This window comes from Somniosus microcephalus, chromosome 33 (assembly GCF_052327205.1).
Source record: "Somniosus microcephalus isolate GS21.2 chromosome 33, FLI_Smic_1.0, whole genome shotgun sequence".
In the NCBI taxonomy this organism is placed as follows: Eukaryota; Metazoa; Chordata; class Chondrichthyes; order Squaliformes; family Somniosidae; genus Somniosus; species Somniosus microcephalus.
Window position 1 is genome coordinate 26,583,537 of NC_141019.1, and position 60,948 is coordinate 26,644,484.

Sequence of the window (60,948 nt, forward strand, 5' to 3'; positions counted from 1 at the left end):
GCGCACACGCGGCGGTGGCGGGTTTTCTGGCGGGGTTCCCTCTGCACACCTTCCCGAAGTGCCCCTTCTTACCGCACTTAAAGCAGGTGGTGCCTTTCGCCGGGCACAGGTTTCTGGTGTGCTTCGGCTGCCCGCAGAAGTAGCAGTTGGGTCCCCGACGCGTCGCAGCTGTCATAGGGCTTCTGGGGGGAGAGCGGGGCCCCGACGGTGTCGGGCTGCCGGGCGGGGAAGATGCCTTCCAAGATGGCGGCGCCCTTGGTGCACACGTGGCGGCGTGGACCGCACGGGCTGAAGAGTAGGCGTCCGAGTTTCTCTGGGCCACATCCAGGGATCGCGCTGTGTCCGCAGCCTGTTTCAGGTCCAATCCCGTTTTTTCCAGCAGTCTCTGCCGGATGTAAGTGGAGCTGAGGCCTGTGATAAAGGCATCGCGAACAAGCTCGTCAGTGTACACTGTGGCTTTTACATCTTGGCACTTGCAGTCTTTGCCAAGCGTTTTCAGGGTGCCTAGGAACTCCTCCACCGATTCCCCAGGTCGCTGTGCGCGAGTAGCGAGCAGATGCCTAGCATACACCTCATTCGTAGGCTGCTGGTAATGCGCCTTTAAGATGTCGCAGGCGGCCGGGTACGTGTCGGCGTCTTGGATGAGGGGGTAAACCCGGTGGCTTACCCAATTCCGCAGAATTCCGAGTTTCATACTCGCAGCGTCCGTAGCGTCTTTGATGGCTGCGGAATTGTCCAGGAAGAATTCCATACACATAAACCAGTGTCCGAAGCGTGCCGATGCGTCCGAAGCATGCTGGTCCAAATCCAAACGTTCGGGTTTCAAGAGTTGATCCATTGTGTTGAAAATTAAGTCAATAAAATTGATGTGCCTCAATAAATCCGAGACTCGATGTTAGCGAAACAAAACAAGGCTTTTATTGACTTAGAAGGTAACACACAGAGGAGAGGTATCTTCCATCCAGAGGTCTGCCGTACTGGATGTGATGCAGGCTGGGCCAGCTTACATAGGGGCCAGGTATGGGCGGAGCCCTACACACAGTACAATACAATGGTGAGGAAACGGAACTGAGGTAAGGGAAATGAAACTGAAACCAACCACAGTCACAGGCAGAGAATACCAATGAGTGATGAATGGAATATTTCATCACATTATGCAGTAACCTTTTATGTGGCACCTTATCGAATGCCTTCTGGAAATCCAAATGCACCACATCCACGGGCTCACCCTTATCCACTCTGCTCGTTACATCCTCAAAGAACTCCAGCAAATTTGTTAAACATGATTTCCCTTTCATAAAACCATGCTGACTCTGCTTGACTGCATTATGATTTTCCAAATGCCCTGCTACTGCTTCCTTAATGAAGGACTCCAGCATTTTCCCAAATACAGATGTTAGGCTAACTGGTCTATAGTTTCCTGCTTTCTGTCTCCCTCCTTTCTTAAATAGGTGTGTTACATTTGCGGTTTTCCAATCCGCTGGGACCTCTCCAGAGTCCAGGGAATCCCCTTGAAGCCTCTTTGCATCCTCCTCACAACTTACATTCCCACCTAGCTTTGTATCATCAGCACCGATCCCTGTGGCACCCCACTAATTACCGTTTGCCAATTGGAAAATGACCCATTTATCCCGACTCTGTGCTTTCTGTGAGAACAGGCGGGGCCTCAGTTTAACATCTCATCCGAAAGACGGCACCTTCAACAGCGCAGCGCTCTCTCAATCTGGATTTTGTGCTCATTCTCTGGAGTGGGGCTTGAACCCACAACCTGCTAATTCAGAAGTAAGAGTGCCTCCCACTGAGCCACCGCTGATTGTAGTGGCTCTGCTCTTTATGCACAAAGGACTGGGTGTGAGGAAGTACTGATGACATTGTAAAGGTTGTTCTGACAGGCACAGAATCAGAGGAGAGTGCAATTAAACTCTCTTCAGACTCTAATCTTTATGATTAAAATCTCTCTTTCATTTTTCATCCAACATGAACATAACAATTAGAATTCTTTGTGGTACACTGAACACAGGAATGTATGAAACAGGAATAAATGCATCATCTTGTCAGCCCTGTTTGTTTTATATTTTGATGTCAGACGAATGACCCGCATCCACATCAAGAGTTTAGAGTGAAATCGAACTCAATTTCTAAGAATTTACCAGCCGACTCTTTTGAACAAAGGCGCGTTTATATTTTAACCTGGGGCTTGGCTTAATGCAATGGTTCGTTTGATCTTTCTGTTTATCTTCTCATTATGGTTGGTACCAATGTAGCTTGAGTGGCAGTTGGTAAGGTCTCGCTGTTTTGTTTTCTGAAGTGACTAGGGTGATTGTAAGTAACAAAAGCAGCAACAACAACAACTTCCATTCTATAGCACCTTCAACGTAGTAAAACGTCCCAAGGCGCTTCACAGGCGCGTTATGAAACAAAATTTGACACCGAGCTTACGTAGGCCATATTAGGACAGGCTTGGTCAAAGAGGTAGGTTTTAAAGGAGGAGAGAGAGGTAGTGAGGCGGAGAGGTTTAGGGAGGGAATTCCAGAGCTTAGGGCCCAGGCAGCTGAAGGCACGGCCACCAATGGAGGAGCGATGGAAATCGGGGATGTGCAAGAGGCCAGAATGGGAGGAACGCAATTGTCTTGGAGGGTTGTGGGGCTGGAGGAGGGCACAGAGATAGGGAGTTGGCAATCTACTTAGAAATCCCATTAAATATCAATTGTCTGAATTCATGTTTAACTTTTTATGAAATTTCTAGACATGCATAATTGGTATTGTGATGATCCACTGTACAGATATCCAGGAGGATGTATGCCAGTATCTCTGCAGTATGTTGTCCCATAGGGAGGTTGGATGGCATTGGCTTAGTGCAATTAAAGTTGGTGCTGGAAATCTACAAGGCACAAGTCAGGAGTGTGATGGAATACTCTCCACTTGCCTGGATGAGTGCAGCTCCAACACTCAAGAAGCTCGACACCATCCAGGACAAAGCAGCCCATTTGATTGGCACCCCATCCACCACCTTAAACATTCACTCCCTCCACCGCCGGCGTACCGTGGCTGCAGCGTGTACCATCTACAAGATGCACTGCAGCAACTCGCCAAGGCTTCTTTGGCAGCACCTCCCAAACCCGTGACCTCTACCACCTAGAAGGCGCATGGGAACACCACCACCTCCAAGTTCCCCTCCAAGTCACACACCATCCTGACTTGGAAGTATATCGCCATTCCTTCATCGTCACTGGGTCAAAATCCTGGAACTCCCTCCCTAACAGCACTGTGGGAGTACCTTCACCACACGGACTGCAGCGGTTCAAGAAGGCGGCTCACCACCACCTTCTCAAGGGCAATTAGGGATGGGCAATAAATGCTGGCCTTGCCAGTGACGCCCACATCCCATAAGCGAATTTTAAAAAAATGCAAATCTGCTGCAGCAATCCTCAGTATTCTAGCAGATGAGGCTCTCACCCTGATCCCAAGATGCTTCACAGAGACTTAATTAGACAAAAATGGACATTGAGCCAAAGAAGGAGATGTTAGGAGGGGTGAACAAAGCTTGGTCAAAGAGCTGAGTTTTAAGGAAGGTCATAGGAGGAGAGGGAGATGAAGAGGCGGTGGAGCTCAGGGAGGCAATTCCAGAGTGTGAGGCATAGACGGCTGAAGGCACGGCCACTAATGATGGGGTGAAGGGAGATGCACAACATGCCAGAGTCAGAAGAACGGAAAGTTCTTGTGGGGTTGTTGTGGGGGTGGGGGTTGGGGGGCGTTGTAGGGCTGGAGGAGATTACAGAGATAGGGCGGACACGGCTCTGCAGGGATCTGAACACAAGGATGAGAATTTAAATTGGAGAACTGGGAGCCAACATAGGTCAGCAAGAACAGGGGTGATGGATGAGAGGGACTTGATATGGGCTAGAATACGGGCAGCAGAGCTTTGGATGAACTGATGTTTATAGACGGTGCAGGATGAGAGGCTGGCTGAGAGAGCGTTGCAATAGTCAAGTCTGGAGGTGACAAAGACATGGATGAGGGTTTCATGGATTTCATCAGGAAATGGGTTGAGATAGGACTGAAGGCAGGCGATGTTACGGAGGTGGAAGTTTTTGTGTTGGAGAGGATATGGGGTCGGAAGCTCAGCCCAGTAGGAGAGTTTGGAGTATGGAGGGAGAGGCTTAGGGAGGACAGAAGGGTGGTAAATTCAGAGGAGGAAGGGCAAGGGGAGCTAAATTTTGGAATGTCCAAAGATGAGGAGATGATCAGTGAAGAGGCTGAGAGAGAAAGGGAGGGAGGGTATCTCAGGGAGAAACTCAGGGTGGGGCTTGGGGGGCAGAAGATGAGGATTTTAAACAAGAGGTGAGAAGGGTGGAACATGATGAGGTGCTCAAAGGGTGAGAAGATACCAGAGGAGCAAGGGGAGAGACCAAGGTGTGATTGGGCGATAAGGGCCACACCGCCACTGCAGTGGTTTGGGTGAGGCAGGCGGGCATGCTTCAGGGCGTCACCACCGGTGAGCCAAGTTTCAGTCAAAGCCAGGAGGTCAATAAAATCATCCGCAAGACGGTCATGGTTGGCAAGGGGCTTGTTCGTGAGTGAATGGACATTCTGGAGGGATATGCGGAGATGGGCGGCAGTTGTTGATCCACTGGCAGAGTCCAAGGGTGCAGCGGTGGGTCTGGTGAGTGGTACGGGAAGGAGGTTGGTGAAGTTAGCCCCCCAGCGAGCGCACTCGACGAGAAGGTCGGCACGAGCGGAGGATGGGGCAGTTGGGGTCGCCGTGATTAGGTTGGCACATGCTGAGACTGGGAGATAAACGGCGTGGCTGGGTGGTACACCGCAGGTTTGTGGTGGTACACATGCCTCTGATTTAGATTACATTCAAAGGAGAAGGATCACTTTTCATTTGAAATCTAGTAACAAATGAAACCAGAGCCAGGTATTCTACTTGGGTGTTAACCACTCTGTTTATTCGGGCTGTACAATTCAGTGTCATACTGAATAGAGTTCCGTTCACAATAAAGAGCTCCCTTTGTCTCATTTCACCCATTAGGCTGTATCAAATCGCACTGCGACACATTTGATTTTATATTCTGCCAAGCACACATGAGCTTGATTGAAATTCATTTGCTTTTGAACTGCTTGTGCAGACTCTGTTCTGGGGGAGGGGCGGATTAGGGAATAATACATAGATACATAGAAGATAGGAGCAGGAGTAGGCCATTCGGCCCTTCGTGCCTGCTCCGCCATTCGATGAGATCATGGCTGATCCTTTAATTCAGTATCCCGTCCCCGCCTTCTCTCCGTAACCCTTAACCCCTTTTGCCCGTAGAAATATATCTAATTCCCTCTTAAATATATTTAATGAGCTGGCGTACACTGCCCTCTGTGGCAATGAGTTCCACAGGTTCACCACTCTCTGAGTGAAGAAATTCCCCCTCATCTCTGTCCTAAATGGTTTAGCCCTTATCCTTAAATTATGTCCTCTAGTTCTGTTCTCACCCGCCAAGGGAAACATTCCTTCTGCATCCAGTCTGTCTAGACCTGTCAGAATTTTATACACTTCTATGAGGTCCCCTCTCAATCTTCTAAACTCCAGTGTGTACATCCCTAAACTACATAGTCTCTCCTCATAGGTCATTCCCGCCATTCCTGGTATCAGCCTGGTGAATCGCCGCTGCACCCCCTCCATGGCAAGAACATCCTTCCTCAGATGAGGCGACCAAAACTGTACACAGTACTCGAGGTGTGGTCTCACCAGTGCCCTGTACAGCTGCAGCAAGGTATCCCTGTTCCTGTATTCTAACCCTTTTGCTATGAAGGCCAGCATACCGTTTGCCTTCTTGACCGCCTGTTGCACCTGCATGCTCGCCTTCAGTGACTGGTGTACAAGAACACCCAGGTCTCTCTGTACTTCCCCCTCTCCCAATCTATTGCCATTTAAATAATAATTTGCCCTCCCGTTCCTGCACCCAAGGTGGATAACTTCGCACTTGTCCACATTATAGTGCATCTGCCATTTATCCGCCCAATCGCCCAGTCTGTCCAAATCGCTCTGGAGCTTCCTGGTCTCTTCCTCTGAGCCCACCCCCCCTCCTAGTTTAGTGTCGTCTGCAAATTTGGAAATGCTGCATCCGACTCCCTGATCCAGGTCATTAATGTAAATTGTGAACAGCTGGGGGCCCAGGACAGATCCCTGTGGTACCCCACTTGTTACTGCCTGCCATTCAGAAAATGAGCCGTTTATTCCAACTCTCTGTTTTCTATCTGACAGCCAGTTCCCTATCCACGCCAAAACTTTCCCCTTTATCCCATGAGCCTCAATTTTCCATGCTAATCTTTTATGTGGGACCTTATCGAAGGCCTTTTGGAAGTCCAGGTACACCACATCTACTGGCTCTCCCCCATCTATTCTACCAGTTACTCCCTCAAAAAATTCCAATAGATTAGTCAAGCACGATTTACCCTTTGTAAATCCATGTTGACTCTGTCCTATCCTGTCCCCATTTGCTAAGTGCTCCGCTATTTCATCCTTAATGATGGACTCCAGCATTTTGCCCACAACTGATGTAAGGCTTACAGGTCTGTAATTACCTGCTTTTTCCCTACCCCCCTTTTTGAATAGTGGGGTAACGTTAGCTACCCTCCAATCCATCGGCACTGTTCCCGAGTCTAATGAATTCTGAAAAATCATCCTTAGTGCATCCGCTATCTCTAGGGCCACCTCCTTCAGTACCCTAGGATGCATGTTATCAGGCCCTGGGGATTTGTCCACCTTCAATCCCTTTAGCTTCCTTAACACCATATCCTTAGAGATATTGATTTGCGTCAGTTCCTCCTTTGCCAATGTCCCTATTTTTCCCGATATCCCAGGGAGGTTTTTTGTGTCTTCCTTCGTAAAGACTGACCCAAAGTATGCATTTAGTTGATCTGCCATTTCCTTATTTCCCATTATATATTCCCCCGTATCTGACTGCAATGGACCAACTTTGGTTTTCACCAGTCTTTTCCTTTTGATATACTTATAAAAGCTTTTGGAGTTAGTTTTTATATTTTCCGCCAGCTTGTTTTCGTAAGCTATTTTGCCCCTCTTGATTATGCCCTTTGCCCTCCTTTGCTCTATCTTAAACTGTTCCCAATCTTCCGCTCTGGCGCTTTTTTTGGCTATTTTATACGCCCTATCTTTGGATTTTATGCTGTCTCTAATTTCCCCTGTTATCCACGGTTGAGTCACCTTTTTAGATTTCCTTTTATGCCAGATTGGTATAAACAATTTTTGCAATTTTGTCATTCTATCTTTAAATGTTTGCCATTGTTTATCTACCTCCAGTCCTCCCAGGAACGTTGTCCAATCAGACCTACTCAGTTCCCGTCTCATGGCATCATAATTCCCCTTGTTTAAATTCAGGACCTTAGTCTCTGAGTCAATTTCTTCGCTCTCCATTTCGAGTGAGAAATCGATCATGTTATGATCGCTCTGACCCAAGGGTCCCCGTACAACAAGATTACTGATTAGTCCCTTCTCATTGCACAGTACCCAGTCCAATATAGCCTGTTCCCGAGTTGGTTCCTCGACATATTGATCCAGATAACCATCCCTCAAACACTCAAGGAATTCCTCCTCCTCATTATTTTTACTGATTAGGCTAGTCCAATCTATATGTAAGTTAAAGTCACCTATGATGACAGCTGTGCTCTTATTGCACGCTTCTCTAATTTCCCTCGTGATGCCCTCCCTAACCTCTATTTTACTATTTGGAGGCCTATATACCACTCCTATTAATGTTTTTCGCCCCTCGCTATTTCTTAGCTCCACCCATATAGATTCTGTATTAACTGAGTTAATATCCTTCCTTTCAATTGCATTTATCCCCTCTTTTACTAGCAATGCTACCCCTCCTCCCTTTCTTTTTTGTCGATCCTTCCTAAATACTGAATACCCCTGTATGTTAAGCTCCCAGCCCTGCTCACCCTGCAACCATGTTTCCGTAATCCCAATTAGGTCATAATTATTAACCTCTATTTCCACAGCTAATTCATCTACCTTGTTCCTGATGCTTCTCGCATTAAGGTATAAAACCCTCAGGCTTTTTTTATGCTCACATTTTTTATGAATTAGTTTGGCCCTTTGTTTTTTGTTCCTCACCCTTTTATCATTTATTTCTGTCTGCCTTTCACTTTCCTCTATTTCACTACATAGGTTTCTTTGTAGTGAAATGTACCTTTTTTTTTTACAGCGCGGTTCAATTTAGGATAGCATCAAATTCTATACATTCAGATTTATTTAGTTATACAGTACAGAGGGTCAGGGTTTTAAAATGTATTGAATCCACTAAAATGGAGTTTATTCTTGACTCTGTCCCCTCCCTGCCTCTCTGATGGTGCATTTTCAATCAGTAGACTGGTGGCAGCTGCTGCCTGAATCCGTTGGGAACTGAACCCCACCCATGGGACCTGCAGGAAAAGATCTTTAATAAACTGGCATTATGCTTAAACATTCCCGGGCTGAAACAGCCTTTATTTCACAGCCCCCTCTTTATTAACTGGATACTTCCCTGAACATGTCCGTCCTTGTTACTGCCCTGCTGGATTTGTGATGGGTATGAGAAAAGATAGAAAAAGCTGTAAATTTGCAAACAATTGTGATTTCCTGGCACCCCCACCAGCTGATCTGATCCTCATACTGTTACAAGACATGAATAATAAGAACTAAAATTTACAGTCAGGTCACCCACTTCCATCCTCCTCCCTTTCTCATTTTTACTCTCTGTCCATTTGCATTCTCTCGACAACGAGTGTCAGGGCAGACAATTTTCTCCTTTCCTGAAGTGCACGCACACTCTCACTTCCAGCAAGGCTCGCTTGTTGGTCATCAGAAGCGGGAAGCCTGGCTGTATTGTCCCCCTCCCTAATCCAAGGATGCTGAGGTCCAATTGCACCGACTGCCCCCACTGCCACCCTGTGCTGAGATCATTAACTCAGCGCAGGGATTGAGCCTGGGGGCGCTTTCTGAGCTGTCTGGCTCAGTACTGCACCAATGCACTTAACCACAGAGCTATTGGAGAAGCTTCCAATTAACTTTAGATTCAGAAACACAGGAAGAAAGAAATCCATCATTTCTCGAACCCTTTCGGCTCCTTAATGAGATTTTGCAAGCAAAAGAAAATAATTGTCGCATACACCAAGTTTTCTGTTCCAGTCCTTTTACCAGAACCCCTATTATATTTTGACATTTCCAAATTGTCTAGAATTCAGTATTTAAGCCTAAAAAATCCCAGGATCCCAGGGCTGCAGATCCCAGTGTCAGCTGTGGATCAATGGGTAGCACTCTCACCTCCAGAGCTAGAAGGTTGTGGGTTTAAGTCCCACTCCAGTGACTTGAGCACAAAAATCTAGGCTGACACACCTAGTGCAGTGCTGAGGGAGTGCTGCACTGTCGGAGGTGCCGTCTTTCGGATGAGACGTTAAAACCGAGGTCCCGTCTGCTCTCTCAGGTGGACGTAAAAGATCCCAGGGCACTATTTTGAAGAAGAGCAGGGGAGTTCTCCCCGGTGCCCTGACCAATATTTATTCCTCAGTCAACATAACAAAAACAGATTATCTGGTCATTATCACATTGCTGTTTGTGGGAGCTTGCTGTGCGCAAATTGGCTGCCGTGTTTCCCACATTTCAACAGTGACTGCACTTCAAAAGTACTTCATTGGCTGTAAAGTGCTTTGAGACGTCCGGTGGTCGTGAAAGGTGCTATATAAATGCAAGTCTTTCTTTTACCATTACTTGGATACTGTTATCAGGATCTCTGTCCCTCAGTATCTCTTCCTTTAATGTTTGCAAGTTTCTCATTTCACTGCCAAATAGAACTGCCACAGCTCCTTACAATATCGAGCAAGTGTTTACTTTTTCTGATGCTTCTGAATCCTATTGTGTGTATAGCACTGCCCTGGCTCCTACTCGCACTGACTGCTGATGATCAGGCTTTCAGATTCTGGCTCCACCTCTGTCCTCTCCCTTGTTCCTCATTAAAGACACCTTTAGATCACCCCCGTCACTTCCTCACGTGGACCTCTCTCCACTCTCTCTATACTGCAATACCTCTTCAGTTCTGCCTCCTCTCCTTCACCCAATGTGCTCTCTCACTGGAGGTTTTCTTTGGCTCTTTCTCCTTTTCTCCCTCACCCATGACTCTTTCCTTCTGTGTTCACTCCTGGCCCTGTCTCTTCACGCAGTCACTGGGGAATAGCCCAGGCAGCGCTCTTCCTAGTGACTTGGAGAACTTCGTTCTTACTGTTGCGTCACATCCACAATCCTGGAATTTTGTAGGCTGCAAATCCCAGGATTTGGGGATCCTGGAGTGCAAACTCTACTGCCCTGGCTGAGATAAGCTAACTCAGCACAGACCAGGGCCTTGAACCTGGCACCTTCGTGTTTGGGTAAAAACTATTTTCGCTGGTCAGTGAGCCAGTAAATTCAAGATCTTCACCAAAAGAACAAAGGGAAAGGTTAGGAGATTTTTTTAAATTATAAACGCAGAAGGTTCTTGGGCCATGGAATGCCCTACCAGAAACAATTTAAAAAAAAAAAAATTTTTATTCATTGATGGGATGTGGGCGTCGCTGGCTGGCTAGGCCTGCATTTAGTGCCCATCCCTAATTGCCCTTGAGAAGATGGTGGTGAGCTGCCTTCTTGAACCGCTGCAGTCCATATGGTGTAGGTACACCCACAATGCTGTTAGGAAGGGAGTTCCAGGATTTTGGCCCAGCGACAGTGAAGGAACGGCGATACAGGTCCAAGTCAGGTTGGTGTGTGGCTTGGAGGGGAACTTGTAGGTGGTGATGTTCCCATGCGTCTGCTGCCCTTGTCCTTCTAAGTGGTAGAGGTCGCGGGTTTGGAAGGTGCTGTTGAAGGAGCTTTGGCGAGTTGCTGCAGTGCATCTTGTAGATGGTACACACTGCAGCCACAGTGCGCCGGTGGTGGAGGGAGTGAATGTTGAAGGTGGTGGATGGAGTGCCAATCAAGCAGGCTGCTTTACCCTGAATGGTGTCGAGCTTCTTGAGTGTTGTTGGAGCTGCACTCATCTAGGCAAGTGGAGAGTATTCCATCACACTCCTGACTTGTGCCTTGTAGATGGTGGAAAGGCTTTGGGGAGTCAGGAGGTGAGACACTCGCCGCAGAATTCCCAGCCTCTGGCCTGCTCTTGTAGCCACAGTATTTATATGGCTGGTCCAGTTCAGTTTCTGATCAATGGTAACCCCCAGGATGTTGATAGTGGGGGATTCAGCGATGGTAATGCAATTGAATGTCAAGGGGAGATGGTTAGAGTCTCGCTTGTTGGAGATGGTCATTGCCTGGCACTTGTGTGGTGCGAATGTTACTTGCCACTTGTCAGCCCAAGTCTGAATGTTGTCCAGGTCTTGCTGCATGTGGACACGGACTGCGTCAGTATCTGACGAGTCTTGAATGGTGCTGAACAGTGTGCAATCATCAGCGAACATCCCCACTTCTGACCTTATGATGGAGGGAAGGTCATTGATGAAACAGCTGAAGATGGTTGGGCCTAGGACACTGCCCTGAGGAACTCCTGCAGTGATGTCATGTGATTGAGATGAATGACCTCCAACAACCACAGCCAACTTCCTTTGTGCTAGGTATGATTCCAACCAATGGAGAGTTTTCCCCTTGATTCCCATTGACTTCAGTTTTGCTAGGGCTCCTTGATGCCACACTCGATCAAATGCTGCCTTGATGTCAAGGGCAGTCACTCTCACCTCACCTCTTGAGTTCAGCTCTTTTGTCCATGTTTGGACCAAGGCTGTAATGAGGTCAGGAGCTGAGTGGCCCTGGCGGAACCCAAACTGGGTGCCAGTTAGCAGGTTATTGCTGAGTAAGTGCCGCTTGATAGCACTGTCGACGACACCTTCCATCACTTTGCTGATGATTGAGAGTAGACTGATGGGACGGTAATTGGCCGGGTCGGATTTGTCCTGCTTTTTGTAGACAGGACATACTTGGGCAATTTTCCACATTGCCGGGTAGATGCCAGTGTTGTAGCTGTACTAGAACAGCTTGGCTAGGGGCGCAGCTAGTTCTGGAGCACAAGTCTTCAGTACTATTGCCGGAATGTTGTCAGGGCCCATAGCCTTTGCAGTATTCAGTGTCTTCAGCCGTTTCTTGACATCACGTGGAGTGAATTGAATGGGCTGAAGACTGGCATCTGTGATGCTGGGGACCTCAGGAGGAGGCCGAGATGGATCATCCACTCGGCACTTCTGGCTGAAGATAGTTGCAAATGCTTCAGCCTTGTCTTTTGCACTCACATGCTGGGCTCCACCATCATTGAGGATGGGGATATTTTTGGAGCCTCCTCCTCCTGTTAACTGTTTAATTGTCCACCACCACTCACGACTGGATGTGGCAGGACTGCAGAGCTTTGATTTGATCCGATGGTTGTGAGATCGCTTAGCTCTGTCTATCGCATGTTGCTTCCGTTGTTTGGCATGCAAGTAGTCCTGTGTTGTAGCCTCACCAGGTTGACACCTCATTTTTCGGTATGCCTGGTGCTGTTCCCGGCATGCTCTTCTGCACTCTTTGTTAAACCAGGGTTGATCTCCCGGCTTGATGGTAATGGTAGAGTGAGGGATATGCCGGGCCATGAGGTTACAGATTGTGGTTGAATACAATTCTGCTGCTGCTGATGGCCCACAGCGCCTCATGGATGCCCAGTTTTGAGTTGCCAGATCTGTTCGAAATCTGTCCCATTTAGCACGGTGGTAGTGCCACACAACATGGTGGAGGGTATCCTCAACATGAAGACGGGACTTCGTCTCCACAATGACTGTGCGGTGGTCACTTCCACCAATGCTGTCATGGACAGATGCATCTGCAACAGGTAGATTGATGAGGACGAGATCAAGTAGGTTTTTCCCTCTTGTTGGTTCCCTCACCACCTGTCGCAGACCCAGTCTGGCAGCTATGTCCTTTAGGACTCGGCCAGTTGTGGTGCTACCGAGCCACTCTTGGTGATGTATATTGAAGTCCCCCACCCAGAGGACATTTTGTGCCCTTGCTACTCTCAGTGCTTCTTCCAATTGGTGTTCAACATGAAGGAGTACTGATTCATCAGCTGAGGGAGGGCGGTAGGTGGTAATTAGCAGGAGGTTTCCTTGCCCATGTTTGACTTGATGCCATGAGACCTCATAGGGTCCTGAGTCAATGTTGAGGACTCCCAGGGCTACTCCCTCCCGACTGTATACCACGCTGCCACCACCTTTGGTGGTTCTGTCCTGCCGATGGGACAGGACATACCCAGGGATGGTGATGTCTGGGACATTGGTTGTAAGGTATGATTCGGTAATTATGACTATGTCAGGCTGTTGCTTGACTAGTCTGTGGGACAGCTCTCCCAATTTTGGCACAAGCCCCCAGATGTTGGTAAGGAGGACTTTGCAGGGTCGACAGGACTGGGTTTGCCGTTGTCGTTTCCGGTGCCGATGCCGAGTGGTCCGTCCGGTTTTATTCTTGTTGTTTTTCGTAGCGGTTGTTTACAACTGAGTGGCTTGCTAGGCCATTTCAGAGGGCATTAAGAGTCAACCACATTGCTGTGGGTCTGGAGTCACATGTAGGCCAGACCAGGTAAGGACGGCAGATTTCCTTTCCTAAAGGACAGTAGTGAACCAGATGGGTTTTTACAACAATCGACAATGGTATCATGGTCACCATTACTAAGGCTAACATTTAATTCCAGAATTAATTGAATTTAAATTCCACCAGCTGCCATGGTGGGATTTGAACCCATATTCTCAGAGCATCTGACTGAGCCTCTGGCTAATTAGTCTAGTGACATAACCACTATGCCACCGCGGAATCTATAACAACATTTAAAAGAGAAATGGACAAGTATTTTAAATAGAAACATTTTAAAGAGTATGGGGAAAGAGCAGGGGGAGTGGGACGAATTGGATAGCTCTTTCAAAGAGCAGGCACAGGCACGATGGGCCGAATGGTCTCCTTCAGTGCTGGGTGATTCTATGGGGTAAATTTTGGTCTTTATCACCTGGGCAGAGCGCAGTAAGGAAAAGGATTGCAAATTAATGGAAGGAAATCCAATGGGGACTGTAAGGTGCTTCAATCCTCCCTAGAGGATTTTCCTTTCTGCGCTCCACCCAGGCGATATTTACCGGCCAGACGGTGAAGACAAAGATCTATCCCTGTGATTCTATATTTGCTCAGTACCACAAAAGCAAAATACTGCGGATGCTGGAAATCTGAAATAAAAACAGAAAATGCTGGAAACACTCAGCAGGTCAGGCAGCATCTGTGGAGAGAGAAACAGAGTTAACGTTTCAGGTCGATGACGAAGCTCAACACCATCCAGGACAAAGCAGCTCGCTTGATTGGCACCCCATCCACCACCTTAAACATTCACTCCCTCTACCACCGGCGGCAGCAGGCGCATGGGAACACCACCACCTCCAAGTTCCCCTCCAAGTCACACACCATCCTGACTTGGAAATATATCGCCGCTCCTTCATCGTCACTGAGTCAAAATGCTAGAACTCCCTCCCTAACAGCACTGTGGGAGCACCTTCACCACACGGACTGCAGCGGTTCAAGAAGGCGGCTCACCACCACCTTCTCAAGGGCAATTAGGGATGGGCAATAAATACTGGCCTTGCCAGCAACGCCCACATCCCATAAATGAATTTAAAAAGAAGTATTTCCAGCATTTTCTGTTTTTATTTGCTCATTACCACCCTGTTTGAAGACATGCTGGTGGGACTGACAGCACTGTGCTGTTTTCTTAATTCGACATGTTCATATTTAAAGAGTCTCAAATGTTTAAGACAAATTAGTTGGTGAAATTTGAGATGCTTTGATGTGATAAGATGGCATATAAATGCAAGTATTTGTTTCTTATGGATTTCTTTCTTTTCTCTCTCTTACTGCAGTGCAGTCTCTAATTCTCAGGTGACCACAGCCCAAATCTGCAGCTTGGATCTTGTCCAATTGCTGACGTCTTCTCTTTCCTCCGCCAGTTTATTGGACGTGTTGGCCTTTTCTTTAGCAGTATCTGGCTCCATCAGTCTCCTGTTTCCATGACAATGTGTGCGAGGCAGTGATGGTGGTGGGGGAGGAAAAAGTGATTGAGTGCAAGCCAGCTTATTTATTTCCTGCTTTCTGTGTTTGGAATGAAACGGCACTATCTTTTTTTTTGCTGGTAACTTTTATGAGGTCAGTTTCACATAATATAAATCAGATTGCCATGTTGGAGGGAGGAACATAATCTACTTTTATTCGGATGTAGATAAATACACAGCAAAGATGAATATCAATATACGGGGGGGGGGGGGGGCGGTCATCAGTTACGGCTGTAGAGGATACCCCGATCCTCTGGGATCCACCCAGGCGCTTGTCTTTCTGGTGCGAAATGTGGTGGAACCGCAGATTGCCTCAAAATCAAGCCCATTGTGCACTGTATCCCCTCCCCCCACCAGCCACTTAATCACCCGAGGGAAGATTCTGCATAAATATTCCCTGATCCCCAAATGTAACTGACCAGAATAATTATCCATCTTCACATCTCCACTATTCAATCCTGCCCTGGTGCGGTCTACTTACATCTCGCCCCAGCAGTACAAAAATCATGTCCTGCGGAGTACTTTAATAAGACTACTGGTGCCAATTGAAGTGGGACCGACATCTGCAGATACCTGATCAGATTTAATTAATTGCTAAATGCGGGAATCCGAGCGTGCACAAGACAATAAGGGAGTTTTGGACAGAGTTGATTTATCTTGGTTTTAGATTTTATGGTTCATGATAATTGAATAGTCAGCCTAATCTGCTGTGATTCACCACGGTACACATGCACATACTTAATAATTTTATATAATTTTATGGGACATTGGCATTCCACACATTTGCTTTGGAATTGACACAAAAAAAACAAAGAGGGTCTGTAACATCCAGTGCAACAACTGCAGGCACCGTCCACACAGACCAGTCCTGAAATAACGCATCAGCATATTGGGATCACAGACCTCTATTATTTCATGAACAGTTCAGGGATCTGAGCTGTGCCTATTATCAGTATGGGAGGGATGACTGTTTTAGTCGTACCAGAGACCGAGGTGGCTGGTGTTTGGGTGGCAGGTGAAACAATTCTGTGCAGTCAGCAACATTCTGAAGAGTGAACAACTTTTGTTTGTCAGCAGATCCGTGTTGACGTCAATGTCAGGGCTGTGACTGATGATTAAATCGCTGTAAGCCCCTAGCGTATTCAAGCATTGATTTTAGAATTTCAATTTTGTATGCATATTACAGCCTGTGCTGACAGCATTCATTTAAGCTTAAATTCTACCTGAAAAACCATTTATCTTTGTAGTTTGTTTGCTTTTTAATTAATGATGGTATTCAGTGTGGAAATGAACAATACCAGACTAGGAAGAACCCAGGTTTTTTATATTCATTCACAGGACGTGGGCGTCACTGGCAAAGCCAGCATTTATTGCCCAACCCTCAACCCTCAACCGATTGGTTTGCTCGGCCATTTCAGGGGGCTGGTAAGAGTCAACCACATTGCTGTGGGTCTGGAGTCACAGATCGGCCAGACCGGGTAAGGACGGCAGATTTCCTAAAGGACACCAGATGGGTTTTTATGGCAATTCAATAGTTTCATAGTCACCATTACTGATACTAGCTTTTTATTCCAGATTTATTTAATTAACTGAATTTAAATTCCCCAGCTGCCATGGTGGGATTTGAACTCACAGATCATTAGTTCAGGCTCTACTCGGATTATTAGTACCAGTAACATAACCACTAAGCTACTGTTCCCGTGATGCTCAGTTGGTGCTGAATTAGCTCTCTCAGCCAGAGGGGCTGACTTGGGTGCTACAAACAGTTACAGCACCCCAGTCCAGGGAGGGAAAGAAATGGTTCCGCTCCTGTTCACTATCAAGGAACCACTGGTGAAAAGTGTACATGTATGGCTGTTCGCTGAGGACAGAATCGGACTCTGCTGTAAAGCTCCTCGTGGTAAAACGGTCTGCTGATGCTCACTGCCTAGGCTCATCCTTGAATAATGAACCATGACCATGTTGATGAGGTACCAGAGGCAGCAGGCACAGCTGGATCTGTACCCCAACACCTTCAGGAGGAGAGGGGAGAAAACTGGAAGGGGAGACTTTTTAAAGCAACTGATTTCTGTTTACAAAGTAGGGAACAGGATCTAACAGCAAAACTGCAAAGTAACATTTGTGTATACTGGTCTTTTTAACCATGTTCCAGTCAATTACTCGTGTAGTTAGACCCTGATGCATTTATTGCTTTTTGAGTCATTCTTCCTTGATACTTTTCCTATGTACTTGTATTTGTGTTTGGTGAATATAAATGTTAAAAACCCTTTTTACTGTTCTATTAATCCCTAATACATTTAGCTGGCAGTTCCTATTTAGAACATAAGGAGCAGGAATAGGCCACTTGGCCCCTCGAGCCTGCTCCGCCATTCAATAAGATCATGGTGGATCTTGGGCTCAAAGCCACTTCCCTGCCCGCTCCCCATAACCCTTCACTCCCTTATCTTGCAAAAATCTGTCTATCTCCACCTTAAATGTATTTAATGACCCAGCCTCCACAGATTTACGACCCTCTGAGAGAAGAAATTCCTCCTCATATCAGTTCTAAAAGGGCGACCCTTTATTCTGAAACTATGCCCCCGAGTTCTAGATTTCCCCATGAGGGGAAACATCCTCTCTGCATTTACAAGGCTTATATTCACCCACTGCTCTATCAGTGAAACCTCAGTCTGCAGTTTTTAGGCATCACCACAGAGTCTGTTTCTGTCTTTTCACACGCAGTTTCCAGCAATTGGCTTGTTCTCTTTCCCCTCCCGGGGATCCATGATCGATTGCAGTAATACTACAACCACACCCGATTGATCCCAGGGCCTTCTAAGTCCATATGCCACACCAGGTGGCACATTTACCAACCAGGCCATCAGGGAGCTTTACCAGCCAGGCCATCAGGGAGCTTTACCAACCAGGCCATCAGGGAGCTTTACCAACCAGGCCATCAGGGAGCTTTACCAACCAGGCCATCAGGGTGCTTTACCAACCAGGCCATCAGGGTGCTTTACCAACCAGGCCATCAGGGTGCTTTACCAACCAGGCCATCAGGGTGCTTTACCAACCAGGCCATCAGGGAGCTTTAGCTATATATTTACACCCTGTGACAGAAATTAAGCTTTTTTTAATCTAAGATTTAGCTTGATCTTGGCTTCTTTAACTCTGTCATAGTACATAAGAAGTTAAGAAACTGCTTCACTCACAGAAATTACAGGAACAGAAGAAATAGGAGCAGGAGTCGGCCATTCGGCCCTTCGAGCCTACTCCGCCATTCAATAAGATCATAGCTGATCTCTACCTCAACTCCACTTTCCTGCACTATCCCCATATCCCTTGATTCCCTTCAAAAATCTATCGATCTCAGTCTTGAATATGCTCAATGACTGAGCCTCCACAGCCCTCTGGGGTAGAGAATTCCAAAGATTCACCGCCCTCGGAGTGAAGAAATTCCTTCTCATCTCAGTCCTAAATGGCCGACCCCTTATCCTGAGACTGTGACCCCTGGTTCTAGGCTCCCCAGCCAGGGGGAACATCCTCCCTGCATCTACCCTGTCAAGCCCTGTAAGAATTTTGTATGTTTCAATGAGATCACCACTCATTCTTCTAAACTCCAGAGAATATAGGCCTAGTCTACTCAGTCTCTCCTCATAGGACAATCCCCCCATCCCAGGAATCAGTCTGGTGAACCTTCGTTGCACTCCCTCTATGACAAGTATATCCTTCCTTAGGTAAGGAGACCAAAACTGTACACAATACTCCAGGTGTGGTCTCCCCAGGGCCCTATATAATTGCAGTAAGACGTCTTTACTCTTATACTCAAATCCTCTTGTAATAAAGGCCAACATACCATTTGCTTTCCTAATTGCTTGCTGTACCTGCATGTTAACTTTCAGTGATTCATGTACAAGGACACCCAGGTCCCTCTGAACACCAACATTTCCCAATCTCTCACCATTTAAAAAATACTCTGCTTTTCTATTTTTCCTACCAAAGTGGATAACTTCACATTTCTCCACATTATATTCCATTTGCCATGTTCTTGCCCACTCACTTAGCCTGTCTATAAAAGAACATAAGAACATAAGAAATAGGAGCAGGAATAGGCCACTTGGCCCCTCGAGCCTGCTCCGCCATTCAATAAGATCATGGCTGATCTTGGGCTCAAAGCCACTTCCCTGCCTGCGCGCCATAACCCTTCACTCCCTTATCTTGCAAAAATCTGTCTATCTCCACCTTAAATGTATTTAATGACCCAGCCTCCGCGGCTCTCTGGGGCAGAGAATTCCACAGATTTACGACCCTCTGAGAGAAGAAATTCCTCCTCATCTCAGTTCTAAAAGGGCGACCCTTTATTCTGAAACTATGCCCCCGAGTTCTAGATTTCCCCACAAGAGGAAACATCCTCTCTGTATCTATACAAAAGCAAAATACTGCGGACGCTGGAAATCTGAAATAAAAACAGAAAATGCTGGAAATTCTCAGCAGGTCAGGCAGCATCTGTGGAGAGAGAAACAGAGTTAATGTTTCAGGTCGATGACCCTTCATTCTGACGAAGGGTCATCGACCTGAAATGTTAACTCTGTGCCTCTCTGCATCTACCTTGTCGAGCCCCCTCAGTATCTTATATGTTTCAATAAGATCACCTCTCATTCTTCTAGATTCCAATGAGTATAGGCCCAACCTGCTCAATCTTTCTTCATAAGTCAACCCCCTCATCTCAGGAATCAACCGAGTGAATCGTCTCTGAACTGCCTCCAATGCAAGTATATCCTTCCTTAAATAAGGAGACCAAAACTGTACGCAGTACTCCAGGTGTGGTCTCACCAATACCCTGTACAGTTGTAGCAGGACTTCCCTGCTTTTATACTCCAACCCCCTTGAAATAAAGGCCAACATTCCATTTGCCTTTTTGATTACTTGCTGTACCTGCATGCTAACTTTTTGTGTTTCATGCACAAGGACCCCCAAGTCCCTCTGAACTGTAGCATTTTGTAATCTCTCTTCATTTAAATAATAATTTGCTTTTTTATTTTTCCTGCCAAGAGGAAACATCCTCTCTGTATCTATACAAAAGCAAAATACTGCGGACGCTGGAAATCTGAAATAAAAACAGAAAATGCTGCACAACTTGCTTTCCCACCCATCTTTGTATCATCCGCAAACTTGGCTACATTACACTCGGTCCCTTCATCCAAGTCATTAATGTAGATTGTAAATAGTTGAGGCCCCAGCACCGATCCCTGTGGCACCCCACTAGTTACCGTTTGCCAACCGGAAAATGATCCATTTATCCCGACTCTCTGCTTTCTGTTAGTTAGCCAATTCTCTATCCATGCTAATATATTACCCCCAACTCTGTGAGCTGTTACCTTATGCAGTAACCTTTTATGTGGCACCTTATCGAATGCCTTCTGGAAATCCAAATGCACCACATCCACAGGCTCACCCTTATCCTCTCTGCTCGTTACATCCTCAAAGAACTCCAGCAAATTTGTTAAACATGATTTCCCTTTCATAAAACCATGCTGACTCTGCTTGACTGCATTATGATTTTCCAAATGCCCTGCTACTGTTTCCTTAATGAAGGACTCCAGCATTTTCCCAACGACAGATGTTAGGCTAACTGGTCTATAGTTTCCTGCTTTCTGTCTCCCTCCTTTCTTAAATAGGTGTGTTACATTTGCGGTTTTCCAATCCGCTGGGACCTCTCCAGAGTCCAGGGAATCGCCTTGAAGCCTCTTTGCATCCTCCTCACAACTTACATTCCCACTCAGCTTTGTATCATCAGCAAACTTGGATATATTACATTTGGTCCCCTCATCCAAATCATTGATGTAGATTGTGAATAGCTGAGGCCCAAGCACTGATCCTTGCGGTACCCCACTAGTTACAGCCTGCTACCCGAAAATGACCCGTTTATTCCTACTCTCTGTTTCCTGTTCATTAACCAATCCTCAATCCATGCTAGTATATTACCCCCAATCCCATGAGCCCTAATTTTGTTTAATAACCTCTTGTGTGGCACCTTATCGAATGCCTTCTGAAAATCTAAATACACCACATCCACTGGTTCCTCCTTATCTATTCTGCTAGTTACAACCTCAAAAAACTCCAACAGGTTTGTCCCTTTCATAAATCTGTGTTGACTCTGCCCAATCCTACTATTATTTTCTAAGTGCCCTGTTACCACGTCCTTAATAATAGATTCTAGCATTTTCCCTACTACTGATGTCAGACTAACTGATCTGTAGTTCCCCGTTTTCTCTCTCCCTCCTTTCTTAAATAGTGGGGTTACATTTGCTACCTTCCAAACCGCAGGAACCGTTCTAGAATCTATGGAATTTTGGAAGATGACAACCAATGCATCCACTATCTCTATAGCCACCTCTTTCAAAACCCTAGGATGTAGGCCATCAGGTCCAGGGGATTTATCGGCTTTCAGTCCCATTAATTTCTCCAGTACAATTTTTTTGCTAATACTAATTTCTTTCAATTCCTCATTCTCGCTAGACCCTTGGTTCTCCACTATCTCTGGGAGGTTTTTTGAGTCTTCTTCCGTGAAGACAGACACAAAGGCCGTGATGTTGTAAATAGATGCGGCGTGGGAGCGGGTCAAGTGGTTTCCGGCTTCCAGTCTCGCCCCCAACTACATCCAGCCCACGGACGTGATTTTACGCTGATTGACCTTGTTAAGCCCACCCTGCGGGCTTGCCAGCCAATTAAGAGAAAGCCGGTCAGATGACTTAATTTGATGAGGCATCATCTGTCAGTTTTCTTAAAGGGACCATGCACAATTTTTCTTTGACAGCTCATTTCTCAGTGTTTGACAGCATTGAGACGCTGCAACCACTGACAATCACTGTACAAAGGTGAGCCCTTGCACCCAGGCTCTCCAGTGACTCCCTCCATTGGCTGGAACAGATGGCAGCTGCAGGTGAGGTTACAGAAGCAATCTGTCACTAGTGAGAGAGGTTCACCCAATGATGTGGGACTAGACATCGATTTCAAAACTTTTTACCTACAGAAAAGTGTAAAAGCATTAAAAATGATTTTTCCAACATTTCCTTACCTCTGAAACTCACCAGTGCACCATTGGATCCTTCACACCACTTCTGCAGCTGTCATCAATGCAGAAACATTACAGCAGACTCACAACACGCCACACTTACCTGGCGTGGTGTCCGGACATCGGGAACCCCAAGGCAGAAGCAACAAAATTGAAAAAGAGCCTGTTAACAACTATCAAGTGCCTGTTAACAGGCGGGTAAGTGGCTTTAATCCTCTTCCCGCCACTAGGTGTTGGGTCCATGCGCAAATCGGGGACCCGACACTTGGGAAAATTGTTTGCAGGCGGGTTGACGGCGGGATCGAAACCCGCCATCAATCAAAACGATTTTGACCCTTGACCCACCTCCAAGCCCGCCCTCTCAGTGCCGATAAAATCGCGGCCAAAGTATTTGTTTAATTTCTCTGCCATTCCCTTATTCCCCATTATAATTTCTCCTGTCTCAGCCTGTAAGGGACCCACATTTACTTTCGCTAATCTTCTCCTTTTTAAATACCTATAGAAGCTTTTACAGTCTGTTTTATATGTGTCTCACTAGTTTACTCTCATTCTATTTTCCCTTTCTTTATCAATTTCTTGGTCCTCCTTTGCTGAATTCTAAAATCCTCCCAATCATCAGGCATGCTGCTCTTTTTGGCAACATTATAAGCCTCTTCCTTTGATCTAATACTATCTTTAACTTCTCTTGTTAGCCACGGTTGGACCACTTTTCCTGTGGGGTTTTTGTGCCTTAAAGGAATGTACATTTGTTGTAAATGATGTATTAATTCTTTAAATGCTAGGCATGCTCGTCCACTGTCATACCTTTTAATGTAGTTTACCTTAGCCAACTCGCCCCTCATACCTATTGTGATAAAAATGATAACATCCGGGAAGTTATGTCATCACTTCCTGTGAACTATGAACTATGAACTATGAACTGTGTACATACCTCACTTCCTGTAAATGTCACTTCCTGTTGGACTGGTATAAATACTGGTCTGTTCAGTATTGTAAGAGGCTTCTACCAGAGGCATGGTAAAGACCTCTCTTGTATATAGTGTGTTTATAAGTTACTTAAAGCTTACTTTAAAGTTACTTGATGGTAAGTCTCCTTTTTCTTACATCAATTTAAGTAACTTAGTATTTACACTGACAAATACTAGACCTTCAGACAAACTCGGAAGTTAAGGATCCAGGGAACCACCCATCATGGAGAAAATCCTTAGACCTATTCGTCTGGACTTGGACCCGAATACACCAGCAGCTGGCAGGGTATGGAAGCATTGGTATCGTACTTTTGAGAATTTTCTGGATGAATGTAAAGTGGATGCTCCTGCTAAATTGAAGATACTTGTCAATTATGTGACCCCAAAAGTGTTCGAATATGTTGATGACTGGGATAGTTACGAAGAGGTGATTCGGGCACTTAAGAAACTGTATGCGAAGACCCCAAATGAGGTCTATGCTAGACATCTACTGGCCACAGCCCGACAAGGGCCAGGGGAATCAATTGACGAATTCCTGCAAGAACTTCGCAGGCTCAGCGTAGATTGTAACTTTCAGGCAGCCTCAGCTGAACTGTACCGCCAAGAAATGATTCGTGATGCTTTCATCTGCGGGATTGCCTCTCCATTTATACGCCAGCGTCTACTAGAAAGTAAAACACTTGAGCTACAAAAAGCTTTTGACCTAGCTTGTTCACTGGATTTGGCAAAGAGAAATGCAGACCTCTATCAGCTGCCCAGATCTCGATCTGCTGCTGTAGCTGCAACCAGACAATTCAAGCGGTCTCAGGTGAACCCTATCATGGGGGAATCTAATTCTGATAATTCTGATGAAGAAGAGGAGGACGACCCCACTTTAGCAGCCTCTTGGCAATCTAGGAAGGAATGCTTCTTTTGTGGAGATGCTTTTCACCCTAGGAAAACCTGCCCTGCTCGCAATGCAATCTGCAGTTATTGCGGGAAAAAAGGACACTTTGCTAAAGTTTGCCTATCAAGGGCCTCTACGAGGGCCAATCCAGCTAAGGCCTACCGAACTGCCCCAACTAGGACCTATCAAGCTTCCTCTCGAGCTCTCTCCCGAAGAAGCACACCGAGAGTTTTAGCCACTCTCTGTGCAACGACACCAATTACAGCTGCTTGCCCACAGAACCTGTCTCAGGCAGCCACAAAAATTTCAATTAAAGGGCATACCTTAGATGCCTTAATTGACTCAGGAAGTACTGATAGTTTCATTAAGGAACAGATTGTTGCGAAATTGAAACTACATGTCTTCCCATCGGACCAGGCAATTGCGATGGCCCAGTCATCACTTAATACCAGAATCTCCGGCTTTTGTGTTGTTGATATGACACTTCATGGTCGTATGTATTCCTACACCCGACTTTCGGTGCTCAAAGACTTATGTAGTGATCTCCTCTTAGGGCTGGACTTCCAAAAACAGCATAAGAAACTCACCATTGAGTTTGGTGGATCCAAACCCGGACTTACTATTGCTAATATACCATCTAAATTACCATTTTGTGCATTATCAGCAGCTTCACTTAATGAACCCTCATTATTTGCCAGTATTCCGCCTCAATGCCAACCGATAATAACGAAATCGCGGCGCTTTAATCAGGAAGACCAATCTTTTATTGCGGCTGAAATCTCTCGACTTCTAGCAGAGGATATCATTGAACCATGTTCGTCGCCCTGGCGGGCTCAAGTCGTCATTGTCAAGAACCCTCTAAAACCTCACAAACAGCGACTATGCATCGATTATTCGCAAACCATCAATCAATATACCGACTTGGACGCCTACCCATTGCCACGCATTGATGATATGGTTAATAAACTGGCCGAATACAAAGTGTTCTCAACTTACGATTTAAAAAGTGCCTATCATCAGTTACCCTTGAAGGTCTCAGATAAGCAGTACACAGCCTTTGAGGCTAATGGACGGCTGTACCAATTTCGTCGCCTCCCATTCGGGGTTACTAATGGAGTGGCTGTCTTTCAACGGGCAATGGATGGCCTGGTTAAGCAGGAAAACCTAAGGGACACTTTTCCCTATCTTGATAACATTACCATTGCAGGTCACGATCAACAGGAACACGACTCCAACCTCCAAAAATTTCGGGATGCCCTCCATCGCCGTAATTTGACCCTGAATGAATCCAAATCTGTTGAGTCGCAACCGACCATCAACATCCTTGGCTACTGCGTAGGCAATGGTATCATTAAGCCAGACCCAGAAAGACTTCGCCCGCTCCAAGAGCTCCCGTCACCTAAGAATCCGGCTTCTTTACGTCGGGCTCTCGGTCTGTTTGCATACTACGCTAAATGGATTCCTCATTTTTCGGACGAAATCCAACCCTTGCTGCATGCTAGATCATTTCCACTGGGAACAGCGGCTGTTGCAGCCTTTAACCTTCTCAAAAAACAGTTGGAGAAAGCGGCTCTTCACTCCATTGATGAGAATCTCCCTTTCGTGGTTGAATGTGATGCCTCGGAGGTGGCGATCTCGGCTACTCTGAATCAGGAAGGTCGTCCTGTAGCATTTATGTCCAGGACCTTACAAGGTGCCGAGCTACATTATCCTCCGGTTGAGAAAGAAGCCACAGCCATCATAGAGGCAGTACGGAAGTGGAACCATTTTCTAGCTCGCCAGCACTTTACGTTGATCACGGACCAACGATCAGTCGCCTTCATGCTCGATAATCGAAAACGAACCAAAATTAAGAATAATAAAATACAACTTTGGAGGATGGAACTGGCCTCTTTTGGTTATACCATTCTCTATCGGCCTGGCAAGGAGAATGTGGCCCCGGACACCCTCACACGGGCATTCTGCTCCACTATGTCATCCTCCACTCTCATGGATGTCCACAATGGTTTGTGTCATCCTGGCGTTACGCGCATGCTACATTTCGTACGATCACGGAATCTCCCTTTTTCCACTGGAGATGTAAAGAAAATATGCTCAGAATGCCGGCTTTGTGCGGAATTAAAACCTCAGTTCTTCCGCCCCTCAGATGGTATACTCATACATGCAACCCAACCGATGCAACGACTTAGCATCGATGCTAAGGGCCCAGTGCCCTCTTCAACTCGGAACACATATTTGCTCACCATGATCGACGAATATTCACGTTTTCCGTTTGCCTTCCCCTGCTCCAATATGCTGGCGTCCACAGTAATCTGCTGCCTTGAGCAGGTATTTTCTCTCTGTGGCATGCCGGCTTATATTCACTCAGATCGGGGTCCATCCTTTATGTCAAGGGAACTCAAGGACTACCTCTCAGAACGGGGAATTGCTACAAGCAAAACAACACCATACCATCCCATCGGAAATGGGCAGGTAGAGAGGTATAACGGTATCATCTGGAATTCCGTACGTCTCGCTTTAAGATCTCGGGGCCTACCAGACCAGCAATGGGAAACAGTGCTTCCGGATGCATTGCACTCTATACGGTCCCTGCTTTCTACAGCCACAAATACTACACCTCATGAGCGGTTCTTTGGATTCCAGCGTCGCTCATCTCATGGGACATCACTCCCGTCATGGCTAACTACTCCTGGACCTGTATTACTCCGAAGATACGTTCGGACGTCTAAAAATGACCCTCTTGTAGATGAGGTCGAACTAACCGATGCCAACCCCACCTATGCAAACATACGATATTCCGACGGCCGAGAATCTACCGTATCATTACGGGATCTGGCTCCCTGCCCACCAGGACCTAGTGGGACATCGGGTGATGGCATTTCACCAGGAAACTCTTGGGACCTATCGGGTACCCCTCTCCAGGATCCTGATCGGACACCAACTAGCTTGGTGCCAGTAGAACCCCGTGCTCAAGGTTGCGACCCTCCCAGTACCGCGCATGAAAGTACTGATCCGCCACAGACCAGCTCTGCACCTCCCTCTGAACAGAGGCAGTCCGACTTTGAACCTATTGGGGCTCGTACTCGAAGCCATGATCTCCCCGACCCTTCACAGGGCAATCCAGGCCACACAGACTCTGACCAATGGCCAACCGCATGTAAGCGGACCAGCGACCCTCTACGACGGGAATCCAAACGGGTGCGACTCTTCCTTGTTCGGCGGCTGCGGACCAAAAGGTAGACCACAGCCTCCTAATCCTGCAGGAGGGAAGAATGTGATAAAAATGATAACATCCGGGAAGTTATGTCATCACTTCCTGTGAACTATGAACTATGAACTGTGTACATACCTCACTTCCTGTAAATGTCACTTCCTGTTGGACTGGTATAAATACTGGTCTGTTCAGTATTGTAAGAGGCTTCTACCAGAGGCATGGTAAAGACCTCTCTTGTATATAGTGTGTTTATAAGTTACTTAAAGCTTACTTTAAAGTTACTTGATGGTAAGTCTCCTTTTTCTTACATCACCTATGTAGTTTGCTTTGTTTAGATTTAAGACCCTAGTTTTGGATTTAACTAAATCACTTTCAAACTTAATATAAAATTCTATCATATTATGGTCACTCTTCCCTAAGGGCCCCTTTACTACAGGGTTATTAATTAACCCTTTCTCATTGTACAATACTAGATCTAAAATAGCCTGTTCCCTTGTTGGTTCCTCAACATACTGATCTAGAAAACTATCTTGCATACATTCCATGAATTCATCCTCCACACTATTACTGCAAATTTGGTTTGCCCAGTCTATATGTAGATTAAAGTCCCCCATGATTACTGTATTACCCTTGTTACATGCGCCTCTAATTTCCTGATTTATACTCTGCCCTACATTACAACTACTGTTTGGGGGCCTATAAACAACTCCCACCAATGTTTTCTGCCCCTTGCTGTTTCTTAGCTCCACCCAAACTGATTCTACTTCTTGATTTTCGGAGCTAAGATCCTTTCTCTCTACTGTCTTTATCCCATCCTTTATTATCAGGGCCACCCCTCCTCCTTTTCCATTTAGCCTATCTCTTCTAAAAGTTAAGTATCCTGGAATATTTAGTTCCCAATCTCGGTCACTTTGCAACCACATCTCCGTAATGGCTATTAGAGCAAACCTATTAATTTCTATCTCTGCTATTAATTCTTCTATTTTGTTGCGAATGCTTCGTGCATTCCGATATAGTGCCTTTAGCTTTGACTTATTTCTCTTTTTCCCTGATGTCACCTTAGTCACTGATGCCCTATGACCTTTGTTACTCTCTCTGTCCCTTCCTGACCCACTCTGCTTATTTTTACCCAAAACTCTGCTCTGTTCTAGAGCCTCGACATTTCTCTCGCTGCTTTTAAATTTACTCTTTCCTGAATCCTCCCGCCCCCCTTCATTAGTTTAAATCAATTTCAATCATCTTTTAATCCCACCTTTAACTTGCTGGGGTATTTTTGAGACAGCTGTCTGAAGGAGGGCCAAACCATTCAATTCAAATACAAACACCTTTTGTGATTTGTTCAAATATATGTTTAATTGGAAGCTTTTTTAGAGAAATTATTTAAATTAATTTAGCTCCAGTCATTTTTTGAAGGTATTTAACAGCCTGGGGGTTAATTTTCACCTTCATCACCTGAGCAGTAACCTAGTGGAGCGGATTGCCCGTCCATTGTAGAACCTGACCACTTTTCATCTCATTGATTTCACCCCGCCCCCTGTCTTCTTCAAATTGGAGAGTTCGTCTGAAGAGAATTACCCAGGCCAGGAAGCTTCCATAGACACTGAGAAAAAGAAAGGAATTGCTCTGCAAGAATATTATTTATATCATAGTTTACCGCAGCCGATGCAAACTGTAGTGAGAGTGCTACCCACTCTTCTTCTTCTTCTTAGGCAGTCCCTCAGAGCCGAGGATGACTTGCTTCCACATTAAAATCAAATCAAATCAAATCAACTTTTATTGTCATTGTTAGTGCACAAGTGCAGTACAACGAAATGTAGGCTTGCGGCTCCCGAGAGTGTACATTTAGATTAAGACATTTAAACATTCAACATACATTTGGCTTGTAATACATTAACATAAACATAACCATAATAAAGTGCATTGGCAGATGTGCAGGCTTTAGAGTTTATTTGTGGAGTTCAGTAGGATGACAACCCTGGGAAAGAAGCTGTTCCTAAATCTAGTCGTACGGGTGCGAATGCATCTGTAGCGTCTCCCAGATGGCAGGAGGGCGAACAGACTGTGGCTGGGGTGGGTAGGGTCTTTGATGATGGACCGTGACCTCCGTAAACAGCGTTTCTGGTATATGTGCTCTATGCCGGGTGCCGGTAATGCGTTGGGCAGTTTTGACTACCCGCTGCAGGGCTTTCCGGTCATAGTAGCTACAGCTGCCATACCATACTGTGATACAGTTTGTCAGGATGCTCTCTATTGTGCAGCGGTAAAAGTTAGAGAGGATCAGGGGTGACAGGTTACATCCCTTCAGCCTCCTTAGGAAATATAGGCGCTGCTGGGCCTTCTTCACCAGAGAGGAGGTATTGAGGGACCAGGAGAGGTCTTCCGTGATGTGGACTCCGAGGAACTTAAAGCTGTCCACCCTTTCCACCACAGCCCCATTGATGTGGATGGGGGTGTGACTTCCGCCTTTAGACTTCCTGAAGTCCACAATGATTTCTTTGGTTTTCTTGATGTTAAGGGCCAGGTTCTCAGAAATGAGTTCTCAGGTGACTGATGAGTCCAATGCGGGACCTACAGTCTCTGTCACAGGTGGGGCAGACGGTGGTTGAAGGGGCGGGTGGGTGGGGTGCTTGGGTTGACGTGCGCTCCTTGCGCTGTTTACGCTTGGCTTCCGCTTGCTCCCGGTGAAGAGACTCGAGGTGTTCGGCGCCTTCCCGGATGCTTCTCCTCCACTTTGTGCGGTCTTGGGCCGGGGATGCCCAGGTGTCGATGGGGATGTTACACGTTTTCAAGGAGGCTTTGAGGGTGTCCTTGAAGCGTTTCCTCTGCCCACCTGGGGCTCTCTTGCCATGCCGGAGCTCCGAGTAGAGCGCTTGTTTTGGGAGTCTCGTATCGGGCATGCGGACAATGTGACCCGTCCATCGGAGCTGATTGAGCGTGGTCAAAGCTTCGATGCTGGGGATGTTGGCCTGAGCAAGAACACTGACGTTGGTGCGCCTATCCTGCCAATGGATTTGCAGGATCTTGCGGAGGCAGCATTGGTGGTACCTCTCCAGTGCTTTGAGGTGCCTGCTGTACATGGTCCATGTCTCTGAGGCATACAGCCCACTAAGCCACAGCTGACACCACTTTTGCCACTGAGTTTGAAGGTCAAAGGTTCAAGTCTCACTTCAGAGATTTGAGCACAAAAATCTAGGCTGACACTCCAGTGCGGTACTGAGGGAGTGCTGCACTGTCGGAGGTGCCGTCTTTCAGATGAGATGTTAAACCGAAGCCCCACCTGCCCTCTCAGTTGGACGTAAAAGATCCCACGGCACAATTTCGAAGGGGAGTTATTCTCGGTGTCCTGGCTCAACCCACATCACTGAAAACAAGATTATCTGGTCATTATCACATTGCTGTTTGCGGGAGCTTGCTGTGTGCAAATGGCTGCCATGTTTCCTACATTACAACAGTGACTACACTTCAAATGTACTTAATTGGCTGTAAAGCGCTTTGGGGCGTCCTGAAGTCGTGAAAAACGCTATAGAAATGTAAGTTCTTTCTTACTAACCAAGCCAGCTGACACAATCAGATTCTGAGAGCTTCTCTTTAACGTCTCACTGGAAGCTGGAAGACATTGTGCAATTATACAGGGATATTGAATACTGGAAGTGGCTACAATAACCTAAAAATTGAATTGCAAATGCTGTTACAGTTTTATGGATGTGCCAGCAGTCACGTGCTCCAATGTGATAAAGGAAGCTTATAACCCACCAGGGAGCCAAGACAGTCTCCATGGCAACAGAGCCATTCGTCTCCTAGCAACAGGAAGAATCGACCGTCCACTCTAATTAGCTTTCCAACATGCAATCTGTGAGAGGCGAGGTGAGGTGCATTGGGATTACTGACAGTGGCATGCCTGATGTGCTCTGAAATAACCAGTGGAACAAGAGCATTGTGGAAAATAATTTAATTGCTTGTCCTTTGTTTTATTGTAGCACTAACCTAATATTAAAAAGGAAAAGTGTCCCTTCTATTATTCATCAAAAGCTACCGATAAAAATCAGACTAGACATGATTCACATTTCCAATTACCTATCTGTCAATTCCATAAATTCAAAGTCAGCAAGCATTGTTCGGTAACAACTCAGGCAAAATCAATAGCGTTGGTGAACAGATTGCTGCAGTAAAATATACACTTTTGAAGAAGGACAGGGCTCCCCCAGTAGGCCAGTGGGTAAATGCACCATCCAGTGTCAGCCAGAAAGCACAAATCAGAAAGGTCCTTCCGAGTTATTTGGGGAGCAGATGGGGCACTTCAGTGTCTCCAGACTAAGGAACATCAATCATGGTTTCTGCTCCAGTGACTCCTGCTGCAAAGTGCACGTGGGTATCAGATGAGCATATCATCAGGCTTGGCTGTGATGCCACCTATGGTTGAACAGCCTACCAACACTCACCATCTAGAATGACACAACGAACAGCGAGCACAGGGGCGATGGGTGAATGGGACTTGATGCGAGTTAGGATATGGGCAGTGGAGTTTGGGATGCCCAGAAGTGAATTTAACATGTTGTAATCTAATTTCAGGGATCAGAGATCTGGTTGTATGTCATTCACCTACATTGGCTCTCGGTCCACCAATGCCTCAATTTTAAAATTCACATCCTCGTATTCAAATCCCTCCATGGACTCACCCCTCCCTATCTCTGTAACCTCTGAGAACGCTATGTTCCTCCTACTCTGGCCTCTTGAGCATCCTCCACTTCCTTCGCCCCACCATTGGTGGCCGTGCCTTCAGCCATCTAGGTCCTAAGCTCTGGAATTCCCTCCCTAAACCTCTCTGCCTCTCACTCCTGCTTTAAGACCCTCCTTAAAACCTATATCTTTGACCAAACTTTTGGTCACCTGTCTTAATGCCTCCTTCTTTGGCTCAGTGTCAATTTGGGACATTTTGCTAAGTTAAGGGCGCTATATAAATGCAAGTTGTTGTTGTGCTCTGTTCTGGCACATTTATGACGCCATCTGAAATGTTAAAATCTGGTGTTATAATTTACCCTAATATCTATTGTTCTCTACATTGATTTAAACCTATAATGAGCAGGTTTTACTGTACATCAAATATTTGGTAATTTTCCCCTTCACTAAAATATTTGACCTAATAGCAATGTTCCCTTTAATTCTTTTTGGGCTGCGCGGCCCTTTTAAGGGAAACATTGTCTAATAGAGGTCTTTAAAATTTTATAAGGTTGTGATAGAGTAGACACAGAGAGAGTGTTTCCACTTGTGGGGAAGAGCAAAACTAGAGGCCATCAATATAAGACAGTCATCAAGAAATCAAATAGGGAATTCAGGAGAAACTTCTTTACCCAGAGAGTGGTGAGAATGTGGAACTCGCTACCACAGGGAGTGGTTGAAGTGAATAGTATGGATGCATTTAAGGGGAGGCTGGATAAGCATATGAGGGAGAAGGGAATAGAGGGTTATGGTGATAGATTTAGATGAGGAAAGACGGGAGGAGGCTCGAGTGGAGCATAAACGCTGGCATGGACTGGTTGGGCCGAATAGCCTGTTTCTGTGCCGTATATTCTATGTAACTCTATGTAACACTATGCATCAAATCTGGCTGGAGGTACACATGTGGACAGTGACCCAGCACAAGATCAGGCTGTGTTGTACCCTCACCTCCCACCATGACAACAACAACAACGACAATTTGCCGTTATATAGCACTTTTAATTAACATAGTAAAACATCCCAAGGCGCTTCACAGGAGCGTTAGCAAACAAAATTTGACACCGAGCCACATAAGGAGATATAATTGGTCAAAGAGATAGGTTATAAGAAGCGTCTTAAAGGAGGAAAGAAAGGTAGAGAGGCAGAGAGGTTTAGGGAGGGAATTCCAGAGCTCAGGGCCTTTGCAGCTGAAGGCACGGCCACCAATGGTTGAGTGATTGAAATCGGGGATGCTCAAGAGGCCAGAATTGGAGGAGTGCAGATATCTCAGAGGGTTGTGAGGCTGTAGGAGATTACAGAGATAGGGAGGGGTGAGGCCATGGAGGGATTTGAAAACAAGGATGAGAATTTTAAAATCGAGGCATTGCTTAACTGGGAGCCAATGTAGGTCAGCGAGCACAGGGTGATGAGGACTTGGTGCGAGTTAGGATACGGGCAGCCGAGTTTTGGACGACATCAAGTTTACGGAGGGCAGAACGTGGGAGGCCGGCCAGGAGTGCGTTGGAATAGTCAAGTCTAGAGGTAACAAAGGCATGGATGAGGGTTTCAGCAGCGGATGAGCTGAGGCAGGGGCGGAGATGGGCGATGTTACGGAGGTGGAAATAGGTGGTCTCAGTCATGGAGAGGCTATGGGGTCAGAAGCTCATCTCGGTCAAATATGACACCAAGGTTGCGAACAGTCTGGTTTAGCCTCAGAGAGTTGCCATGGAGTCTGTGGCTATGGAACAGAGTTTGTGGCGGTGACCAAAGACAATGACTTCGGTCTTTCCAATATTTAGTTGGAGGAAATTTCTGCTCATCCAGAACTGAATGTTGAACAAGCAGTCTGTCAATTTAGACACCGTGGAGGGGTCGAGAGAAGTGGTAGTGAGGTAGAGCTGGGTGTTGTCAGCGCACATGTGGAAACTGAGGCTGTGTTTTCGGATGATGTCGCCGAGGGGCAACATGTAGATGAGAAATAGGAGGGGGCCAAGGATAGATCCTTGGGGGACACCAGAGGTAACGATGCGGGAGCGGGAAGAGAAGCCATTGCAGGTGATTCCCTGGCTATGATTAGATAGACGGGGAGAGGGGTTGAAGAATACAAGTGAAGAATGGCCCTCTGGATGAACTCTGCCGTGGCTGTGGCACTGTACCCCAGCAAGGGTCTTTAGGAGAAGAGACAAAAAGGAGACAAACAAATTAATTTGCCCCAGTGCATTGAGTGGCCATTATTTCCTGGTGCTCAGCTACAAACCTGCAAGAAATAATGGGGAGAAAATTGGCTCGCACCCCCTTTGGGGTGATAACTTCACTGGGGCGCTACTTTTAGTGCCCCGAAAAAGATAGCGAACCTGCGCCCGAAATTCAATTATAGCGCCCCAAGCAGGAGGCGGGACGCTACTGGAAGCGCTCCCCCTCCCTCTTGGGGCGCTCCCATTGAATATCGCAGTGCTACGTGCAGCAGCGCCACCCGTGTCGGCACGTAGCGCCGCGGAACTACAGGCCTCCCTCCCCTGATTAAAGGGGAGGGGCCTAGCGCAGCACGGACCGGGACCCTGCTGGACCACCGGGGAGCGAGGTGCCGGCAAGAGAGCCCGGCACTTAAGAGGAGTGCCGGGCTGACGGATCGCAGCCAGCACCCTGCAGGAGGAGGCTGGGGAAAAAAATGGCTGCCCAGCACCTGTCCTTTAATTATCGCCACCCCCGGCCGCAAACACAGCACCCTGACCCTGTTGGACAGAACGTCCGGCGGTAGGTCAGGGGCCGCGAGCCAAGTTTGCGAGCGGGGCACTGCGCACGCCGATGATGTCATCGCCGGAGGCGCAGCGCCACGGGGCGCTACCGGCTACCGCCACCGCTGACCTCCCGCTGAATTTCGCGGGAGGCGTTAGCAGTGCCACGCCCAGGCGCTAGTTGCTTTGCGCCCCATTAGCTCGGGGTGCTAACGGGAGGCGCAAAGCAACCAAATTTTCCCCCCAATGTGTAGGTGGACTAGAGGTCAATGCAAATCTACAGTTTCATGGTCAGATTTGCACAACCAAACACAGGAAGAAATAAAATCAGGCACAGTCAGTCACTATCAGGCATTAGTGTCATGCTGGTGCAGATGCTAATAATTATTACAAAGTTATGCTGATTAAAATGTCTTTGAAATGATTGTATTAATCTAATACTGTCACTGGTTCTGGTTGGATCTGAATACTTTGCACTCTCAAATACTGTATCTATATTTTTGGAAAACATGTAAAATAAAACAATGAGGATCCAAGAGGAAATACCCATCTTGGGAACTGCTAAATAAAAATCCTAATCTAGTGTGTAAACTGTCACAGCGGAGTGTATCTCACTCACTGCCCTTGCTCATATGTGAAGAGCGGTTACTTGGGTAAGGTGCAAATGGCCACAACCACTCCTTGTCGAGGAAAAAAATCTGAGGAAAAATTGAAGGGAAAAAAAAATCACTGCAGTATGAGTCACGTGGTCCAATATCACTGCAGTATAAGTCACGTGGTACACAGGAGCCATCCATCCTTTTGAAAGGGATAAACTTTCAGGGGCGTCAACAATAAACTTTTTCCCACTTCAAAAAAATGTTAAATGATTATTTGCCTATACAACAGACTTGCATTCGAGACAGACACATCTTTGCATTCAGAGGACGTTAACAAATCGATCTACCTTCACCGTTGCCGTTTACAATACAGTCTAGTCTGAACCCCTCGATCTTTTGTAACACACTCCTTTCAAATCTATGCCCCATCTGATAGACACGATGAAAGCTTACACCTGGCCATTGCCGAGTGCTGGAATCAGCTTTATGTCTTCCATTCCAGCAGGGAAACTACGTTCCCATATTTAAGCATATTCAGCTTGCAGTACTTGTGTTTCTTTGCTGAATTGTTCAAATGTGATACCTTTTGGACAGTAAAATCAGCTGAAATAGAAACGGTTTAAATAATTGTCCAGGATTACTGGGAAATTGTGCTAAAATGACCTTTTATATATATATATATAACTTGACAAAAATCAGAATTGGGCAACTTCTTTAAAGTCACTGCAAATTAAACTAGCGCTGCATTGACATGTCTACAGCACAAAAGACTGCCTTTCAAACATGAAAAAATTCCCCACCGAGTCTTGTAACATGAAACAATACCGACCAAAAACAAAGCTGCTCAACTGAGGGATGCATTTTATCTCTCCCACTGACGGCAATATTTGCTGGGAAGTTTATAGGGTGTGGCAAGGGCAGAGAAGGCACTCGAGAACGCCGGATCTACCCAGGGATGAATTACAATATGTAGAACGTTTCCTGCTACATTGAGAGAAAAGGCAATTCAGCCTCACCTCGTTACAACTGAAACAAAGAGCCACTATGTAGCAAACATTACAGATCACCGTATTCAATTTTGCAGTAATCTGTGAATAAAATCCCACTTTACAATTCAGACTCTAGTAGTGTAATGCCGGTAGTAAGTGATTAACCCGTAAACGTGGTTTATATTGTGTAAAAGAGTGTATTATTCGTTGGGGAGGGAAAATTCCTTTTGCCAAAGAAATGGAAACATGACTTCATTAAAGATGACCATCTTAATGTTTTTTAAGGGAGAGATTAGTCAGAAAATGATGTATTTGTAAATTGATATGTATAATTTCTTCAATCGTTTCCTTCATTGATGAGCAGTTCAATACGCTTTCCAGTATCCAGTAAACAGTGAAAGGATATTTTTCTGTTTCCAAGGCTAGGCCATTTGCCGTTTTAGAACGATAGTGGTTTGAATAATTGAGATATTTTACATTTCAAAAATCCAAATCTTACATTATTTTCGTTCTCGCAATTTTATGGTGTTTTGTCAAATGTCAGCCTTTGTTAGAAACCGCAAGTGGTCAAGGCGATTAACTGATTCTGGAGCGTCTGTCCAATCAAGCCTGGCGAGGCACCTAACGGAGGACGTGTCCTCCTATCAGAGAGTCGACATTGTGCTGCTTTCCCGTCACTCAGATACACCTCCTCCAATGAGAGCAGGACCGCTGCCCAGGTCCTGGAGTCTGGCCCGAGTATAAGAACATGTCTCATCCGACTGAATTGTAGGTTCTTTCTTACGACGACCCGTAAAAGTCGCACTGTAGGAAGAAGTCTCTCAAGCCTTCTCTTTATTCCATTTGCTTTGTCTACTACCAAGGACCAGGCATCATGGTAAGATGCTGTTTAATGCAAAAAGGTTTTTTATTCCCAGCAAGCTACACATTTCAATTTCAATTTTATATTGTAAGACTTTTGTCCTAATTATGAAGCATCCTAATTATGTTTTACGTAGAATTGGTTGATTTAATCTTTGAATTACACTCCGCAAATTAATATCTTAAACATAAGCATTATTAAGGGGCAGCTAGATAAGTACATGAGGGAGAAAGGAATAGAAGGATATGCTGATAGGGTGGGAGGAGGCTTGTGTGGAGCATAAACACCGGGCCGAATGGCCTGTTTCTGTGCTATACATGCTGTGTAATAAACTACCTTGTCTATGAATGATTTAGTTCCAATGGGAAATAAGTATTAAGATCAAAATAACAAGGGCAAGTGATGTACATTTATGCTATTCACATACAACACTAATTTTCTGTCAAAACAATCCACTTCATATTAAGATAAACCAAACTTAAATGTGTTAAAAAAAACTTTTTATTTGGCTCCTGCAAGTATACAATATCTAGAAGTAAATTTGACCCAATAGCGAATTTATTGGATTTGGCCAAGGAAACGATCAATGTTTTGACGGTTTTTGCTAGCTAATCGCTAGATTATATATCTTACGATATTTGAAGTTGAAACTTCAAGATGGAAATTCTGAAACGTGAATTTGATTTTTTTTAACACAATATGGTGTGGCTCTGAGTGTATGGTAATGAGCAGAGGATGTGAGCTGCATTGATCAATCCTCCCCTTCAAATTACTGTTTTGTCTGGAAACTGTAACGTTTCCCGATACTTCACATTTTCCTGTTCGATAGTTTGTCGACTATAACTGCAAGCTGGTTAACTTCATACCTATCCCCTGGCGAAATCACTGCAGGTCTGATTTACTAACGGCATTACGTCAGTATGGTCGTGCGTGGGGCATAAAGCCAACGTCAAACTAGGTCACCAAGAAATATACAGCATTGCAACTCATTTGGCGCTATGCTAAGGATTCGAATTTAAATTAGTTACTGGATTGAAAAAAAAATGGTTTGGAGAAAAGATTTCAATCTGACAAAACAATGGGATATCTGAAGGTTTTGTTTCGGGGCGGTAGGTGGAGGCAATCCGCACTGTCGTGTGACCCCGCCCAAATTCAGCATCAGAACCAGTGAGTTTCATCAGCTCATGAATATTGCAGTACTGGACCCAAAGAATTGCACGGATGAGCCGTTTTTAGCCCCGCGGATATGGTTTCTCAGAATAAGCACTATTGTCTCGCAAGGAGCAACTTTCGATTTGCAAGGCAATCAAATTCTTTTCTCGCAGCTGGCAAAAAAATGTTGGGTTGTAAAACCGTTATTTCTATGCTTAATTTAACAATACTGACTGATTTGCACCTTCAAAATGTATATTCAGGCACAAATGAGGGCATCACTTGAGGATTAAAATGAGATTTGAATTACTTTGTGAAGTGTCAACCATTGCTAAAAAGCAGTTCACGTATTTAATACAAATAGGTACTATAGTAGAATACAGGTTATTAGATAGTAATTATACTTTATCACAGAATTGATACTGATGTAATCCTCTTGTGCAATATTGAGGGTGGAGTACCGAGGAGGCAGTATTAAACTCGCTGAACTGCTGGGTGATGTGTCCAATTTCTGTATCGACTGCAAACCGAAGTTATCAAATTCAATCTCATTCTGTCCTCGTTAGACTTAATATTTACTCTCATCGCAAGCTGTCTGTGCCCACCTTTTCATGGTACCTCTCTCAGGCATGTCTGTGTCCCACTCCTACCATATGAGACGCTTCCCCCCGCCACACACACACACACACACACAAGTACTGGCGCTTAGGATGAGCATGAATACAGAAATAAACTGGTGTGGAATAAATATTCGGCGAGGTATTCAAGTAGTTGATCACAACTTTTTTTGTTTCTCCACAGCGTGAGTGTATCAGTATCCATGTTGGCCAGGCTGGTGTCCAGATCGGCAATGCTTGCTGGGAGCTCTACTGCTTGGAACATGGCATCCAGCCTAATGGACAGATGCCCAGTGACAAGACCATTGGGGGTGGAGATGATTCCTTCAACACCTTCTTCAGTGAGACAGGAGCTGGCAAACATGTTCCACGAGCTGTGTTTGTGGACTTGGAGCCAACTGTAATAGGTAAGTGACTGCTCATTTATTTCATTGCCGTTTATTGGTCACTCCAAATATCCATCGTCCATTTTGGTTTGAAAGCATAACTTGATTTGAGATGTCTAAAAAACGAAACATAGCTCCTTGTGTTTAAATGGGTTTTTAATCTGCCGCTTTTTGCTAATCACAAATCACACGAATAACTTTTCCCTACCTGTTTAATAATCCACGGCTGAGTAACTGAAAACACTTCTTTTTCAGATGAGGTTCGTACTGGTACTTACCGCCAGCTGTTCCACCCTGAGCAGCTCATCACTGGGAAGGAAGATGCTGCCAATAACTATGCCCGTGGCCATTACACAATTGGCAAGGAGATCATTGACCTGGTTCTGGACCGAGTCCGTAAACTGGTGAGTATGTTGCCTGTCATAGACAGGACATGTGTGGAAGCAAAACAAACTTGCAGCTGGTCATCTTTAGATACCAGGTAACTGAAATGTACATTTGTCTTCCACAGGCTGACCAATGCACAGGTCTCCAGGGTTTCCTGGTCTTCCACAGCTTTGGCGGTGGCACTGGCTCTGGTTTTACATCCCTGCTGATGGAGCGTCTCTCAGTTGACTATGGCAAGAAATCCAAGCTTGAATTCTCCATCTACCCAGCTCCACAGGTGTCTACAGCAGTGGTAGAACCCTACAACTCCATCCTGACCACCCACACTACCCTGGAGCACTCGGATTGTGCTTTCATGGTTGACAATGAAGCCATCTATGACATCTGCCGAAGAAACCTGGACATTGAACGACCAACTTATACCAACCTTAACCGATTAATTGGCCAGATAGTGTCCTCTATCACAGCCTCCCTCCGCTTTGATGGTGCTCTGAATGTTGATCTGACTGAGTTCCAGACCAACTTGGTGCCATACCCCCGTATCCACTTCCCATTGGCCACCTATGCACCAGTTATCTCTGCTGAGAAAGCCTACCATGAGCAGCTTTCTGTGTCCGAGATAACCAATGCTTGCTTTGAGCCAGCCAACCAGATGGTCAAATGTGACCCACGTCATGGCAAGTACATGGCCTGCTGTCTCCTTTACCGTGGTGATGTGGTGCCAAAAGATGTCAATGCAGCTATTGCTACTATTAAAACCAAACGTACCATCCAATTTGTGGATTGGTGTCCAACTGGTTTCAAGGTTGGTATCAACTACCAGCCTCCCACTGTGGTACCTGGAGGTGACCTGGCCAAGGTTCAGCGTGCTGTGTGTATGCTGAGCAACACCACAGCCATTGCTGAAGCTTGGGCTCGCCTGGACCACAAGTTTGACCTGATGTATGCCAAACGTGCCTTTGTTCATTGGTATGTTGGTGAGGGTATGGAGGAAGGCGAGTTCTCAGAGGCCCGTGAGGACATGGCTGCTCTAGAGAAGGATTATGAAGAAGTTGGTGTTGACTCTGTAGAAGGGGAAGGAGAAGAGGAAGGAGAAGAATATTAAAGTGTTTTTCATGTCAAAATATGGTGCTGCTGTAACAGGGAACCAAAATAAAAGTATAAAACATTGTGAGTTAAATATAGTGAATTGTAACAGAAGATTGACCAACTTGAAGTGGGGTCCTTCAATTTGCTAATCATCAGTTACAAACTGCTGCATGATTCATGTCCATTATTGTTCAATCACACCTTAAATGATGTTTGCATTCCATATTTATTTTAAAAAGCAAATGCTCGTTCTTCACTTCCCATTGTTGAGTCTCTTAAGGCTAAAGGGATCAAGGGATAGGGGGAGAAGGCAGGGACAGGGTACTGAATTTGGATGATCAGCCATGATCTCATTGAATGGCGGAGCAGGCTTGAGGGGCCGAATGGCCTACTCCTGCTCCTATCTTCTATGTTTCTTCTCATGCGACACTGTATTCCACATCATTATGCCGAGCATCCTCAATTGACCTCAACTGGCTTTAGGTCAGTGGATCGCTGGTCTTTTCATTATTTAAAGAAGGCGTGATTGAATTTTAGCTCATGTCAATCATAATCTGTAGCAATGTACATCTAAATTGAGAGACTGCTGTGCAGCATTGCAAAAGCAAACTTCTGTTGCAAATTTAACTCAAATGTTCTGTCTTTATTGCTCTCAATAAATAAGATCCCTGTCTTTATCTGCCTCTGTTGCATTATAACATTTTTTAACAGATTAAACATAAACTGCTCTCCTTTTCTACTGGAACCCATTGGGTAATAGGGCACAGCAGTTTTCAGTATTAAATGGGACTTAAGAGCAATGCAACTACACATTTATGCTTAAATACATAGATGTTCCAAAATACCATCTTAAGTCGATCCATACCATTCATTTTTAAAGGTAAAAAGGAACTTAAACTCACCCCTTGTATTCTAGGTACTTAAAATTGTCTTTTAAATATTTAAACATCTCCTAGATAACAACATAAAGATACTTGAATCTGTTTCAATTCATCAGCTACAACCTAATGCAATTATACTGGGTTGACATAAGACAAGGGGTTTGTACAGGAAACTCTTGATTATCCGGCACCGACGGGACCGGCGTGGTGCCGGTTTATCAAAAAGTCCGGATTACAGAGAGGTATAGTTAAAGGTACGAGAGCTCCGTACACAGCAACAAATCCAGGCTTCCCTGTTGCTTAGCAACATGTGCAGGAGCTCCGGCCACAGACCAAGTGTCCCTGTTGCTTAGCAACAAGTGCAGGAACCCCGGTTACACAGCCACAGATCCAGGAACGGCCACTAATATGAAGTAAAACTTACCTGAACCTACTCCTGAATTTTGCCGGTTAACAAAGATTTCCGGTTATTTAGGTGCCGGTAAATCGAGAGTTTCCTGTAATATGAATTTTTATATAAATGTTGCCATATTCGCATCACACTGAAAAATGAAATAGCCCCATTGAAAAGGGGAGCTGATGTTACAGCAGTTTGGCTGATAAACTTGGAAATAAATAGAAACCCGATACATGGGCAAATTTTTGTGCCGATGAGTTATTTAGTGACAAGTAAATAACATTTGAGGCTTGACCCTACGCTTAAAAATTCTCTCAATTTAGAGACTAGTTTGTTTCCATGATAACTGAAATTGAAATGGGTATTTTTAATGTTTTGATGAGCTGATCACAGCCAGTCCAGCAGCAGGGATGCTACAATTTACACCAGTGTCCTTAAGGTAGGGACAGGGAAAATAGCAGGGTTCCCCTGTTCACTATCTGAGGGAAGTGTGGCTGTCCAGTAAGGACAGGAACAGGCTTTTGCTCCAATGGCCTATTCCCTTTCCCCACAGCAGTGGTTGTATGGCCACTTGGATGGATCAGAAATTGGAAGAGAGGCCCACAAACCGGGGGGTCATTCTTAACATGTAAACCTGGTCTATGAATGTCAGTACTTGGTCTGTACTGAGTTCGCTGATCTCAGTCAGGGTGGCAATATAGGCACGATAACTGGCCTGGGTTAAAAAGGAGAATAAACAGTCTGCTCCTGGTTACTGTGCAGTGAATTCTACTGGAAAGTGTCCACAGGTGGACAGGATCAGGCTTTGTGAGGACAACGCCCCCCTGCATCTCACCCACACACCGTAGCATAGTGGCTATGTTACTGGACCAGTAATTCAGTAGACCTGGACTAATGATCCAGAGATATGTTCAAATCCCACCACGGTAGCTGGGGAATTCAAATTCAGTTAATTAAATAAATCTGGAATTAAAAAATAGTATTAGTAACGGTGACCATGATTGCCATAAAAATCCATCTGGTTCACTAATATCCTTTAGGGAAGGAAATCTACCATCCTTACCCGGTCTGGCCTATATGTGACTCCAGACCCACAGCAATGTGGTTGACTTAACTGCCCTCTGAAATGGCCCAGCAAGCCACTCAGTTGAACCAAACCGCTACTAAGAATAAAACCGGATGGACCACCCGGCATCGACCTAGGCACACCCAGCCCAGTCGCCCCTGCAAAGTCCTCCTCACTAACATCTGGGAACTTGTGCCAAAATTGGGAGAGCTGTCCCACAGACTAGTCAAGCAACAGCCTGATATAGTCATACTCACAGAATCATACCTTTCAGCCAATGTCCCAAACTCCTCCATCACCATCCCCGGGTATGTCCTGTCCCACCGGCAGGACAGACCCACCAGGGGTGGCGGCACAGTGGTGTACAGTCGGGAAGGAGTGGCCCTGGGAGTCCTCAACATTGACTCTGGATCCCATGAAGTCTCATGGCTTCAGGTCAAATATGGGCAAGGAAACTGCCTGCTGATTACCACCTACCGCCCTCCCTCAGCTGATGAATCAGTACTCCTCCATGTTGAACACCACTTGGAAGAAGTACTGAAGGTAGCAAGGGCACAGAACGTGCTCTGGTTGGAAGATTTCAATGTCCATCACGAAGAGTGGCTCGGTAGTACCACTACTGGCCGAGTCCTGAAGGACAAAGCTGCCAGTCTGGGCCTGCAGCAGGTGGTGAGAGAACCAACACGAGGGAAAAACCTACTTGCCCTCGTCCTCACCAGTTTACCTGTCGCAGATGCATCTGTCCATGACAGTATTGGTAAGAGTGACCACCATGCAGTCCCTGTGGACAATGAGGACAACTATCCATCGTGTTGTGTGCCACTACCACCGTGCTAAATGGGATAGATTCAGAACAGATCTAGCAGCGCAAAACTGGGCATCCATGAGGCGCTGTGGGTCATCAGCAGCAGCAGAATTGTATTCCGCCACAATCTGTAACCTCATGGCCTGGCATATCCCTCACTCTACCATTACCACCAAGCCAGGGGACCAACCCTGGTTCACTAAGGAGTGTAGAAGAGCATGCCAGGAGCAGCGCCAGGTGTACCTAAAAATGAGGTGCCAACCTGGTGAAGCTGCAACACAGGACTACATGCATGCTAAAAAGCGGAAGCAGCATGCTATAGACAGGGCTAAGCGATTCCACAATCAACGGATCAGATCAAAGCTATGCAGTCCTGCCACATCCAGTCGTGAATGGTGGTGGACCATTAAACAACTAACGGGAGGAGGAGGCTCCATGAACATCCCCATCCTCAATGATGGTGCAGCCCAGCACATGAGTGCAAAAGACAAGGCTGAAGCGTTTGCAACCAACTTCAGCCAGAAGTGCCAAGTGGATGATCCATATCAGGCCTACTCCCGAGGTCCCCACCATCACAGAAGCCGGTCTTCAGCTAATTCGATTCACTCCATGTGATATCAAGAAACAGCTGAGCATACTGGATACAGCAAAGGCTATGGACCCCAACAACATCCAGGCTGTCGTGCTGAAGACTTGTGCTCCAGAACTAACTGCACCTCTGCCAAGATGTTCCAGTATAACTACAACACTGGCATCTACCTGACAATGTGGAAAATTGCCCAGGTATGTCCTGTCCACAAAAAGTAGGACAAATCCAATCCGGCCAATTACTACCCCATCAGTCTACTCTCAATCATCAGCAAAGTGATGGAAGGTGTCGTTAACAGTGCTATCAAGCAGTACTTACTCACCAATAACCTGCTCAGTTTGGGTTCTGCCAGGACCACTTGGCTCCAGTCCTCATTACAGCCTTGGTCCAAACATGGACAAAAGAGCTGAATTCCAGAGGTGAGGTGAGAGTGACTGCCCTTGACATCAAGGCAGCATTTGACCGAATGTGGCATCAAGGAGCCCTAGTTAAATTAAAGTCAAGGGGGATCAGGGGGAAAAATCCCCACTGGCTGGAGTCATACCTAGCACAAAGGAAGATAGTTGTGGTTGTTGGAGGTCAATCATCACAGCCCCAGGACATTGCTGCAGGAGTTCCTCAGGGCAGTGTCGTAGGCCCAACCATCATCAATGCCCTTCATCAATGACCTTCCCTCTATCATAAGGTCAGAATTGGGGATGTTCGCTGATGATTGCATGTTCAGTTCCATTCGCAACTCCTCAGATAATGAAGCAGTCCATGCCCGCATGCAGCAAGACCTGGACAACATTCAAGCTTGGGCTGATAAGTGGCAGGTAACATTCGCACCACACAAGTGCCAGGCAATGACTATCTCCAACAAGCCAGAATCTAACCACCGCCCCTTGACATTCAACGGCATTACCATTGCTGAATCCCCCACCATCAACATCCTGGGAGTCACCATTGACCAGAAACTTAACTGGACCAACCACATAAATACTGTGGCAACAAGAGCAGGTCAGAGGCTGGGTATTCTGCGGCAAATGTCTCACCTCCTGACTCCCCAAAGCCTTCCCACCATCTACAAGGCACAAGTCAGGAGTGTGATGGAATACTCTCCACTTGCCTGGATGAGTGCAGCTCCAACAACACTCAAGAAGCTCGACACCATCCAGGACTAAGCAGCCTGCTTGATTGGCACCCCATCCACCACCTTAAACATTCACTCCCTTCACCACCGGCGCACCTTGGCTGCAGTGTGTACCATCTACAAGATGCACTGCAGCAACTCGCCAAGGCTTCTTTGACAGCACCTCCCAAACCCGCGACCTCTTCCACCTAGAAGGACAAGGGCAGCAGGCACAAGGGAACACCACCACCTCCAAGTTCCCCTCCAAGTCACACACCATCCTGACTTGGAAATATATCAACGCTCCTTCATCGTCGCTGGGTCAAAATCCTGGAACTCCCTCCTGACATAAGAAAACTACTAGGCACTTGGTCTAAGCGTTAAACAAAGCTTTAATCAACTGTTTTACAACATGGAGGTCTAGTTGTGTCCTTCACTAGTTCCTGTTAAGAATGTCCTGCGCAAGCTGGGCCCGTGCCCGTGTATTTATACTCTCCCTGGACAGCGCCACCCGTAGGCCACTCAGTATTATTTCATAAGTCTTTCTTTCATGAATGACTGATTCATGTCACCTCCCTAACAGCACTGTGGGAGTATCTTCACCACACGGACTGCAGCGGTTCAAGAAGGCGGCTCACCAACACCTTCTTAAGGGCAATTAGGGATGGGCAATAAATGCTGGCCTTGCTACCGACGCCCACATCATATGAACGAATAAAAAAAGTCAAATAACCTGCTGACACTATGCTCACACATGAAGACTGGCCACTTGAGGTACCAAAAGCTGCCAGCACCCATGGAACGCAGACTGGGTTGAGCTGTAGTACATCAGCCGGCCATCGAGAACAGAGTGTGAAATGTGGATAGAACCAGCCCTCGAATGTCTTTACTGGGTAACAAACCGATAGCACAAATCCTAAATCACAAGAGCAGAAAATTTGGGCAATGGTCTCAAAAATCCCACTGATGCCGAATTAATATTACTTCATCCTAAATTTTCCATCCCAAGCAGCCTAGCGCCACATGACTTGGGAGCTATCATGCACAGTATAGAGTAGGATGTCAATCAACTGACCTATACCAGAATCAAGTGTGATCTCATGAAAAAGTACAAATTTGTATGGTAGGTGCATTTTGAAACATTCACTGTCTGGGGTCACATATTAAGAACAAGCACTTAGCCAAGGTACCAGAGAGCAAACAGAATAAACACAGGGGCCTGTGAGTGCAGCCAACACAGAATGAACAACTGGGAGTTTGGTAAGTGTGTGAGTTTTAAGGGTTAATCTCTTTTAAAATCGAGTGTTAATTGCTAGTAGCTCTTAAGTAAGATCAACTGTTTAAGTTAAAAATTAAAATTTAAACATTACATTTTTAAGTTTCTTCAGGCTTAAGCAGAGACAAACAAGCAAACTCTCCTGCTGGAGAGCTGCTGTAGTTAGTTAATTAGCTAACTAGATTAAATTGGTTCCTGAAACAGTAGCAGAGCAGTGCTGACTCATCTGAGTCACAAACAGTATAAACATGGGGGCCTGTGAGTGCAGCCAGCACAGAGTCAACAACTGGGAGTTTGGTAAGTGTGGGAGTTCGGTGAAGTGGAGGAGGGAGGTGCTTGCTTTTCCTAACTTCTCCCGCAGTGTGGCAGTGGACCTGAGCGAGAGCAGACCGAGGCCCGAGAGCGGGGATTAAAGCAGCAGCAGACCTGCATCAACAAGAGGAAACGGCAGTGTGACGTCACAGGTAAGGCAGGTAAGTGATTGGTAGTGACTGTGAGTTAAGTTTTAAGTTAACATATAACATATAACTAAATTTTAAAAACGAAACTTAATTTAATTAATTTAATAAACTAAACGAGGTAAATAATTTGATTAACACTAAACTAATTAATAAAATAAATAAAATAATGGGAGAACAGGAGATGTGTTGCTGCTGCAATATGTGGGAGCTTGTGGACATTTTTGTCCAGGGTGACTACATCTGCGATAAGTGTCTGCGGCTCGAGGAACTTCGGCTCCGAGTTGAGGAGCTGGAGTCCGAGCTGCAGACATTGCGAGACATCAGGGCGGGAGAAAGTTATCTGGATCTTTTGCTCCAGGAGGCAGCCACACCCCTGAGATTAAATAATTTAGAATTGACACGTTGTCAGGGACAGGAGGGTGTGACTGTGAGTGAGGCAGGTACGGGGATCCAGGAGGTAGTATTGCAGGAGCCTCAGTCCCTGCACTTGTCCAATAGATTCGAGGTTCTTGCAACCCTTGTGGACAAGTGCGGGGACTGCGGGGAGGACGAGCAAACCGACCACGGCACCGTGGTACAGGAAGCCGTTCAAGTGGGGGGAGTAAAAAGGAAGGTGGTTGTAGTAGGCGACAGTATATTTAGGTGGATAGACACTGTTCTCTGCAGCCAGGAGCGTGAGCCCCGAAGGCTATATTGTCTACCAGGATAAAGGACATCTCCTCCGGGCTGGAGAAGAACTTGGAGTGGGAAGAGGAGGATCCAGTTGTCGTGGTCCACGTAGGTACCAACGACATAGGTAGGACAAAGAAAGAGGTTCTGCTGAGAGAGTTTGAGCAGCTAGAGACTAAATTAAAAAGCAGAACCACAAAGGTCATAATCTCTGGATTATTACCGGAGCCATGAGCAAATTGGCATAGGGTCAATAGGATCAGGGAGATGAATGCATGGCTCAAAGATTGGTGTGGGAGAAGTGGGTTTCAATTCATGGGGCACTGGCACCAGTACCGGGGAAAGAGAGAGCTGTTCCGTTGGGACAGACTACACCTGAACCATGCTGGGACCAGAGTTCTAGCGAATCGAATAACTAGGGAGGTAGATAGGGCTTTAAACTAAATGGGGGGGGGGGGGGGGGGGGAGGGTCCCGGTGGAGAGAAATCTACAATGCTAAAGAGAAAAGACAAGGAAGCAGTGCAGGAAAGTGATTGGGGTAAGGATAACCAGATTGTGTCAGGAAGGGACAGAGCGTACAAACAAAGGAGTGCACGAGCAAATAGGGTCCGGGTAAGAAAAAATGGTAAGACAAATAGGGCCATAGAACAGAAAAATGTTAAGATGTCTAAAAATGTTAAAAAGACAAATCTAAAGGCACTGTATCTGAATGCACGAAGCATTCGTAATAAGGTAGACGAATTAACAGCGCAAATAGATGTAAACGGATACAATATAATTGCGATTACGGAGACATGGCTGCAGGGTGACCAAGGCTGGGAGCTGAATATCCAAGGATATTCGATATTTAGGAAGGAAAGGCAAAAAGGAAAAGGAGGTGGGGTAGCGTTGTTAGTAAAGGATGAAATCAGAGCAGTAGTGAGAAAGGATATTGGCTCAGAAAATCAAGATGTAGAATCAGTCTGGGTGGTGCTAAGAAGCACCAAGGGGCAGAAAACATTGGTGGGAGTTGTCTATAGGCCTCCAAACAGTAGTGGTAATGTAGGGGATGGCATCAAACAGGAAATTAGAGATGCATGTAACAAGGGTACTACAGTAATCATGGGTGACTTTAATCTACATATAGACTGGCCAAACCAAATTAGCAATAATACTGTGGAGGATGAATTCCTGGAGTGTGTACGAGATGGTTTTTTAGACCAGTACTATGAGGAGCCAACTAGGGAACAGGCTATCCTAGATTGGGTATTGTGCAATGAGAAGGGGTTAATTAATAATCTTGTTGTGCAGGATCCTTTAGGGAAGAGTGACCATAACATGACAGAATTCTTCATTAAGATGGAAAGTGAAGACGTCCAATCCGAAACTAGGGTCCTAAATCTAAACAAAGGAAACTACGAAGGTATGAGGAGTGAGTTGGCTATGATAGATTGGGAAGCTTCATTAAAAGGCATGACGGTGGAACGGCAATGGCTAATATTTAAGGAACGAATGCATGAATTGCAACAGTTATACATTCCTTTCTGGCGCAAAAGCACAATAGGAAAAGTGGCCCAAAAGAAATTAAGGATAGTATTAGATCCAAAGAGGAGTCATATAAAGTTGCCAGAAAAAGTAGCAAGCCTGAGGATTGGGAGCAGTTTAGAGTTCAGCAAAAAAGGACCAAGTGATTGATTAAGAGGGGAAAAATAGAGTATGAGAGTAAACTTGCAAGGAACATAAAAGCAAACTGTAAAAGCTTCTACAAGTATGTAAAAAGAAAAAGATTAGTGAAGACAAATGTAGGTCCGTTACAGTCAGAAACGGGAGAATTTATAATGGGGAACAAGGAAATGGCAGAGCAATTAAACAAATACTTTGGTTCTGTCTTCATGGAAGAGGACACAAATAACTTCCCAGAAATGCTAGGGAACCAAGGGTCTAGTGAGAAGGAGGAATTAAAGGAAATTAGCATTAGTAACAAAATAGTGCTGGAGAAATTAATGGGACTGAAAGCCGATAATTCCCCAGGACCTGATAATCTGCATCCCAGAGTACTAAAAGAGGTAGCCATGGAAATAGTGGATGCATTGGTTGTCATCTCCAAAAATTCTATAGATTATGAAACAGTTCCTGCAGATTGGAGGGTGGCAAATGTAACCCCACTATTTAAAAAAGGCGGGAGAGAGAAAACAGGGAACTACAGACCGGTTAGCCTAACATCAGTAGTAGGGAAAATGCTAGAGTCTATTCTAAAGGATGCGATAACAGGACACTTAGAAAATATCAACGGGATTAGACAAAGTCAACATGGATTTATGAAAGGGAAATTGTGTTTGCCAAACCTACTGGAGTATTTTGAGGATGAAACTGGTAGAATAGATAAGGGAGAACCAGTGGATGTGGTGTATTTGGATTTTCAGAAGGCCTTTGATAAAGTCCCACGTAAGAGGTTAGTGTGCAAAATTAAAGCACATGGGATTGGGGGTAATATACTGGCATGGATTGAAAATTGATTAACAGACAGGAAACAGAGAGTAGGAATAAATGGGTCTTTTTCGGGGTGGCAGGCGGTGACTAGTGGGGTACCACAGGGATCAGTGCTTGGGCCCCAGCTATTCACAATATATATCAATGATTTGGATGAGGGAACTAGATGTAATATTTCCAAGTTTGCTGACGACACGAAACTAGGTGGGATTATGAGTTGTGAGGAGGATGCAAAGAGGCTTCAAGGCGATTTAGACAAGTTGAGTGACTGGGCAAATACATGGCAGATGCAGTATAACGTGGATAAATGTGAAGTTATCCACTTCGATAGGAAAAACAGAAAGGCAGAGTATTATTTAAATGGTGATAGATTGGGAAATGTTGATGTACAAAGGGACCTGGGTGTCCTTGTACACCAGTCACTGAAAGCAAACATGCAGGTGCAGCAAGCAGTTAGGAAGGCAAATGGTATGTTGGCCTTCATTGCAAGAGGATTTGAGTACAGGAGCAAGGATGTCTTACTACAGTTGTACAGGGCCTTGGTGAGCCCACACTAGAGTACTGTGTGCAGTTTTGGTCCCCTTACCTAAGAAAGGATATACTTGCCATAGAGGAAGTGCAGCGAAGGTTCACCAGACTGATTTCTGGGATGGCAGGACTGTCGTATGAGGAGAGATTGGGTCGACTAGGGCTGTATTCACTAGAGTTTAGAAGAATGAGAGGGGATCTCATTGAAACGTATAAAATTCTGACAGGGCTAGACAGATTGGATGCAGGGAGGATGTTTCCCCTGGCTGGGGGGGTCTAGAACGAGGGGGTCACAGTCTCAGGATACGGGGTAGGACATTTAGGACTGAGATGAAGAGAAATTTCTTCACTCAGAGGGTGGTGAACCTGTGGAATTCTCTACCCCAGAAGGCAGTGGAGGCCAAATCACTGAATATATTTAAGAAGGCGATAGATAGATTTCTAGACACAAAAGGCATCAAGGGGTATGGGGAGAGAGCGGGAATATGGTATTGAGATAGAGGATCAGCCATGATCATATTGAATGGCGGAGCAGGCTCGAAGGGCCGAATGTCCGACTCCTGCTCCTATTTTTCTGTTTTTTTCTATGTTTAAACCAGCACCCAGGAACGAATTGGAGGGGAAAAACAAAGCCAAGTTAGGCATTTAAAATGTTGCACAATTGACACATTTGACTAGTTTAAAGTATTTTCAGAAATAAAACCAATATTTTTCAAACTCAATGAAAGGTTAAAGGTAAATTTGTACCTCAGGCTGGGATTTTGTTCCATAGCTAGCAATGGTTCAGGGTCTATCTTACCAAACCGCTGCTCTCCACGTGAGCCTGAAGTGTTGGGAAGCCAGCACCCGAAAGTCTGATTCTTCCCTTATCTGGAATTTGCACCTAGGAACATAAATAGGAACAGCAGTAAGCTATTCTGCCCAATGAGCAATTCCACCATTTTGTTAGCCATGTGCGTTCTAACTCCAATTTTCTGCCCTCAGTTCAAAAACAATGACTTGCATTTATATAGCACCTTTAACATAGTAAAACGTACCCAAGGCGCTTCGCAGGAGCAATTATCTAACACATTTTAACACCAAGCCACATAAGAAGGTATTAGGACAGGTGTCAAAGAGGTAGGTCTTAACGAACATGTTAAAGGAAGAGAGAGAGGCGGAAAGGTTTAGGGAGGGAATTCTAGAGCTTTGGGATTAGACGGCTGAACGCACAGCCGCCAATGGTGGAGCAAAGAAAATCGGGGATAGGCAAGAGAAATTGATGGGCAGGAAAAGCCCAGTTGGTCCATCAAGCCTGCCTCACACCATGATGGCTGGAGCATCATGATTAGACACTTCCTTGTCTAGGCGCAGTACTCCAGATGTGGTCTAACCAATGACCTGCATAATGACTGATGTCCTTTGATTTGTACTGAATGTTTCTATTAATACAACCCAATACCCTGTTAGCTTTAGTTACAGCTTCTCTACATTGGTCATGAACATTTAGTGATCTGTGCAAAATAATACCTAGATCTCGCAACCTCTTTCAGTATTGTTCCCGGCAAATGACACTGTAGGAGTCGCTGGAAATCAACAGATTGCGAGACTTTCGTAGCAGCAAAGAAAAACACGTGTTAGCTTTATTAACTCTCCGCATGGACTCAGGGACTCGGCCTCGTCGCAGGGCTATGATGTCACCACTCTTAAAGGGACCCTGCCCCGATAACCCAACCAAATTCCGTACATAACGTGGAGCGATAACAACATTGGCTATACATAGTGAATTGTGTTACTGTCCCTATGTGGTCTCCGCCACATACGACCCCCCAGAATTCACTAGAACTGGCAATGTCAGTCGTTGAGGGGCCCGGATCACACGGTCGAAACGGCTCCTTAAGTCCGGGGCGGGGACCGAGGGGGTCGCCGGAGGGTCCCCGGGCGCTTGGTGGTGGGCTGAGGGTGCAGAAGCCGGAGGTCGGCCCCGCGTGAGTCCATGCGGAGAGTTAATAAAGCTAACACGCGTTTTTCTTTGCTGCTACGAAAGTCTCGCAATCTGTTGATTTCCAGCGACTCCTACATTGGTGACCCCGATGTGATAACCCAACCAAGTTCCGTACATAACGTGGAGCGATAACAACATTGGCTATACATAGTGAATTGTGTTACTGTCCCTATGTGGTCTCCGCCACAACATGTCTATTCTGTGTTGGCCCTTCCAACATGCATAACACTACATTTATCGAAGTTAAATGCCATTTGCCATTGTGTGGCCCACTCCCCTAGCACATCTAAATCTTTTTGCATTTGATTGCACTCTCTACTGTCTTAACCATTGCACAGATTTTGGTATCATCTGCAAACTTACTGGCCATACTCCCTACATCACTGTCCTGGTCATTCATAAAGACCGTGAAGAGTAGTGGGCCTCGGACCGATCCACGGGAGATACCACGAATAACGTGCATCCAGGCTGAGAAACATCCATTAGCTACAACATTTTGGATTGGAGCCAATTCCTAGTCCAGTGTTTCAAAGTGCTACTGATACCACAAGATTCTATCTTGTGAAGTAACCTAGTGTGAGGAACCTTAGCAAAGGCTTTCTGAAAGCCCAGGCAGACAATGTCTACTGGATTTCCCTCAGTGACTGCCTCAAAAAACTCTATCCAATTTGTACGGCACGATCTATTTTTCCGGAAGCCGTGTTGTGAATTTGAGATGGCCCCCTCCCTTTCCCAGTGACCATAAAGGGCATCTCTTATAATCCCTTCTAGTATGTGTGAGGAACTGCAGTGACACATAAAACTCCCAGAAAATGTGTCGTCTAGTGCATACTTGTGGGGCATGTGACGCTCGGGTTTATCAGATACTATACATGCTATCTATGTTCCTTGTAATTTATACATATTGTATGTATCCAATATTCTTTATCTGTAGTAGATTTTTTTGGCTTCAGAGATTGCCTTTGATACCGTCCAGAAATATTACTGTAAATACTGGATGGCTGTTTGTTTTCGTCATCTATTTATTTTATAGTTCCTGAGACAGCCTAGATTACGTGCTTAAATCTCCGAGTGCGAGCTTGAATCCACAATCTCTGATTCAGAGGCGAGAATGCGATCAGAGCCAGAAGGCTGATATCGGATGCTTTTAAGCCACTCACCAAAAACAATCTCCTCTTTGTAAAGGGAATTGTATGCAGTTTTGTACTGCACACCTCCACTTAATGTTGTCCACACTAAAATCCTATTGCGTTGTAGACATAGAAACAGTATTCTATATTGAATTTTGTACTGCAGTAAAGCTTCGGCATGTTTAAAGTACTGATGCAAGGCATACATTTAATTGCAATATTCAATGTGGCACCTGTCCTTTTTGACATTCTTTAAGGAGTCAAGAGCACATGATGGAGGTGTGATGTACATTCTGCAGCAACTGCGGGCTCGCTCAAATGGCTTTCCCCATAATCCGCATTCTGCAATCTCGTTCATCCCCGCCCTTAATGCAGATGCCTGCAGAGAACGGATTTCATTATTCATATACACTCATACGCCATTAAAGCTTCCGCTGTCCCTTGAGATTTTTATTTCTTCGCGCTTGTACAAATATTGTGATCATCATAGTAATGTGAGGGGTGTTTAGAATGTAACTGTTTTTCAATGATCTCTGAAACAACATTTGCTGTTAAAATTGAAGAGTAGGGCTGGTGGGGAGTACATATTCCACATTAAATCTCACCACTTGCTCAACCGAAGCAGCAAAATAAGTACTTGCCCCTTTTCTAGTACATTCTGCAGTGCTTTTTTTTTGCGCAGTTCCTGAAACGGGATTCGAACCGTTAAAGCTGACGTGTTTCAGAATAACGGCATTCGCCCAATCAAAGGTTGACTGACAGCGACTGCCGCCGCCCCTTCCTCCTCGCAGCCAATGTCAATGAAAGGCTGGACTCGGCCTCCGCGGGTATAAGAGCGCGCCATTTTCCACCACTTGCTATTCGGTTACTTACATCGACTCGTTACTGTCGAGCAAAGTAACAGTCACCTTTTGTAGTGTCATCCTCGTAGCTCCACCAACTTGAAAAAAAAAATGGTGAGTATGCAATGTTGCAAACCCCTTGAATTGTTTTTAATTAAGCGTTATAATCGGGCAGTCCATAATTAGGATACAGTAAGGGTGCAAATTGATCCTAAAATTGTTAATTTTCGCAATTAATTCCATTTTCTCGCCCCCCCGCCTTATTGCAATTTCTTAAATGCAACGTTTCATTTTGGGTGTTCTCGCCACCCTGTTGCAATTTCTTAAATGCAACGTAACTTTTCATTTTGGGGATGAAAACAATGTCGCAATGAAGTCAATAACGTGCAGTGGCAACATTGTTGAAAACAGACGCAATTCGCCTTCACAGCTGCTAAAGCGGTGAGGGGGGTGGGGGTCATTTTATGCCACCGCCATAACCTTGCCGAGGTGTAAATGTGTTCTTTGTTTGGGAGAGGTCGCTGAATCTATTTCGCTCGAGTGCGGAACGGCGGGTGGGGACTGCGAGGAAACGAGCGAGTGAGCTCGATCGCGCTCATGGCTCTAATGCGCTGCATGGGTTGGGAGGGTAGGCGTCGCTGTGTATTTATTTTGAATTGGGACTTTTTCCCGCGAGAATCGGAATCTTGATTTTTTTTTCGTCCGCCGGTAAATTCGTATGTTTTTTGCGCCTGCTTTTAAATGCGCGCCAGAACGCCCCTTCCGTGCCGGTTGTTTTTTAAGCGATTGTTAGCCAGTGTTTCAGAAAAAACGCAGGAGGCGAGTACCGCGGCTTAGGTTGTGGACGCGCGATTTAAAAGCTAGGCGACGGAGAGTGGAGACAGGAGACGGGCCGACAATGCAGTAATTCTTTGCTCTGCAATTGAAATTGCGCTATCCTTGAGAGCCAACCGCAGGCAGTTCACATGGCTGCGGAGTCGCGTGAAGATGTCTTTTTTTGTGGTAAATCTTGTCAATTGATGGGCTTCAACCCTGCCTCATACCCGGGTGTTGCGTCGATTGTGGCTTCTCTTCAACGTTGTAACTCGATTCCTGCAGAGAAGTCTTGCCCTTGTTGTTGCTGCGGGTGATGGATGAAAACAGTCCACGGCGCATGGCCGCCGCTCTCTGGCATGGTGGTGCCGCCGCAGTGCGCTTTGCATTGTGGGATTTGCAGTGCCTGGAGTGGTTCCAGCGCACCGGAGGGAGGCGGCGGGAAACTACACCTCCCACTGTCCTTTGCGTCAGCGCCCTGCCTCCCTGATGCAGTGAAGTGATGTGAGCGCCTGGTCCAGCTCACCGGTGGACGTACCTTTATTGATAAACTGCTAAGGGGACACTAGGGTGCCCCCGTGTCATCGAACAATCAAAAGGACCCTTTTTTTAATGAGGGGCACGACTAATGAGGAATAAAACGAAGACAATTTTATAAAATTGAATAACATTACACCTAGTGCATCTTTTGGGCATGTGTGCCAATGTTTCAGTCATGTGAATTTACATGCCAATGCTTCATTCAAGTGATTTAAAAAAAAATAATCAGTTAATATACATTGAAGTTGTCAATCTTCAAGTTGCTGGTGAATTTACATGCCAATGCTTTTTTAAAAAAAAAAAAAAAAAAATGAAGTTCTCAATCTTCAAGTTGAAGGTGTTTTCTGTAATAAAGTACCCTTTTTCAAATAAGACAATGGAACCAGTACTACATGCTAAAATACTGTTTACATTACTATTTTTATTGTCCAGTGTACATTAATACACACCACTCTTTTCTGTCTTCAGCGTGAGTGTATCAGTATCCATGTTGGCCAGGCTGGTGTGCAGATCGGCAATGCTTGCTGGGAGCTCTACTGCTTGGAACATGGCATCCAGCCTGATGGACAGATGCCCAGTGACAAGACCATTGGGGGTGGAGATGATTCCTTCAACACCTTCTTCAGTGAGACGGGAGCTGGCAAACATGTTCCACGAGCTGTGTTTGTGGACTTGGAGCCAACTGTAATAGGTAAGTCATTTTAAATGTATATTTTCTAGCAGTAACATTTAACCGCAACTATCTTTTTAATCCACTGCTGACCAATTGTGTTAACCTGTTTTTCAGATGAAGTTCGTACTGGTACTTACCGCCAGCTGTTCCACCCTGAGCAGCTCATCACTGGGAAGGAAGATGCTGCCAATAACTATGCCCGTGGCCATTACACAATTGGCAAGGAGATCATTGACCTGGTTCTGGATCGAATCCGTAAACTGGTGAGTTACATTTACTAGAACTGAACACGTGATATGATGGTAGAACACTAGAAACTGTTGCATAGTTTATTTTTGTCACCTGCTTGGGGAAAAAACATGTACAATTGTACTCTTAATTTCCAAGTAGGTAGTAAAGGAAATACTGATTGGATGATCACTAGTATCTTTGCTCGGGAGGGGGGTGGGAAAGAGACATTTTTATATAGCGCCTTTCACAAGCTTGATGTCCCAGTGTTTTACAGCCAATGAAATACTTTTGAAGTGTAGTCTCTGTTATAATGTAGGAAACATGGCTGCCAAATTGCACATAATGTAGGAAACATGGCTGCCAAATTGCACAATCAGGGTCCCACCAACAGCAATGAGATAAATGACCAGATAATCTGTTTTAGTGATAGTTGAAGGATCTTTACATACACCGGAGGATGGTTTACTGTCTCATCCAAAGGATGGCACCTCTGTGCAGCACTCCCTCAGTCTAGACTTGCCAGGGTCTCTGCTCAGGAGTACTGTCAAGTGACCCTTCAATAGTATGGATGTTGCCTGTGGATCAGGCTTGTATGTATTTGCCCCATGAGTAACATAGCAGTGCTCATTGCCTAAGTTTACATATAAATGGCTATTTGGAAAAGTAATGGATGCTGCCAGAATCACAGAAACCCCACAGTGCAGATAGAGGCCATTTCGGCCCATCGAGCCTGCACCGACACATATCCCACCCGATCCCCGTAACCCCACGTATTTAATCCCCCTAACACTAAGGGTCAATTTATCATAGCCAATCAACCTAACCCGCACATCCATGTCACTTTTTTTTATAAAGGAGAGCAGGTGCAAAATGAGGAAAGCCTCTCGATGTCTTGCTTTACAAAGCTATTTTTTTCCGCTTTTACAGGCTGACCAATGCACAGGTCTCCAGGGTTTCCTGGTCTTCCACAGCTTTGGCGGTGGCACTGGCTCTGGTTTTACATCCCTGCTGATGGAGCGTCTCTCAGTTGACTATGGCAAGAAATCCAAGCTTGAATTCTCCATCTACCCAGCTCCACAGGTGTCTACAGCAGTGGTAGAACCCTACAACTCCATCCTGACCACCCACACTACCCTGGAGCACTCGGATTGTGCTTTCATGGTTGACAATGAAGCCATCTATGACATCTGCCGAAGAAACCTGGACATTGAACGACCAACTTATACCAACCTGAACCGCCTCATCAGCCAGATAGTGTCCTCTATCACAGCCTCCCTCCGCTTTGATGGTGCTCTGAATGTTGATCTGACCGAGTTCCAGACCAACTTGGTGCCATACCCCCGTATCCACTTCCCATTGGCCACCTATGCACCAGTTATCTCTGCTGAGAAAGCCTACCATGAGCAGCTTTCTGTGTCCGAGATAACCAATGCTTGCTTTGAGCCAGCCAACCAGATGGTCAAATGTGACCCACGCCATGGCAAGTACATGGCCTGCTGTCTCCTTTACCGTGGTGATGTGGTGCCAAAAGATGTCAATGCAGCCATTGCTACCATTAAAACCAAACGTAGCATTCAGTTTGTGGATTGGTGTCCAACTGGTTTCAAGGTTGGTATCAACTACCAGCCTCCCACTGTTGTACCTGGAGGTGACCTGGCCAAGGTTCAGCGTGCTGTGTGTATGCTGAGCAACACCACAGCTATTGCTGAAGCTTGGGCTCGCCTGGACCACAAGTTTGACCTGATGTATGCCAAACGTGCCTTTGTTCACTGGTACGTTGGTGAGGGTATGGAGGAAGGCGAGTTCTCAGAGGCCCGTGAGGACATGGCTGCTCTGGAGAAGGATTATGAAGAGGTTGGTGTTGACTCTGTTGAAGGTGAAGGGGAAGAGGAAGGAGAAGAATATTAACTTGTATTGATTCTTGATCTTGTCTGATTCACAAAAGCATGCGTCTTTTTTCTAAGCTCCAGGCTCAATTCATTCCAGTGTCTGACTATTGAGTGTGATGTTACACAGCCAGGGTGTTAGAAATAGTACCAGTTTGGTACTGTGTAGAATACGTAACGATCTTTACGGTTGTCTTTGATCTGTGATCATGTGTGCTTGTGTCTATGCATAACCTTTTTAACCATGTCCGATGCAATAAAAAGGAGCTTAAAAGAAATTGCTTTAATTCATTCATTGCCTTAATCAAACTAATTCTGTCTAATTGAAGCTTGGATTGTCATGGCAACTTTTCCTAAAGACTGAAGGGCTAGCTCAAATCAAAAATAACAAGGCAATAATACATAGCAGAAGTCTTGTTTGAGATGTAAAGCTATGAACAGAAGCTGAATATGCTGTGAGGGTTGTAGTGTCCCCAGTTTCAATTCAAACCATCCATTTGTTAAACTTTAATACGGTTATACTTGGTCACGCACTTCTCAAAGCTATTTTCCTCCAATAATTAGCATTCACTGTAATGTAATTGTGTTCCCTGCTGGCCAGTTAGCACTGACTGTCACACACTAGGATGGCTGTAGGTTAAATTCTTGAACTTGTTCACTGATCTTTGTAGAAGTGCTACACCTTGCTTCAGCATAGGAGAGGAAAAAGCGTTCACATCCTAATTGCTAACCAGTAGTACCCTAATGGAATGAAACCCACTGCCCCTGCTGTGTAAACCGCACAGCCACCCTCTCGACCATGCCGCCGCCCCCCCCCCCCCCCCCCCCCCCAGGCTTATCACTAATGACTTCCACAACCATGGTGCATTGTCCCTTGAACCTTTGCCATTGACCACTCCACTGTCCTCAACATCATCTTTGGTCCACCTCCAGGGATTGCACATGCTTATTCCAGTCTTAGGGACAGAGTAGCCCATTCAGCCTCTCCTGTACTGCCATTAAATTAGATCATGGCTGATGTGCATCTTGACTCCATTTACCTGCCTTGGTTCCATATCCCTTAATACCATTTCCTAACAAACTATCAATCTCTGTTTTGAAATTTTACTCGACGCCCCACCCAGCCTCAACAGCTTTGAGGGAGGGTTCCTGATTTCCACTACCCTTTGTGTGAAGAGGTGCTTCCTGACATCACCCCTAGCAACCTAGCTCTAATTTTAAGGCTCTGCCCCCTTGGGACTCTCTCACCAGAGAAAATAGTTCATCTCTACCCAATCAAAAATTATATCACTCCTTAATCTTACTAGAGGGAATATAAGTCTAGCCTATGCAACCTGTCCTCATAATTTAACCCTTCTAGCCCCAGTATTCTGGTGCATCTGTGCTGCACCCTCTCCAAAGCTGATCTATCCTTCTTGAGGTGTGGTACACAGAACTCCAGATGCGATCTAACCAGAGCTCTATACAACTGTTTCATAACTTACACCCCTCTATTCCAGACCCCTCGAGATAAAGGCCAACATTCCATTAGCTTTTCAAATCTTTTTGTACCTGTCCACTCTTAGTGATTTCTGTACATGCACCCCTAAATGTCTGCTCCACAGACTGTAGCTTCTTGCCATTTAGAAAATACTCTGATTTATCTTTCAAAGTGGATGACCTTCCACTTCATCTGCCACAGTTTTGCTCACTCAATCTATCAATGTTCATTTGCAACTTTCTGCTTCTAGTTACTGTCACCTAACTATAGTATTGTCAGTAAACTTGGATATATGGCTCTCTTCCTTCGTCTAAGTCATTGGTGAAAAGCTGAGGCCTCAGTACAGATCCATGGGGGACATTAGTCA

At 45.6% G+C, this 60,948-nt stretch overlaps 2 protein-coding genes across 2 annotated transcripts; both read left to right on the forward strand.

Annotated features, from left to right (window-relative positions):
• Nucleotides 1-37,024: 37,024 nt before the first annotated feature.
• Nucleotides 37,025-41,427, forward strand: LOC147097031 (tubulin alpha-1A chain). Its single transcript, XM_085972770.1, has 4 exons — nt 37,025-37,134; nt 39,073-39,295; nt 39,530-39,678; nt 39,786-41,427. The coding sequence occupies exons 1-4, from the start codon at nt 37,132-37,134 to the stop codon at nt 40,764-40,766; spliced, it is 1,356 nt and encodes a 451-aa protein (XP_085828896.1). The 5' UTR covers nt 37,025-37,131; the 3' UTR covers nt 40,767-41,427.
• A 13,536-nt stretch (nt 41,428-54,963) lies between these two features.
• On the forward strand, nt 54,964-59,379 carry LOC147097032 (tubulin alpha chain). The gene is made up of 4 exons (XM_085972772.1): nt 54,964-55,072; nt 56,780-57,002; nt 57,099-57,247; nt 58,143-59,379. Exons 1-4 carry the CDS (start codon nt 55,070-55,072, stop codon nt 59,121-59,123), a joined length of 1,356 nt encoding a protein of 451 aa, XP_085828898.1. The 5' UTR covers nt 54,964-55,069; the 3' UTR covers nt 59,124-59,379.
• Nucleotides 59,380-60,948: the final 1,569 nt, after the last annotated feature.

What these genes read in the sequence shown, in the direction of transcription:
- LOC147097031 (XM_085972770.1), top strand. An exon ending in CTTGGAGCCAACTGTAATAG is followed by an intron (nt 39,296 to 39,529) that starts GTAAGTGACTGC and finishes CTTCTTTTTCAG; the next exon opens with ATGAGGTTCGTACTGGTACT. An exon ending in TGGACCGAGTCCGTAAACTG is followed by an intron (nt 39,679 to 39,785) that starts GTGAGTATGTTG and finishes TGTCTTCCACAG; the next exon opens with GCTGACCAATGCACAGGTCT.
- LOC147097032 (XM_085972772.1), top strand. An exon ending in CTTGGAGCCAACTGTAATAG is followed by an intron (nt 57,003 to 57,098) that starts GTAAGTCATTTT and finishes CCTGTTTTTCAG; the next exon opens with ATGAAGTTCGTACTGGTACT. An exon ending in TGGATCGAATCCGTAAACTG is followed by an intron (nt 57,248 to 58,142) that starts GTGAGTTACATT and finishes CCGCTTTTACAG; the next exon opens with GCTGACCAATGCACAGGTCT.